The sequence below is a fragment of the Quercus suber genome, unplaced genomic scaffold (genome assembly GCF_002906115.3).
Source record: "Quercus suber isolate HL8 unplaced genomic scaffold, Cork oak 2.0 scaffold_452, whole genome shotgun sequence".
NCBI lineage: Eukaryota > Viridiplantae > Streptophyta > Magnoliopsida > Fagales > Fagaceae > Quercus > Quercus suber.
The window spans coordinates 463,163-529,605 of NW_027069903.1; the positions used below are offsets into that span (position 1 = coordinate 463,163).

At 33.5% G+C, this 66,443-nt stretch overlaps 2 protein-coding genes, 1 non-coding gene and 1 pseudogene across 3 annotated transcripts; all 4 read right to left on the reverse strand.

Annotated features, from left to right (window-relative positions):
- Positions 1-12,168: 12,168 nt before the first annotated feature.
- On the reverse strand, positions 12,169-14,530 carry LOC112019240 (protein SCARECROW-like; annotated as a pseudogene).
- A 13,712-nt stretch (positions 14,531-28,242) lies between these two features.
- On the reverse strand, positions 28,243-43,965 carry LOC112019248 (uncharacterized). The gene is made up of 14 exons (XM_065762320.1): positions 43,683-43,965; positions 42,582-42,943; positions 41,197-41,371; positions 38,929-39,012; positions 38,603-38,844; positions 38,282-38,492; positions 37,930-38,009; positions 37,549-37,633; positions 32,635-32,766; positions 32,425-32,538; positions 32,270-32,317; positions 29,440-29,524; positions 28,959-29,015; positions 28,243-28,812 (listed from the first exon to the last, which is right to left on the reverse strand). Exons 2-14 carry the CDS (start codon positions 42,800-42,802, stop codon positions 28,682-28,684), a joined length of 1,665 nt encoding a protein of 554 aa, XP_065618392.1. The 5' UTR covers positions 42,803-42,943; positions 43,683-43,965; the 3' UTR covers positions 28,243-28,681.
- On the reverse strand, positions 41,033-41,132 carry LOC112019288 (small nucleolar RNA snoR99). Its single transcript, XR_002883664.1, has one exon. It is a non-coding gene; the product is annotated as a small nucleolar RNA snoR99 (small nucleolar RNA).
- Positions 43,966-47,631: 3,666 nt separating the features above from the next.
- On the reverse strand, positions 47,632-51,801 carry LOC112019249 (ABC transporter I family member 21). The gene is made up of 6 exons (XM_024051777.2): positions 51,583-51,801; positions 51,232-51,392; positions 49,196-49,247; positions 48,803-48,939; positions 48,401-48,487; positions 47,632-48,125 (listed from the first exon to the last, which is right to left on the reverse strand). Exons 1-6 carry the CDS (start codon positions 51,725-51,727, stop codon positions 47,838-47,840), a joined length of 870 nt encoding a protein of 289 aa, XP_023907545.2. The 5' UTR covers positions 51,728-51,801; the 3' UTR covers positions 47,632-47,837.
- Between the last annotated feature and the right edge of the window lie 14,642 nt (positions 51,802-66,443).

Sequence of the window (66,443 nt, forward strand, 5' to 3'; positions counted from 1 at the left end):
ATTTGAGGAAGGCGTTGCTAATCTGAGAGAGAGAGAGAGAGAGAGGAACTGTTTGAGGTGGTTGAGAACGAATTGGGTAATCAACTTGAATAATCAATAATATTAATATTAATTTTTTTTATAGGAATTAATATTAATTTTTTGATAGATACGATTGATATGAATTTACTGTGTCTATTCCATAATAATTGTTTTTTATTATCAAGTCAAAACACCAATTGATTTTTGGTGTAGGTAGGATTTGAAGCCAAATTTTTTATTTGAGAACAAATAATTTTACCAATTGGGCTAATTAGAACTCACAATAATACTAACAATAATATCTAAATAAATTGTGGTCATTAATTGTATTAATTGGGTTCAAGCATGAAAATACAAAACATATTGTCATTTATAATAATTTAGCACTTGGTTGCCAAGCAGTTCTAATAGCTTTAAGGTACCTTAGAGCACCCACAGCAGTGGAGCTAAATTGCTATAATGCTAAAATTTAGCTCCACAAACACAAAAAACCTCATGCAGCAGTGGTGGTAAAGTTAAAATTTATAGATGAATTGCTACAGTGCACATCTAAAAATAGATGTGCACTGTAGCTGAAGCAAAAAATAAAATATATTTTTTTATTCGGCCGGTTAAATAAAATAATAAAAATTCTCTCTCATATCTCATCTCTCTCAGTCACTCTCTCATCTCTCTCTCAGTCACTCTCTCAGCTCTCTCTCTCAGTCAGTCTCTCCGATCGCCTCACGCCGCCGATTGCCTCACGCCGCCGATCGCCTCACGCCGCCGATCGTCTCATCTCATCTCATCTCATCTCACGCCGTCGATCGCCTCAGCCACGCCGTCCCAGTCGCCGATCGCTCACCCACGCCTTCCCAGCCGCCGATCGCCTCAGCCATGCCGTCCCAGCCGCCGATCGTCTCACCCTATGCCTTCCCAGCCGCCGATCGCCTCACCCCACGCCTTCCCAGCCACCGTGGTTTTGGTTTTTGTTTTGTTTTTTTTTTTTTTTTTTTTTTTTTTTTTCTATGTTGTGTTGTGGTTGCCTAGTGGTTGTGGTCAGTAATGGTGGTGGTGGTTGTGGTTTTGTTTTTTTTTTTTTTTTTTTTTCTATGTTGTGTGTGGTTGCCTGGTGGTTGTGGCCGGTAATGGTGGTGGTGGTTGTGGTTTTGTTTTTTGTTTTTTGTTTTTTTTTTCTATGTTGTGTTGTGGTTGCCTGGTGGTTGTGGCCGGTAATGGTGGTGGTGGTGGTGGTGGTTGTGGCTGTGGCCGATGGCAGAGGAAGTTGTGGGTGGTGCTGTGAATTTTATTTTTGGAGTAGGACATATTATTTTATTGTAGAGGGTATATTATTTTAGTGTAGAGAATATATTATTTTATTGTGATGTTTATATTATTTTATTATGTTAAAAGCTAAAATAGATCCACTGCTGTAGCATGTGTGTAGCTAAAATAGATAAAGTAACTTTTAGTGTTGCTAAATAGCTAAAATTATAGATCCACTGCTGTGGATGCTCTTAGTATGCTAATTTGCCAAACACTTTTAATGTCAACTGTTTAACATATGCCTAGCTGAAGAGGACTAAATTCTTAAAGCTGCCCCATTAAAAGACCATTAGAGAAAACCAGATAGAGTTGAACTTAGAAAAGAATCCCTAGTAAGTTTTTCCCAAGAAGAGCTCTATAGACTTTATTATCTTTTAAATACCCAACCATTATCTTTTATTCATTACAAGAAAAAAAAAAAAAAAAAAAAAAAAAAAAAAAAAAAACAAGAGAGGTGGATTCCTAGAACGAGATATTTGGTTTTGTCTAAAGAATTCTGATTTTTTGTGCCCTTTGAATGTCAAAAGACTTCAAACTATGTTTAGTAATTAGTAGTTTACACTTCCTCTTTTTTTTTTTTTTTCTTTTTAAAATCTTTTTCCTTGCTGCCGTACTCCCTATAAGCTTTTGTCGCTAACTTAAGAATTTGACAATTAAATATATCCAAAAAAATTTCGACAATTAAATGGTTTGAATGGTTTTGCTTTTCCATTAATAGCAAGTGACATTATTTTGTCTAACTGAAAAATAAAGTAAAATAAGTTCCTGTGGCATCCACTAAGATTTAGCTCCACAATCACTGATTTGGTTAAACTCCCATAGCTGGAGAAGATGCTTTAATTAACAATCTGAAAAAGTCTACATAGAACTCATAGCATGATTTTTAGGCTTGGTTGGCTAGTTTGCAAAGAAGCAATTGGAAACCCAACAATAATATCGTACTAGATAAGCACCATCATTTCCCCCCAAAAAAATAAAAATAAGCACCAGCGGAAACACATTAATTCATTATTCACTTGTTGATCTTTGCAAATTTTTTGTTGTTGGCATAAATGCTTTTTGGATAAGCCCAAAAAGGCACTTATGTGGACAGCCCATTGACTCCAAAATCTTAGCCGTAAGGTTTTATAGTGTAGTTCGGCCTAAAAAAGCCCACACGACATTCAGAAATTTCAAAAAAGGCAGACAGTTTTACCATAGCCACACCTTTCTTTCTCTCTCTCCATTATTCCAAGGTTCCATAAGAAAAAACCTTGGGATTGGGTTTGTGGAAGTTTATGCAAACTCCTGCATTGTGGTTTCTACATACTAAAAAGCAAAGGGAGGATGTTGAGCTCATTGCTGGGGCTTAGAGAACGTGGGAAGCAACCTTGGTTTGTGGCCTTTCATTGTGTAGAGAATATATACCCCATAGTTGATAGTTTCATTGTAAAACCAAAGAGGTATATTTCAAATCCGTTATTTTAGTTTAAAGAACCTTTCTATATTTTCATCAAAAAATAAGAAAAAAAGAAAGATATGCTTTCCCTTCATTAATATCAGAGCTATAGAGCTTTTTCTTGTCCGGACTATATGTTTGGTTTGTTAGAGACTCTTATTTCTCCGCCCTGGCTCTCACTTGGTTACTGGTGTACTCCTGGGCCCATATTTAGAGTAGGCCCACATTAGGCTGCAACCATTGGTAATAAAGAGGGGCGCTCATAATGGTGACTCCTAAGGATGGAGAGTTAAGGTTGGTTTGGTTGAAGGGGTAAAAAGTAGGAAGATAGAAAAGTGGGAAAATAAAAATGATTTTAATTTTTCTCATTTTTATTTGGTTAGGAGTGGAAAAGTGGAGGGATGAAAAAAGTGAGTTTGTATAAATTTACTCATATATATATTTTTTTAAATAATGGTCAATTAAAATAAAAAAGTGACAAACAACCAAAAAAAAAAAAACATGTATCACACCCACAGCCTAAGAAATCAAAAAAAGAAAAAGAAAAAAAGGCAACATACAGGAAAGGAAAAGAAAAAAAAAAGGAAAAAAAGAAAAGAAAAAAAAAGAGGCAACTGCCAAGAAAGCACAAAAAAAATAAAATAAAATAAAGGATTGCACATGGGCATTTTCGTCCATTAAGCAGCCTTATTTTCTCCCTTCAATTTTCTCTTCATTTTGGGGAGAAAACTTTTTGGTAAGCCTAGAAAGAAAACATTTGGGCCCTTACCATTTATTTTCTTTCCTCCCCACCCAACCAAACACACTCCAAAAAAGTTTTCCTTCCCATTTTCTCTCTAATATTTTTCATCCATCATATTTCACTGCCAAACAAACACATCCTTAGACTCCGTTATTCCATGTTCACAATCTAAGAGCATTAGCATTGGGGAATGCAAATGCCAAATGTAAGGAGAATTTGACATTTGCAGCCCTAAATGTCTATGCATCAGAGAATTCTAAACTCTAGTATTGCAAATTTTTTTGCAATACTGCTACAGTGCAATTTTATCTTTAGAATTGCACTGTAGCACAATTGTAAAACCAAAAACAATATTTTATTCTCTCAACTGTCCTCTCTCATTCTGACTCTCACTTCCTCTCTTTGTCTCTCACAAGTCACAACTCCTCCCTCCTCACACCCTCTCTCACATCTCTCTCGTTCAGAGCTTGCATCGGTGCTGAGTTTTGGATTTTGGAGGTTGGATCAACGCAGATCGGCGAGCTGGGTTTGGATCGGTGAGTTGGGATCAGTTGATGGTGGATTTAGATCGGTTGATTGGTGGGTTTGAAACGGTGAATCTGTTGATCGGCGGGTGGATCGGTTAGGTTAATCATCGGTAGTTCCGATGGTGGCTCCAGTGATGATTTTTTTTGAATGGGTTTGCTCTAGTGGCGTTGCTTTAGTTTTGGTTTGGTTTTGGTTTTGGTTTCTATTTTCTCATCTACCCTCTCTCACTCTCTGACTCGCTGTTGGCCGAAGCAAGGCCCGACGAAGGCGTGGCAATGATGGCGTTTGTTGATCAGTGATGGCGTTTTTCTGGGTATTTTCGACGGCCTGGGTTTCAAATTGGTTTCATGGGTTTCTGATTGGTGCTTGGGTTTGCTGATCGGTGGCTTAGGTGGTGGGTGTAGTGGCCGTTGTTGGCTCCAACTGGTTTGATGGTCTGTGCGTGTGTGGCTCTGTTGATGGTTTGTGTTTGTGGGTGTGTGGCTTTGTTGATGGTTTGTGTTTGTGTGTGTGTGTGGCTTTGTGTGTGTGGTGATGGGTTTGGATAGGTTGATCGGTGTATCATGGGTCTCTGTGTGTGTTTGTGTGGCTCTGTGTGTTGAACCGGTGCTAGAGGTTGAGGGAGAAAGAGAGGAAAAAAAAAAAGATTGTTGGAAAGCCCAGGAAAATGTGACGAATCATGCCAAGTCTGAAAAAAAAAAAAGTGACGGTTGGAAAGAAATAATAAAGAAAGATTAAAAAATAATATTTTAATAAAAATAGAGTTTTGGGATATTAGAAGTATTGGAAAATGATATGGTATAATGATAAAGTGACTTTTTAGAATAGTAAAATATAGTAAAATTGAAATTTCCTAATGCTAATGCTCTAATAAGGCTTTCTTTAAGTGAGGCCACACTTTTTTCTTCTTTTGCACACATGCGCACTCCTTTTCCAATGAAACCCCAAATAGTATTAGGCTAGAGGCTTGGGCTCCACTTGAGCTTGGATTTCCCTATTTTTGTATCATCAACACACAGCTTACACCATTGCTTATAATGGGTTCCAAGCATGTTCACGGGCTAGGTTGCCAACTAATGGATCCACTCGATTTGGGTTGGGAACGTGGACCACCCTAGCTTGTGTGTGACCTTCTGAAGGAGGAGAAGGAGATCCTTTAATCCTAACCATAAATAGATAGCCACAGAACCCTGTTTATAGGAAGAAGCCATGATTGAATGTGTTTGATATTTGCTCGTACCAAATGAAAAGATATAACCAAAGAGGATATTGGACCACAATGCCATAGTATATCCTAACTCTTAGGCCCATCCAAAACTATTTTCTTACAAGGGGCCCAAGGTCAATAATGCACCATAAAACTTGTATAGAGATTGTTGGACCCATCCATATCGTGGGGAAATTTTGAAATCCTAAAATCTCAGGAAATGTGTAGGCCCATTAAGAGCCCAACGAAGATAATAACATTATTTGGACCAATGAAATTAAGAAGATAAAAGAACAAGATAATCAATGAATGAAAGAGATAAAAGAAGACCGAAGGACCATTGACATATGTCCATTATGAGAAGTTGAGAAGAGTGAAATGTAAACGAACTAAGCCCGCTATAGAAATGAAATAAGTTATGGTTCCATTCGAGGGAAGGAAGTGAATCTGTAAATAGGTTATGTCAAATGGGCCATGGGCCTTGAATGAATCAAATGTCAAAAGACTAAAAGACTTTTAAACAACCAGGAGTATTGTACTCAATTACTGTGGTATGTTTCAAGCACAATAACTTCTACCGCTCAAAGAAAGCATGTCCTCAAACCCTTTCAATACAACTTGAATATGTCTAGCTTGCCAACTCAAAACGATATTGTCAACTAGCTTTTTGAGCTTCTGATTCCTAGCATCCCTTGAGGAAGCATTGGAGACTGGGCTATTTACTCTGATGACTTCTTTCAAGAAGGAGATGCTAGGTCATGGGAAGACTCTTGGGATAACAGAGAGCACATGTGGACTGATAAAGAAGGCTTTAAAGAACCCAAAGACCATGTCGAGGAGCTTGCCAAGGCCTTAGAAATATGGGAACCAATGGAAAAAGATGACTGGCAGTGGCTGCTAGACCTGAGGGCCCTGTTCGATGACCAAATCTATACTATACCAATCAAAGAAGGTGACTATTCGCAACTTGCCAGTTAGTGAAGGACTCCACGACTACACTGCTGACACTCAAGTGGAGAGGGAACAATTTTTTGCACTTTATTTACGGAGAAAGAAGTAACTTCTGCCTGGAATCATTAAACCAAAAAATTTCTTAGAGAAAAAAGAAAATCGAGCTTAAAATTCAAACAAAAATGGAATTGGGGTTGGTAGAGAGGAATGAAATAATAATTACCATTGCAATTTCTTCTCCTTTGCAAGTTGAGCTATTGACCGATCAGTGAAAGAAAAAAAAGTGACAGTGAGAGGTGAGGATTTGTTATAGAGGGAAGAGAAACATGGAAGAGAAAAAGAGAAAAGAGACCCAGAAGAGAGAGAGATCTATGGGAAGAGGAGAGATCAAGTTAGTGACAGTGAGAGTGTGAGGAGAGAAAAAGTAAATGGAAGAGAGAAAAAGTAAGAAAACTTACCATGAGAGAGAGAAGGCGCTAAAAAATTATGTTTTCATAGTTATAGACAAAAATAATATTTATAGGATATGCAACACATGAGAGAGAGATTGTTTTTCACACAAAAAAAAAAAAAAAAAAAAAAAGAAAACAACCTATAGAAAATAAGTCTATTTTTATTAGGGTTTCCGTTGACTAAAGATAGTTTTTCATTGACCAGTTTTTTTTTTTTTTTTTTTGTGCTACCAAACATTGGAAAATGTGGAAAACTACCTTTACAGAAGGTTTTCTAGCGAAATAAACAGAGCGTAAAAACCCATCAGCAGACATGATAAGGGAATTAACTTGGTCACTTGGGTCCTTGTAAGTGATGGCTAACATGTTCNTCCATGTTTCTCTTCCCCTCTATAACACAATTCTCTGATTAGATTTTTTTTTCTTTCACTGATCGGTCAATAGCTCTAACTTGCAAAGGAGAAGAAATTTGCAATGGTAATTATTATTTCATTCCTCTCTACCAAAATCCCAATTCTTTGTTTTGAATTTCAAGCTCGATTTTCTTTTTTCTCTAAGAAATTTTTGGTTTAACGGATTCCAGGCATAAGTTACTTCTTCTTCGTAAATAAAGTGCAAAAAATAAAATAAAATAAAATAAAAAAAGAAGAAGAAGAAAGAATGAATGAAGTAAAAGATGAAAATTTTAAACATAGTACCTATATTGCTCTAAATTGCTTTTACATGGGACAATCTTTACCGTGGACTAATAATATTATTATATAATGAATGATAATTGTTTAGGAGAATTGCATTTGTTGGCAAATACTTTTTTTGTTGGCAGATGCTATGCAGTGATGATATATTATACAGTACATTATGTAAATACATAATTTAGAGTAATATTGAAAACTTGTGGTTAACTATAGTAGACAATTAGTATACCAACAAAAAGAGTAAACAATTAAAAATTATTGTTACTTATACTTATTGAAAATGTATTCCCTTGTCAAATTTATATATATATATATATAGACAAATGGTTGATATATGTGTGTGTGTGTGTGTACGTACGTTATTGTCTATATATATGAGCAAGATGAGTGGTAGAGATAATTAAAATTTGACAACTAATTAATTTTGATTGTATCTATTGTCAAAATTTTAGTATGCAAACCAAATTCATTTTTGGTTTTTTATTTATAATGATTACATTAGTTAATTTACATAATATACATGTTTTAAATTATACAAGAAATATTTTTTAAAAAATTGCATACCAAACACTAGAAAACATTCTCAAGCTCATTTTCAAGGTTGTTACCAAATATTGGAAAATGAGACAGTTTTCTAAAAAATGTTCTTTGGAAAATGAACCATTTTCTAGAAAACGTTAATGCTGAAAGCACATTAGATCTAAACTTACATTAGGGGTCTGTTTAGACTTTAGATATCGTTTATTTTGTTAAAACTAAAAATTTATTGTTGAAAATACTATAGATAAAGGTAAAAGTTAATTGAAATAGTACAGTGAGGCTCATGAATAGTATCAAAAAATGCAGTGGAGCCCATAAATAGTAACAAAAATAAACTAAATAGTAAAATAATTTTTAATTTTTATTGAAATCCAAACAAAGGCTAAATGTACTAATATTATTTGAAATGTTACTTGTAACACAAGATCCAATGTGCTTTTCAAATTATTTAATAAAATAAACTTTGAATTGGCTTACTCTGACGTGTCCTTTATATATATATATATATATATTCTATTGTGATAATTGGCTATTGTATTAAGTTGATATCTATTCTCTCTTTTCCAAATTGTTTGGCCTATTTAGAAAGCCTAACTTTTTAGGAAAATATCATTTAATATATTGTCTCTATAAAAATGTAGAGGTTTCCAAAATTATACTTAAACAAATTTATCAAAAAAATAAAGAACTGGCACCAAGCAATTTAAGACTTATATTCAGAAGTCAAACCCAAACCCAAATTCAATCTTATCTTCAAATCAAATTTCAATAGGATTAGTGTTAGACTACAAGCTCTGTTGGCGTTAAACAATATTACATATAGAACATCATGTATTGGCTGAGTTTTCTTTGTTGAAGGTTTTTTTTTTTTTTTTTTTTTTTTTTTTTTTTTTTGTGTGAAAAACAATCTCTCTCTCATGTGTTGCATATCCTATAAATATTATTTTTGTCTATAACTATGGAAAACATAATTTTTTAGCGCCTTCTCTCTCTCATGGTAAGTTTTCTTACTTTTTCTCTCTTCCATTTACTTTTTCTCTCCTCACACTCTCACTGTCACTAACTTTGATCTCTCCTCTTCCCATAGATCTCTCTCTCTCTAACTGTCTCTCTTTTCTCTTTTCTCCATGTTTCTCTTCCCCTCTATAACACAATCCTCACACTCTCACTGTCACTTTTTTTTCTTTCACTGATCGGTCAATAGCTCCAACTTGCAAAGGAGAAGAAATTTGCAATGGTAATTATTATTTCATTCCTCTCTACCAAACCCCAATTCTTTGTTTTGAATTTTAAGCTCGATTTTCTTTTTTCTCTAAGAAATTTTTGGTTTAATGGATTCCAGGCAGAAGTTACTTCTTTTTCGTAAATAAAGTGCAAAAAATAAACTAAAATAAAAAAAGAAGAAGAAGAAAGAATGAATGAAGTAAAAGATGAAAATTTTAAACATAGTACCTATATTGCTCTAAATTGCTTTTACATGGGACAATCTTTACCGTGGACTAATAATATTATTATATAATGAATGATAATTGTTTAGGAGAATTGCATTTGTTGGCAAATACTTTTTTTGTTGGCAGATGCTATGTAGTGATGATATATTATACAGTACATTATGTAAATACATAATTTAGAGTAATATTGAAAACTTGTGGTTAACTATAGTAGACAATTAGTATACCAACAAAAAGAGTAAACAATTAAAAATTATTGTTATTTATACTTATTGAAAATGTATTCCCTTGTCAAATTTATATATATATATATATATATGTATATATAGACAAATGGTTGATATATGTGTGTTTGTGTGTGTGTGTACGTACGTTATTGTCTATATATATGAGCAAGATGAGTGGTAGAGATAATTAAAATTTGACAACTAATTAATTTTGATTGTATCTATTGTCAAAATTTTAGTATGCAAACCAAATTCATTTTTGGTTTTTTATTTATAATGATTACATTAGTTAATTTACATAATATACATGTTTTAAATTATACAAGAAATATTTTTAAAAAAATTGCATACCAAACACTACAAAACATTCTCAAGCTCATTTTTAAGGTTGTTACCAAACACTGGAAAATGAGACAGTTTTCTAAAAAATGCTCTTTGGAAAATGAACAATTTTCTAGAAAACGTTAATGCTGAAAGCACATTAGATCTAAACTTACATTAGGGGTCTGTTTAGACTTTAGATATCGTTTATTTTGTTAAAACTAAAAACTTATTGTTAAAAATACTATAGATAAAGATAAAAGTTAGTTGAAATAGTACAGTGAGGCTCATGAATAGTATCAAAAAATGCAGTGGAGCTCATAAATAGTAACAAAAATAAACTAAATAGTAAAATAATTTTTAATTTTTATTGAAATCCAATCAAAGGCTAAATATACTAATATTATTTGGAATGTTACTTGTAACACAAGATCCAATGTGCTTTTCAAATTATTTAATAAAATAAACTTTGAATTGGCTTACTCTGACGTGTCCTTTTATATATATATATATATATATATATATTCTATTGTGATAATTGGCTATTGTACTAAGTTGGTATCTATTCTCTCTTTTCCAAATTGTTTGGCCTATTTAGAAAGTCTAACTTTTTAGAAAAATATCATTTAATATATTGTCTCTATAAAAATGTAGAGGTTTCCAAAATTATCCTTAAACAAATTTATCAAAAAAATAAAGAACTGGCACCAAGCAATTTAAGACTTATATTCAGAAGTCAAACCCAAACCCAAATTTAATCTTATCTTCAAATCAAATTTCAATAGGATTAGTGTTAGACTACAAGCTCTGTTGGCGTTAAGCAATATTACATATAGAACATCATGTATTGGCTGAGTTTTCTTTGTTGAAGGTTTTTTTTTTATTAATTATTATTTATTATTACAATTTTAAAATTTGAATATTTTCCATAACAAAAAAATGCTATTGAGATAAATTAGGGGCATAATGGGAATGCTAATAAATTAGTAGCTTTTAACTTTTCAAACAAGAATTAAAATGAAATACAGGTCAAATAATTTGGGACAAAGAGAGTACTTGTTTTGTTTAATAGAGACCTCTGTTGATTGAATATCTTTGTGTTCTATGATCTAAGATTATTTTAAGTTGTTGAGTTGCCGAATATCACTTGACATGTTTACCATATGGTGCATTATAGGTTCTGCTACGTTTTTATTGAGTCTTTTCAATCCGTCAGTCCTAGTTTAGTCTATGGTTTTTTGGGATTGTTTGTGTTTGTAAGTATTTAATTTGAGTTTATTTTGAAATTTGAATTTTGTCATAGAAGTGCCAAAGGGTAGATCGTTAGGTTTTTAGTTGGCAAATTCCATGACAATGTAATAATTCTTAAGTCTGTAATGAATCATTCAATGTTCAAGATTGAAGTGTGAAGCAGCAGCTCAAAGAAGATACTTTGTACATATTTCAATTTTCATTTGATCGTCTCTTGATTGATCGAAATCTCTGGGTTTTGTCAGACTTGCGATCGTTTCTTAATCGATCAAAAGTGGATTTACGACTACCCTTCAACATCGACATGATTAATTGAAAATCAGGGATTCCATGAGTAATCAGTAATGCATTTTAACGAAGTCGGTTCTTGGAAAGCCTATATAAGGGCCTACCATACACTACTTCATACGATTGTTAAGGCATTTTTCTGAGAACAACACAACTTGAACATCAAAGCCTCCACCTTTCAACCCATGAGTATATAGAGTATATAGACATATATACTCCACTTTGTTTCTGAGTGATGAAAGATCTTGAAACTACAAAGCCTTCATCCTAGTGACGTTCATTGCAGTGAATCAAATCTCCAAGGAGGATTCTTAGAGTCGGTCAAAAGTTTTGATTGTGATCACAAACGAGTTGTTCATGAAGAGGTTCATATACAAATAGTTCAAAAGTTGTTGCGGATCATAGCAATAAATCAACCTCGAGGTCTAAGTCAAATTTTCAGAATACATCTTAGTTTCTTAAAAAGCTTTTGAGAGAGAGAGATCGAGAGAGAGAGAGAGCATCATAGCAGTATTGCCTGGAGTGCACTGGGAAGTAGTTAATGTAAGCGCTAAGATGCTAATTATTGTATAAAGACACAGACTACGAACATAAAATGTAAATGATTACAGGACCTCTAAGTTTACGTATATGAGCGGAAGTTTTACATGGTGACACATAAGAGCATCCAAGGAAAACAGAACTAGCTATGGAAACATATATTGCGGACAAATGGTTATACACTTATAGTAACTACAAAAGCAAAACTTTAGGGGCCTTGCATAAATATACTTTCTATTTGCATTCCGACCAAAATATTCACTTTCAAAAAGTATATATTCCACGCCCATAAATTTACTTTTCACAGCTCCCTAGTTGGATTATAGTGCATTTGAGCTGTGAGTACAAAACAAAAACAAAAACACACACACACACACACACACACACACATTTTCATTAGCAGCTACCTAGAAGCAGTTGAAGTCCATGCAGAAGCAGTATACAGACTAGTTTCCATCCACCCAAGCTTGAGTGTCCCTTCTCCTTGGACAAGGTTATATCCATGAGCAGGAGGGAACATGTTCAATATCAATTGTGTCTGAGCCATAGAATTTGCACTCATGGGCACTTGCAGAAAATTTCTTCTTGCAAGCTCACTCTTCCAATGCCTAAACTTGTTCTCCCCACTTCTTGCTGGCCCTCCTGTTGCCAATATGTTGTTGATTTCCCTATATAGAAGGCAATGCTCAACACTCTGTCTATTATGGTCATCAATAGGCAAATTTGCTCCAAGGGAATCGAAAATGGTCGAGTAGTAGTGTAGTGACCCAACAAAACGGTCTAGAAAAGACCCAACATGTGAAATATCTTGCTCAACCAATGTGATGATTCTGGGTGACAATTCTTCTAGTAGTCTCATTGTTTTCCAATCGGGTCCAGTAGCATCATATAAGGAATGTTGAAGCCAATGCACGGCTAGAGTTTCTCCACGCCTAACTTGCACCGTTGAAACATCAATTTCTCCAAACTTCCTCACAATTGGGTGGAATTCAAATGATATTCCAAGCCGCTTAGCGAAACTCAAAAGCTGCTTTCCTGTCTCCACCAAAATCTCCATTGACGTGCCCATCCCCGTCAATCTAAGGTGCGGAGGGCCCTCCATTCGCGTGGCGAGGATGTGAAATAAGGCTGGCCATTGCAAACCGTGCATGATCATATCAAGGTCAACAATGTGAACCCTATCGCGGTGGTGGAATGCCTCAAGGATTGCTTGGTTGGATGTAAAGTGTGCAAACTTGATGAAAGGGGAAACGTTGTTGAAAGCTTGAAAAGCTGAATGAATACTTTTGTAGTTGACTAAAGGGGAACATATACCAAGCCATGAGTTGATTACCCTGCTAGACATGGCCTTAGCGAAATAGGCCACAACTCGCTCAGCACATGAAACCCCATAAGGTGAGGCAATTTGTGTTAGCTCAAGTAACATTCTATGTGCCTCACCTAGATTGTCAACTGAGATTGCAACCGCACACTCAAGAAGTAGGGTTATTAGGGATAAGCCATGCTCATCTAACCTACTTAACCCTCTATTTATATTCCTTGCACGATGATCAGAAACTTGATTAGGCTCATTGGTCCATTGAACCTCGCTTCCAATGGTGTCATCGTAGTTTCTTCTTGCAGCTTTTCTTGGCCTAAAGTCTCCAAGAATTGATGGGACAAATTTGTCCTGAGAGGTTGTGTCAGAGTGCAAAATATCTATGCTACTCTCAGTCTGATCAGGTAAGTCTTCTATGAGTTGCTTTGCTATTTGCTCCACCCACTCAGAGAGCTCGTTGCGCTCCAAGTTCACACAACGGTTTGCCATAACAGGCTTCAGCTGGTAAGGGTTGAAGGGTGGAGTTGGGAAGCCAATACTAGTGGGGTTGTCCCATGGATCATGATGGGGTTGGATCATATCCAAAGCACCCTGAATAACTTAAGGTCCTGCTTTCACTAGGGAAATTAAGGAAGTGAAAGTTATAAGCTATAATACTTGAGAATGAAAGAAAGAGAGAAATTAAGCTAGCTAGAGAGGGCAAAGATGGTGAAGTGGTTGGAGGGGATTTTGGGAGAGGTGAAGACCATTTTTAAAGGCGAAAACTTTGGATGATGACCAAAGAGATGACACAAGAAAAGGTCTTTGTGACATAACATAATAATGGCACTAGTTTAATGCCAAAGGATGACCGGCATAACCAAGACACATAGAAAAATATAAGTTGCTAAAAGCCAAATTACCCACGTCAATTTGGTAGATTTTCAAATTATTAACTTAAGATTTTCAAGAAATATATTGATAGGTTTGAATTTTAAGTAATGATAGTCACACACTTCTTATTACACATTTACTTACATGTATTGTTATATGAATTAAAGTCTTGTTTTTTAAACAAGATTGTGAAATTGTGTTTTAAAAACATGATTTCAAAATAAAATATGTACAAATTATACAATAACTAATGTGTAACAAAATTTTTCATTGAATTTTGGAGGTCTAGGGTTCTAGAAGAATGAAGAAGACAAAAATTTTGAAGGACGTTATTTTTTGAGAACAAGGGCATTATAAAATGGGCACGAAGTAACTAACCCATTATATCATTTATTATCACAACTGTAAATAATGGCCCATGTGTGTCAAATAATGTTGTTAGTCACCTGAAATACAAAGCTGAGTAATTTCTTTTGGCGTGAAATACGGGATAGAATATCCAATTATTGCGGCTGGTTCACATGATTAAGATGCAGGGAATGATACTATTTATATCTCTATATTGACACGTTGGTATTGCAAAGTGTAAGAGAAAAGAGGGAGAAAGTGAAAGCAAGAACTAAAAATCATAATAATAAATCTTAAAATAGTATTATTTGCGTTAAAAGTATAATTATTATGTTTGATTTACAAGAATACGAGTCTAGAATGAATTTCAAGTTTTCAACCTTTTAGACCATAATGTTTCTAATAAATATTATTTAGGGTTCGTTTGTATATAACTTATTTTGCTGAAACTGAAAACTGAAAATACTGTAGTAAAATAATTTTTAAATGTGTGAATAGTGCTGTGTGATCCATTTTTAATATATTTTTTTAATAAAGTGGTTGTGGGTCCCGTAAACAGTACATTTTGTCTCTAAAAGCAGAAACAAGTGCAAAAAACAAAAAAAAAAAAAAAAGAAGAAGAAGAAGGAGGAAACGCAAAACGCTAAACGCGGATGCGCAAAACGCGCAATACAAACACATACTTAGTGTCATATAGTTACGAGGAAGGCGATGAGTAATTTCACATAAAGAGGTTAGAAATATCTAGTTAGACTGGTTAATTAGTATGTTAATTATTTCGATTAGTTTGAATAAGTCTTATTAAGCAGCTTATCTCTTTCTTCAATTTACCTGGAAATTAGAAAGTTAGATGTGCGTTTCCGGTAAGCTCTTCCGCTATATAATTGCTATCACTATAATAATACCAACTTGCAATTAGTAGATAAGTTTATTAATTTGTTAGAAAACCATTTTCATGACAATGCCATATTTCCTGTTAGTTCTACCGGTTAAGATGGAAAACCCCATAAGTCACTTTACCAAGTCGAATTGACACTTGACATGGCTTAGAAAACAAATATTGGTAATTAATTTAATTCCACCTGTTAAATAAATAAAGGTAATTTCATTTTCAGATGATGATCATTCTTGCTACATTGCTAGGATTTTGGCCGACCAGTAAAGATAAATTATTGGTGAGAAATCAAGATTATATATACTTGTGGGGGCTTTGCCCGAGTTTGGTGTCTCAGGTGCTGAATTTTCTGCTTTTTTGTGAATCATCTTATCGAAAATTTAATACTTAAATGAACTTCAATGATAGCTTAATTAACTCTAGTTATAACTAAACTTAACATCATGCTTTAGTAAGCTTGTTTTGTAATCTATTAGCAATGGCTTCCCAAAGACTACCATGTACACAAGAAAAATTTTCTTGTCCCTATATATATATTTTTAAACTTGACTATTATACTCCAAGAAGAAATCATTGAAAATTAGGAACAAAATAAAATACACCTGGTGACTCAACTAAGGCCAGAAGCTTAATTCAATATAGCTAAAATTCAAATGATTTTATTAAAAACTAATATACATAAACCTTAAATATGAAATATTCATATAAAATTTCTGAAATAAATCAAATATCTTTGAGTTCTGTACGCAAGAATCATTCCATAGTTTTAACTTATTTGATCTATGACTAGCCAACCAGAAATATATAGGGTTTGTTTGGTAACATTGTTTGAACAACAGTTTTCGTTGTTTAAACACTACAACACGTATTTTCACAACACTTTTTCACTCACATATATTTTCACAACACTTAAACAACGTTACTAGAAATCTTTTATCAAACAGGCCCATAGACATTGAATTATCTCAGGTTAACTCCGTCAAGTTGGAACCGCTTCCATATAATGTAATGCTCAAAAATTTCAATTCATAGAGTCTATATATAGCCCGTAATGAAAAACTCTGAAACAATTAAATTGAGTCTCAAAATAAAAAAATATTTAGAAATTCATTCAATTTTCAAAAAAAAAAAAAAAAAAGATCTAAACTCCATAAGATTTAAACATAAACTTAAATAAAAAAAAAATTACTCCCACAAATAATCTTTTAGATTAAAATGGAAAATCCTAACGCATAAGAAAATTCTTCAAGAACAATTAACTAAGTGCACAAAATGTCAATAGTATTTAGTCCATATCTACAACAAAACGATCACGTCCTAACAACCTCTTAATTATCACTACGAATATGAACTGCTCGTTTGGAAAAAAAAAAAAAAAAAGTAAAAACAACTCCCCCACCCCCCCCCCTTTTTTTTTTGAGAATCTAATGAATTAAAACTTAAAAACTTAATAAGTGGTAATTCACACATGCACTATCATTGATAGGGAATAGAAATAGGACAAAGTTTATCTACAAAATTGGTTGTAGCCTTAAATTACAAACTCACTCAATAAAATAAATATTACTACATATTTTGAAAATTTAACAGTTGAATTACATGTTTTTTACGCTCTTAATACACATGTCAATTTTTGTGTCAATCGGATATCATTTACTATATAATCTATAATCTTATATTTTATGTATAATTTTAAATTACAAAAACTTGCAATTTAAAAATTTATTGATGACATAGCTATTGATCTTTAATTTTCTCGAAATTTTGCAAACATTGAGAATATAAGAAGAAGATGCAATCTAATAGTGGATTTGTCAAATTCACCTCCAATAAAAAGATATTGAGTGAGTTTGTAGCCTAATGCTACAATCGATTTTGTAGCTAAATTTTGTCCATAGAAAAAAACACTAGGAGTTCTCAACATATATATATATATATATATAAAGTAGAGACCTCATGAGAGAGCACAAGATTATGTCATGTGGTGCATTCATTCATTGATATTCTTTTTATTTAGGTTTCCAACCCAACAAACAGGTACATTTATGATCAAAGTATTAGCTTATTAAATTAGCTAATAAAGTAAATACATATATCAATTATTATTTATAGTTGCGCATTAATTATTTATATTAAAGGAATTTATAGTATAAATTTTATATAAGAAAAAAAATCATCAAAATTAAATATTTGTGAATTCACTAAAATTAATCCTAAGTATTTAAATTTCCTAACTCCTTTAAGTGACCTGTATATATGTGTGGAGAATCAACATTGTAGTATTTATTCTATGTAATTGAAAATAATAATAATAGGATAAATACATTTATTTTGTTATATTAGTTATTTTAAATGGTATATTTATTATTTTAGTATAATGAAATTTTGATGTCATTTTTCTAAAGTTTTTATGAGAAATAATTGATTTGAAATATGGTATTCTTGCTCATATTTAGTTGTTTTTTAACAATTGAATCAAAGTTCAACAAAAGGAAATAATACTAATAATAATTAAAGACAATCAAGAATGGAAAAAAAAAAAAATAAATGAAGGATATTTGCATTTTTATTTTATCAAAACGATAATTTCATTCTTGAGTAGGCATGAAATATGCCTATCTATATCAATCACCATATTATGCAATTTTCAAATTTGTAAACACATATAGAATGATCAAATCACTACACCCAACCTTATTGTCTTTCTATTTTGTCCATAAAATAGAACAAAATTTAAAAATTTTACCCAAAAAAAAATTATTGAAATATTAGAGGAAATTAATAACAAGTTAGTAATTTTTTGTGTCATTACAATTTCAAAATGTACCGCACATCAAGTAGGAAATCGGTTAATTCAAACAAAACAAGCAAAAAAAAGATAGCAAGATATACAAAGGCTTTGCTAGTTTAGACAAAACAAGAAAATCTCTTCTAGTCATCTGGCTTCAGCCTCTCCTTAGGTTTGGTTTCCTCCCTCAAGGCGGAGCATAAAAATAAATGTAAACGCAGTAGTGGGTCCTTGCTTTTCTGTCATCGCTGTAGTTGTGAGAAATTGGAGAGGGGAGTTGGTGTTTCCTAGCTCCAAGAAAGTGAACACCACCCTTCCTCTTCAAGCTGAAGCAGAAGCAATTAGATGGGAGATCTCTTTTGCCCCTGCTCTAGATGGTGATTCTGTTCATGTGGAGTCTAACTCTCAAGTTGTTGTCCAGCTTCTTTCAAATTTGACATTACCTCCTCCTTGGCGAATCAAGTCGCTTTGTGGTGATTTGAGGTCACTACTTGCTCTCCATGGTAATGTGTTGGTGTCGTGGGTTCCTAGGCTGTGTAATCATGCTGCCCACAACTTAGCAAAATGGAGTTTATCTTGTAATTTTTTTGGCTTTTTTGGCTGTGGTTCTTGCCAAGATTGTCTCTCTTCTGTTGTTGTGAAAGAGTCCAGTAAGGTGTTGTAGTTTGTTTCTTTGTTTTTAATAAAGTTTTTGGTTCATAAAATTTTTTTTATTAAAAAAAAAAAAAAAACTCCTAGCTCCAAGAAAGTGAACACCACCCTTCCTCTTCAAGCTGAAGCAGAAGCAGTTAGATGGGAGATCTCTTTTGCCCCTGCTATGGATGGTGATTCTGTTCATGTGGAGTCTGACTCTCAAGTTGTTGTCCAGCTTCTTTCAAATTTGACATTACCTCCTCCTTGGCGAATCAGGTCGCTTTGTGGTGATTTGAGGTCACTACTTGCTCTCCATGGTAATGTGTTGGTGTTGTGGGTTCCTAGGCTGTGTAATCATGCTGCCCACAACTTAGCAAAATGGAGTTTATCTTGTAATTTTTTTGGCTTTTTTGGCTGTGGTTCTTGCCCAGATTGTCTCTCTTCTGTTGTTGTGAGAGAGTCCAATAAGGTGTTGTAGTTTGTTTCTTTGTTTTTAATAAAGTGTTTGGTTCATCAAAAAAAAAAAAAAAAACAAGGAAATAACTAAATATATAGACAAGACATTGTTTAGTTTGAGGCTGTTTCAATTTTTTTTTTTTTTTGGATTCTATTTATAGTGAGTTTGTTAAGATTGTAATTTTTGTTGTAAAACTTCAATTTATGAAAAGAGCTATAGGTTTTGGTTTTGTTAAGCTTGTATATATTTGTCTATGTAATTGTAAAAAACTATGCAAGCAATAATATTTTTCTAGTAGAAAATTCTTTCCTCCCTTAACTCTCCCTATTTTCTTCGTAGTTAAACATTTCCTTGCTTCTTCATAGTTAAACTCATTTCCTTTCATGGTACGGTAAAGATTCAATCCAGCTTGCATATAAACATAATCAAAATATTTTCATAAATGCAGAAGATCAAGAGATATAGGACAGAATCCCCAACCAGTGTTTTGTGAGGGGAAGCGTTAATACTATCTTGACTCTTGTGTACTTTGCGGTAAAATAATAACGTTTAGGAGTATTTTCTATAAACTATGTTGTATGTTGTTCACTCTCGCTTCACACAGACTGATAGAAGGTTAGAAGGTTTCCCATAGGGTTTATTATGACATAAGGTGAGCATAGGCAATTGAAATTTCAAAATTTAATTTTAGATCAAGATCAAACTCTAAGGTTTATTGTGTGATTATCCAAACTTTTAAAATTCTTAATTTTTTTTTTTTTGTTTTTTTTTTGTTTTATATATGCCATAACTCTAGATCTAGAAATTTGCATACCAAAGTAGATCTATTTAAGATTACATAAAGTAGGAAGAAAAAAACACACACAAGTACGAAGTTCTAATACTTTGGGCGAATCTCCTAAAGGAAATGGCACTACAAAAATCGCCCCTCTTAGGCCGCGTTTTTTTGGGCCGTGTTTGAAAAAACACGGCCCTAGACTGAGTAAAGCCGCGTTTATAAAAAACACGGCTTAATGAAAAAACCTCAGCCACGTTTTAAACGCGGGGCCATAGAACGCGTTTGAAGCCGCATTTTTTTGAGCTAGAGCTGCGTTTTTTTGCGTGTAGCTATGGCCGTGTATAAAACACGCGGCTATAGGACCTTTCGTATTTCCTTTTTTTGGCGAACATTTTTTTTTTCCTTAACTATGTCCATGTTTATAAAATGCGGCTCTAGCCTGCATAAAGCCACATTTTATAAACGCGGCTTTACATTTGGTCTAAAGCCGCATGTTTAAAACGTGGCTTTAAATTTGGTCTGAAGCCGCGTGTTTAAAACATGACCTAAGGTTATAGAAACGCGGCCTAAGGTGATAGACTATGGCTACGTTTTGAACGCGGCCATAGTGTATCACCTTAGGCCGCATTTTGAACGCGGCCATAGTTTATCACCTTAGGCCGCGTTTGAAACACGACCATAGGTCTTGGTCTTAGGTCTCGTTTGGAAAGTGCGGCCATAGACCCCTCTGGCCTATAGTCATGAGGTTTGGGCCACATTTGAAAACGCAGCCTGAAAAAACGCGGCTATTGGCCAAATCGGCCTATGGCTACGTTTTTTGGACCTAAGGTTTTTTTTGTAGTGTGGGGTTTAGCATAAGTCCAATCTCACTCTATATGAAAGATTTCTCCTTAATTTTGTCTACAAGCTTTGTGCTAGCAAGATAGCACAACTTTTCTCTAGTTCTTTTTCCATATAAGCCAATCCATAGTCTTGGTGGAACTTGTTTTTAGTAGAGTCAAGTTGTCAAAACTAGCTGAAACTGTCCAAGCAGTCCTCCTGGTCAAGTAGTCCCGGCCAGCAGCCTGGATTTTTCTATAAACTCTTACCTATGATAACAGCACAGATGACAGACCCAAACAAACTTGCAAAAGCATTACATATGCTTACATAAACATATACCTTCATGATGATGCATGTATTACATGATCAGTCTTCTCTGCATATTCATCTCTTTTGTGATACTAAAGAGTCATTTTTCTAAGGTGTTTATTAAGAAACTTAAATCATACAAAATCTAATTAAAAGAGAATTTGAATATATCAGTAAATATTGCTAAAAAAAAATTAAAAAATACGTGAAATTTACAATTTCCTTCTAAAAAAAAAAAAAAAACTGATGAGAAATTAAGTGAGAACTAAGAATGCTAAGATGAGAGTTAGAAAAAGTATGAAATGATAACAGAGAAGAGAAAAATTGAGAAAGTGAGAGGGAGCAATGAACGATACATGCATGTTATGATTGAGGAGAAGAGTTCCCAGCATCACCGAGGAGAACTCAAGGCCACAACCTCTCTCTTGGTATTGTTATTTAGGAAAATGAAATTATGAATTATTTAATTATTTTTATGGAATGATTTGAACGACTTACATATCTTAATGATTAAGGGTTCTTATTTTTTATTTTTAAATGAGCTTTTGTAGAATATTTTGTTCATTTGTTGTTGTTTGGTCTAATCTTGTTGTTTTTTAGGCTATTTTAATGTTATTTGCTCTCATTATTATTGCTATTTGAAATTTTATTTTAATTTCTTGTTTAAGGGGTTAAGAATTATGTTTGGGGGGTCAAGATTATTTTGTAAGTAATGCTAGAGACACAATAAAATGTCACAATAATTCCAACATTAGCATACAAAAATATTTAAATTAGAGATTAAAGAAAGCCCATGTATGAGTTGGAATGCTAATTTTGAAAATTTGTGAAATTATTATGACATTTTATTGTATCTCTAGCATTACTCTTATTTTTATTGAATCTAAATTCTTGAGATTATCTAGTTAGGATGGTGAATATGTTTTTAGAGTAGACAAAACATGTTAATTTAAATATAGGACAAAGATTGGCTATAAACTTGGTTGTAGCCTAAGGCTACAACTTTACTTAATATCTTTTTATTAGATGTGAATTTTGACAAATTTACAATTGGATTACATTTTCTTTTTATATCCTCCGTGCTTGAAAATTTCTAGAAAATTAAAAATCAATAGCTATGTCATCAATCAATAATTTCAATTACAAGTTTTTGTAGTATAAAATTATGCATAAAAAATAAGTTTATGAATCATATAGTAAATAATATCTAACTAGCACAAAATTTGACATGTGTATTAAGAGCGTAAAGAACATATAATCAAATGATTAGATTTTTAAAATATGTAGTAATATTAATTTTTTAAAGGAACTTGTAGCATTAGACTACAACTAAGTTTGTATTCAAACTTTGTCCTTAAATATAATTATGTATATAATTTAAAAAAAAAAAAAAAGAAGTCGGGGTGGTCGACCACCTGACTACTATGTGGAGCCACCACTGCAAAGAATTACAAACAATTGTGTTGCCTATCACAAAAAATTAATCTAATATTTATTTATTACGTTGTTGACATCCTTTAAATACATCATTACCACATTAAAATTTGTATTATTTTTATAATTTTTTTATAAAATAATACTAGAGATATAAATTATTTTATAAAAAAATTTATCCAAACTTTTAAAATTCTTATTTTTTTTTTTTTTTTTTTGGTTTTATATATGCCATAACTCTAGATCTAGAAATTTGCATACCAAAGTAGATCTATTTAAGATTACATAAAGTAGGAAGAAAAAAACACACACAGGTACGAAGTTCTAATACTTTGGGCGAATCTCCTAAAGGAAATGGCACTACAAAAGTCGCCCCTCTTAGGCCGCGTTTTTTTGGGCCGCGTTTGAAAAAACACGGCCCTAGACTGAGTAAAGCCGCGTTTATAAAAAACACGGCTTAATGAAAAAACCTCAGCCACGTTTTAAACGCGAGGCCATAGAACGCGTTTGAAGCCGCATTTTTTTGAACTAGAGCCGCGTTTTTTTGCATGCAGCTATGGCCGCGTATAAAACACGCGGCTATAGGACCTTTTGTATTTCCTTTTTTTGGCGAACAATTTTTTTTTTTCCTTAACTATGTCCACGTTTATAAAATGCGGCTCTAGCCTGCCTAAAGCCACATTTTATAAACGCGGCTTTACATTTGGTCTAAAGCCGCATGTTTAAAATGTGGCTTTAAATTTGGTCTGAAGCCGCGTGTTTAAAACATGGCCTAAGGTTATAGAAACGCGGCCTAAGGTGATAGACTATGGCTACGTTTTGAACGCGGCCATAGTGTATCACCTTAGGCCGCATTTTGAACGTGGCCATAGTTTATCACCTTAGGCCGCGTTTGAAACACGGCCATAGGTCTTGGTCTTAGGCCTCGTTTGGAAAGTGCGGCCGTAGACCCCTCTGGCCTATAGTCATGAGGTTTGGGCCACATTTGAAAACGCAGCCTGAAAAAACGTGGTTATTGGCCAAATCGGCCTATGGCCACGTTTTTTGGACCTAAGGTTTTTTTGGTAGTGTGGGGTTTAGCATAAGTCCAATCTCACTCTATATGAAAGATTTCTCCTTAATTTTGTCTACAAGCTTTGTGCTAGCAAGATAGCACAACTTTTCTCTAGTTCTTTTTCCATTTATAAGCCAATCCATAGTCTTGGTGGAACTTTATTTTTGGTAGAGTCAAGTTGTCAAAACTAGCCGAAACTGTCCAAGCAGTCCTCCTGGTCAAGCAGTCCCGGCCAGCAGCCTGGATTTTTCTATAAACTCTTACCTATGATAACAGCACAGATGACAGACCCAAACAAACTTGCAAAAGCATTACATATGCTTACATAAACATATGCCTTCATGATGATGCATGTATTACATGATCAGTCTTCTCTGCATATTCATCTCTTTTGTGATACTAAAGAGTCATTTTTCTAAGGTGGTTATTAAGAAACTTAAATCATACAAAATCTAATTAAAAGAGAATTTGAATATATCAGTAAATATCGCTAAAAAATATTTTAAAATACGTGAAATTTACAATTTCCTTCTAAAAAAAAAAACTGATGAGAAATTAAGTGAGAACTGAGAATGCTAAGATGAGAGCTAGAAAAAGTATGAAATGATAACAGAGAAGAGAAAAATTGAGAAAGTGAGAGGGAGCAATGAACGATACATGCATGTTATGATTGAGGAGAAGAGTTCCCAGCATCACCGAGGAGAACTCAAGGCCACAACCTCTCTCTTGGTACTGTTATTTAGGAAAATGAAATTATGAATTATTTAATTATTTTTATGGAATGATTTGAACGACTTACATATCTTAATGATTAAGGGTTCTTATTTTTTATTTTTGAATGAGCTTTTGTAGAATATTTTGTTCATTTGTTGTTGTTTGGTCTAATCTTCTTGTTTTTTAGGCTATTTTAATGTTATTTGCTCTCATTATTATTGCTATTTGAAATTTTATTTTTATTTCTTGTTTAAGGGGTTAAGAATTATGTTTGGAGGGTCAAGATTATTTTGTAAGTAATGCTAGAGACACAATAAAATGTCACAATAATTCCAACATTAGCACACAAAAATATTTAAATTAGAGATTAAAGAAAGCCCATGTATGAGTTGGAATGCTAATTTTGAAAATTTGTGAAATTATTATGACATTTTATTGTATCTCTAGCATTACTCTTATTTTTATTGAATCTAAATTCTTGAGATTATCTAGTTAGGATGGTGAATATGTTTTTAGAGTAGACAAAACATGTTAATTTAAATATAGGACAAAGATTGGCTATAAACTTGGTTGTAGCCTAAGGCTACAACTTTACTTAATATCTTTTTATTAGATGTGAATTTTGACAAATCCACAATTGGATTACATTTTCTTCTTATACCCTCCGTGCTTGAAAATTTCTAGAAAATTAAAGATCAATAGCTATGTCATCAATCTATAATTTCAATCACAAGTTTTTGTAGTATAAAATTATGCATAAAAAATAAGTTTATGAATCATATAGTAAATAATATCTAACTAGCACAAAATTTGACATGTGTATTAAGAGCGTAAAGAACATGTAATCAAATGATTAGATTTTTAAAATATGTAGTAATATTAATTTTTTAAAGGAACTTGTAGCATTAGACTACAACTAAGTTTGTATTCAAACTTTGTCCTTAAATATAATTATGTATATAATTTTTTTTTTTAAAAGAAGTCAGGGTGGTCGACCACTTGACTACTATGTGGAGCCACCCCTGCAAAGAATTACAAACAATTGTGTTGCCTATCACAAAAAATTAATCTAATATTTATTTATTACGTTGTTGACATCCTTTAAATACATTCATTACCACATTAAAATTTGTATTATTTTTATAATTTTTTTATAAAATAATACTAGAGATATAAATTATTTTACAAAAAAAATTACAAATTATTGATATGGTGAATGATTATTGGTAAATGAAAATGTGATATAAATGGTGTGCCTAAATAAAAACCAATAAGAAATTAGTCACATCAATATTTTTTAAAAATATTATAAAATAGTTTGTGGCTGTTGCATGACTCTTTTTTATAAACAGTTTGACATACTGGTGAAGTGGACTGGTTTAGAGAACTAATTAGAGTTGGAGACAGACAGACAGTGTGCCAAATGCAGAAGTAATTGCATACACAGGGTCTAAGGGGTTTGCTCCCTTCTTTTAGCATTGCAGAGGTATAGGAGTTGCACAAAAATTCAGGCTCACGGGGAAAACTTCTGCATACGTTTTTCACTTTTGATTCTCCATATCAATACCACTGCAAAGATAAAAGATTATCTGTATAGGAGAAATTTGCATTATAGTATTAGTAATGATTATCATGCACTCATTATTATATACAAATACAATACAATTTAAAATTTCACAATTTTAACTAAAATCATAAATGTATGTACAGATTATATGCACTGATAAGTGTATAACAAAATTTAACATTTTAATATAGCCATAAAACCATCTAAGTGAAATATCTAACCATTCCTCGAAGGCATATTTCAAAATGCACTAACATAAACTTCTTGTCTCCTTATACACTCAACATTTTCTTTCCTGGCCAGACAAATATGTCTATGTGCCATCGTTGCTGTCGTTTTATCTGAAAAAAGAAAAATTAAAGAATAAGTCAATCACGAATATTAAGAACTTTGATTAACTCAATAATCAATATACTAAAAAGTAGTAGTTATCAGTTACTTTTAAGATGATGGTGACTCTGAGTGGGCATGATACATTGACAAATGGTAGTTACATAGATACACACTATAGGTCAACCATGATGACTCAATCAAAACCATGACCTGGGACTGTGAGATTGTCTTTGGAATGATTTGCTTTTTTTGGCTGTCAGTGTGATTATTGGTGTATTACTACATCTACATCCCTTGAAATGTTCCCAGAAGAAAACCTAGTCCAATTGGTCAAGCTCAAATCCAAAATGAAATTTGCAATAAAATGATATAATCCAAATGTTAATGAATTACATTTCTTTTTCTTTGAGATTTCAATCATATATGGGTCTAGATGTATCATAAAAGCTTTGTTAAGGAGTATTCTTCACAGGCCTGGATCCTCTCCATTTCATAAAGAAATGGACTATATTCATTTCATGATCAAATTTTAATTTTTATGGATCTAATTCTAAAGGTGCACATCATGTCATGTCATTTGAACTCACACATAATCAATCTTTTAGGCTTCCTCAAATATGGATTGTTAATTATGTACATCCAGAAATCAGGCTTAAGCTTGTTTATTCAGTATAAACAACTTCTTCCTGTTCCAATCACTCACAAGCGGCGTGTCTCATTAGCAATGCATATCGATTTCCAATTGCACTGGCCATAATATGTTTTACCAGCGGTTAAGAATTCTAGACCAAAAAAATGGTAGAAAATGCTAGAAAACACAAACACGGATAAGGGTACGGGTACAACACCATGACATGAGCAAAATCTGAAAAATTACAACATAACATGATGGGTATGACCCTGGTACGACACAAGTATGGCATCCCAAATAAAATGTCCGTACTTCTTAGAGAACATGTCCATACTTCCTAGAGAAAATGTCAAAAGCTTTTTTATAAAAAATAAACCCAGTTTACAAGAAATAAATTATGATTTTATCAAATTTTGTTTAGCATTAAGTTCTAATTTTGTAGCACTGAGTTGCATGAAGTTGAAACCATAAGCCTATGACCTTGCTCAACCAAAACATCGATTGCTTCCACTTGTGATGTGACCTTTGATCACCTGGACACCTTAATATCAAGGAAGACCCTCTCTTTTCCTCTTCATGTATGTGAGCTGCCTACCTCGTCATGAATATTAGGCTAAGGAAAGGTCAATAGAACTCTTAAATCACGATAAGGAAGTTTTTAATTGGTTTCAATTGAAATGTAACAATTTACATTTTTCATATAACTCTGAAAATTTTGTTGTGAAAGAAGTCCTAAAAAATTCTAACGCTTCCATTTTACCATTATATACTATACTACTGGGAAAATACAAGGTTCATAAAGAAAGCTCATCTGCTTCTTTTTCTTCTCTTTTTTTGTGTTTGTTACCCTAGCATTTTGTCCATATGCTTCATTTTTGTGTATCCTTGACAATGATAATTCTACTCATCCGAAATTTTCAATGAGGGTTGGACTAGGAGTAGGTTTTAAATTTAAAAAAAGGTCAAATATTATGAACAAAGATTTTGTGAACTGAGGTATTTCTGAACATGCAGGAAGAAATTGAAGATGAACAAACATCGTGGTAATCTCATAATCTAGAAATTCTAGAGTCAATTTTATAAACGTCTTTTTCCTTTGTTTCCCCCTCCTCTCTCTTTTTCTTCTCTCATTGAGTACACTGCCTTGTTACAAAAAGGACTCAAGACTGCCAACAAAAGTGTCTATAATGAATTTGGAAGCATAACACATCAAATGGAACTAATCGGTATCTTTATGAAGAAAACAAACCTCCCCACATTTTCATTACAAGACTACTCCAAGTTGTCCAGCACAATCGTCTCAAAAAGCATACGATCAAACAGCTTGTACGAGGAAAAAATATACTTTGTTATCATTAGATCCAATAAAAATACACAACGTTTACATGGAAATGAGTTGATGGAGTGTATTTGTACAGCATTTAACACATTGACAAAAGAAAAAAAAAGAAAAAAAAAAAGAAAAAAAAAAAGGAAGCCAAATACATGTCAAAAGTAACGAATTAGTATTTACTTTTCATTTTTCCTTTAACCTTTTTATATCACTAATGGGATTCTTATCCAAGCAGGCTCAAATCTGATTAGTTGCTTCAAAACCAGCAGCCTTTCTTCACACTCTAAAGCTTGAGTTTTCAAACAAACCTCAAATTCCAAGCCGATATATCCACACTCGACTCAAATGCAGAACCCAAAAATTACACCTCATTACTTAAAAGTCAAAATGAGTTGACTAAAGGACTGGAGCTCTTCATCAGATGAAGCTTGTCTTGGTTAGTGGGATTCATTCCGTTTTTTAGATATTTCTAGTTGGGGAGGCAAGAGGTTCAAGAAACTTCCATGTACAGATTGATGATTTGAAGACGTTTCTGATACCTCAGATATATCTGACAAAGATTCACCTTCTGTTGTAAGAAAACAAATACTGCTTCTCTTAGCCATGGATAAAAATGCCAATCAACTAAATAAATACTGCTTTAGATAATTAAAAAGAAGAAGAAAAAAATGTGTGCAACTATTGAAAGGTGTAAATAGGTATAAATAAGCCTACCAAAAAGTGACTTGATAGTTGGCCTCTTTGGTTTGGTGGTTTTCTTCTTCAACTCAGCTACAAAGAAAGAAAAATAAAATCAGCTATAGAAAAAAGTATTTGACTAATAAAAATTAGGAATACAAGAGAACCAGCACAAGAAAATGGCCGGAGTCATTATTCCTGCATGTTGTTTGAAGATAACCCAGCCTATTTAGACAACCAGACAGCATAGTGTATTCCCAATAACAAACCAGACTGGTAAGGTTTTTTTTTTTTTTTTTTTAAGTGAATTGTGTTTCCAATTGCAGGTTGAGGATGAATAACAAACCCAAGTTTTAGGACTAAGGCTGTTGTTGTTACTACATCCAACTACACATAGAGCCTCCACAACGCAAGATATATCATTTGTCAGACAAGTTAAACATGTACAGAAATAACCAGAACTGACACCTCCACCAAGCCCACTTAACAAAAATAACTTAGAGAAAAAGAGACATACCCATCCCAGGCACTTGATAATCATTGACAATTTCAAAGTTCTTATACGTGTAACCCACAAAATTGATGTCCTTAGATGAGAGCATCTGCAAAGAAAGGATAAAGGTGCAAAAAGAAAAGGTTGACAAGAAATTTTTTTTAGAAAAATTATACAAATATTAAGAATTAACTACTTCAAAATCTAAATCTTACTAAGATTAGTAAATACAAAACATTTCATAAATCATCAGCCTATGAAGCATTGACCCAAAGCTATCAGACTGCAAACATGAAAGGGTTGTTCAAATTTCCATAATCCTAAGGAAGTCAGGCTAGAGTTAGCTCTTCAATCAAAATAGAGAAGATTTATCCCCAATTGAAACAAATCTTGACTATGAAATCAAATAACAAGTCTAGATTTTTTTTATTAGTAGTAGTAAGTTACACGTCTATGCTTTTTGTAGATGTTTTAGTTTCAGTGGATGAAACTAGAAGCGAGTTGCCAAGTTAGAAATTTGGCAAGACGTTGTAGAATCTAAAGGCTTTCAATTATGTAGGACTAAAATAGAGTGCATAGAATGTCAATTTAGTAAAGTAGAAATATAGACGTAGGTGTGGTAAGACTTGATGGCCAAGAGATACTAAAGAGCAAGAGCCAGGTTCTATTACTGACTCATTATTTAGTTGGTAGCAATGGCTTGGGAAACATAATTCCGATTTTTGGAATTTGGTTCCAGGCCGTTTGTTGTGGATTATTTGGAAGGAACATAGTTGGTGTACTTTTGAGGATACTGAGAATTATTTGGCTTAGTTGATTGATTTGTGCTAGTGGACTTTTTGATTGGTCTTGGTGTTGGGGTCTCTCGAATTGTTCTTCCCTTACTGAATTTCTTTTATCTCTTAGTTTAGTTTCTTGATTCCTTTTTTTTCTTTGTTTTTGTGTTGTTCCTTGTTCATTATTGTGAACACTCTGCATTCCTTTTTCTCTTTATTTTCAATAATGTTACTTTCTTACCTATCAAAAAAAAAAAAAAAAAAAAATCTTGGATCAATAATTCATAAATATAGAGAGACTAAAGAGAATGTGAATCATAACATGAGAGGAGGGTGGATAAAGTGGAGAAGTGCATCAGGAATATTGTGTGATCATAGAATACCTATTAAGTTAAAATGAAATTTTTATAAGACTATATGACCAGCTATGTTCTATAGTACCTAACATTAGGCTATTAAGAAGCAACATATTCATAAAATGAGTATAGCTAGAATGAGAATAAGTGGAAATACACAAAAAGACGGGATACGAAATGAGAAAATCCGCTTTAAGAGAGGGGTATAGCTCCTATTGATGAAAAGATGAGAATCATTTAAGATGGTTAGGTCATGTTCAAAGGAGAGCGATTAATGCAGGGTAAGAAAAAGTGAGTTGGACCAAGTTGAGAGAACTATAAAAAATAGATGATGACCTAGCATAACATTAGTAGAAGTAATAAAAGATGACTTATCAATTAAGGAAGTGACTGAAAATATGACTTCAAATATAATAGAATAGAAAAAAAACATACATGTGGCTGACCCTAACTAATCTGTTCAGAATCCATAGCTGACCCCCAAGATTTGGGATTTTAAAGCATGTTGTTGTTGTTGTTGCTGTTGTTGGTACTTGGTAAGTTACACTCTGGTGAGTTTAAACCCACAACCTCATCATCTACCTTGATCTTATAAAGGAATGAAGTAGCATTTGAACTAAAGCTCATTAACAAATAACTGAGTTTAGCATAAAACATCACGTCTGTGACCATCAATATATGCACCAATGTGAATATATCATATCTATTATGTGACTTTTGTTGGACCAAATATTATTCAGTATAATCCTGTGATGTCTGAGAAACAAATTTGTTAAAGGCCGCTTCTGAGAGAAGCAAGGATTGTCCACAATGTTCAGCAAACTATCTCCCCTTTCTCCCAGGCTACTACTTGAATTCTAAATTTCAACTTCAATGCCATCAAGCCCTAGCTCAACTGGTGCCTCCTCCCCTTATGAGTGCTAGGAGGAGAGTGAGGTTGTGGGTTCAAGACCTACTGGGTGTGTGTAGTTTACCCCCCCAAAAAAAAAGATTCTGACAAAGTTAAATATTTTCTTTTATACTTGAATACAACTCACAAAAGTTACATCAAATGGCAAGAGATACCGCTTGATCCAAAGACCAATGGCAGCAAAAGTTCAAGCTTTAAAAGAGGTCCCTTGCCCTCGTAACATCCTGCTAATTTGGAAGGAAAAAATTGCAGAAATATACTTACATCTCCATTGAAGCCTAAGTTTCTCAAATGAAAACAAAACAAAATTTGTAACAAGAGTATTTCTTTTGTTTTAATCTGTGGGCAAAGAATGCCCAGAGTTCTTTAACGACATTAAGAGTTTGACGCAAATTTCTTAAACAAGTGCCCCTTAGCATTCCATTGCTTTTCCTAGAGAAAGAAACTTTAAAACCCTACTTCCTTATCTTTGCCCCTTCAATTAAATTCACAAACATAGCATTTATAAAAACAAATTAAAAATCATTAGTAGACCTAGCAAGAGCAGCGTGGAATTACTACTATCATTCTTCAATAAAGCAACTGCCAAGGTGCCAGTGGACTTCTACCAGACCAGAACCTACACGACTTCTACTTTATTGATCCTGCGTTATGATTAATTTCTTTTGGCCTATATGTAATGGCAACAGAGTTAAATGAATAGACAATACCTCATGCTTGCACAAACCGATGGATTAAAAGGCAATATATATTTACACTACATATGAATGAATGATGAACAGCTAAAGTAGCATGTAATACTAGAAAATTACCTTTCTCCATGGACCAGTTTTTGGTTGACTCTGACACTGATTATCAGACTGAAACCAAAAGCAAGTGGAAAAGAAAATAAGTGTGATTAGCAATGGGAGATGCCCATAAAAAAGTAGCTCCATGAAATTAGAAATAAATTGAAAAACATTTATACCTCTTCAAACTTTTCAAAATTTTGAGTATCCAACTCATCGTTGACCTCAGGAATAAATGCAGCTTCCATGTGATATATCTTTTCCCAATCAATACCTTTAAACCATGGATGAGCCTGAAAAAAGAAAGAAGCAGAAAGGTAATTCCTGTTATTTGCAAGCAGCTCATGGATCAAATCAAAAATTTCAGAAAAGGACACACCATACAACACCTTTATTTCATCTGCGCCTTTTGATCCTAACCTCTGGCTTACATTACACAATAGTTTACTAATAAGATCTTTTGCCTCTGGAGATAGCTTTGCTTCCTCAGGAAACTTTAAATGAGTTCTCCAGTTTACTATCTGCATAAATAGGGAAGAATGGTAACATCAAGGCAATAAAATTTCTTTTGCACCCACATGAAATTAAACAGAGATACAAATTGGCCATCCTTCCCTGCATGTGTCCATCTTATATGAGATGGAACATTACTAATTCCATGAGGAACCAAGAACCATTAAGAAAACTGGATCCAGTATGACAAGTCATGCAGAAGCAATCAAATTAAAATATCATTACATCAGTAAATCAGCAGCCAAACATGCTTTTTTTTTTTAAGTGTATTTTAGAAGAACTAGAGAATCAGCAGGAGGAATAATTATACTTTGTGCCAGTAGAGTCAGTTATGCATGATTTGTGTCTGATATTCTGATCCTCTTACTATCTTCTATTATTCTCAAAATTCATAATTCATAATTAACCCCATAAAATACAAATTTTCAATTGTTCAGAATCAAAGGACTGTAAATCAAATAAATTCTGCTGACTCAACTCAGCCTCATTATCATTGCATGGAACTAGGAAGCTCGGGTGTGGATTTGGGTGTGGTGCAGCAACGCAGTAATTTTTGAAAATGTAGGACACAGGTGCGGCAGGATACTTTTAGTAATTAATTATTAAATATATTTTTATTTTTATTTTCTATAATTGCTAAGCATTTTTTTTAATATAATGGTAAACATATATCAATTTAAGAGCAATAGTAGATAATAAAGTGAATACATAACCATTACATGATGTTCATAAATTAGAATACAATATCGAAAGTTTGAAACTAAAACTAAATAAAAGATAAGTTTGAAATTAACGTTTTTTTTTTTTTTTTTAACAAGTATTTCGGCCCATATTGGGTCGTATTTTGGACCATTTCAGACTGTATTGGCCGTGTTGGGAAAAAATTTGGTCAGGGGTCGTGCGTGCAGCCGTGTCCAGGAAGCACAGTGCGTCCCGCTGAGTTTGATGCGGGTGTGCCGACGTCAATGGGCTGGGTCGGGTTGGCCCGGCTCTTTTTTACTTGGCCCATGGGCACAATGGGCTAGACATAATGGGCTATTAACTAGCTAATGGGCCGGGTTGGGCTGGGCCGAAAGAGGAAACCTTAGCCCATGACCCTGCCCATGGGCAATGCCCATTTTGTCTTTAGCGAGTTGGGCTATCAGGTTGGACCTATGGGTCACCCATGGGCTTGTGTTAGCATATTATTTTATTATTTTGTTAAGGAAAGAATCAATTTTTTATAAGGAAATAATCAATCTATTTTTTTTAAAGGAAAGAATTAAAGAATTTAATACTTAATTACAATTTTTTTTACAGTCAAATCTATTTAATTTTTGTTTTGTTGATAGAAACCTATTTAATTTTTTATTTATTAAGTCTTTAAATAGTTTTTTTTTTTAATTTTTATCTTTAATAAAAAATGTCAAATGGTTAATTCAAATTTTATAAATTACTAGAAAAATATATATTTAGTAAACTAAGTTTAGCACAATTACTTTGGATATCTTAGTGGTTGAAGAAGTTCTCTTAAGAAATTCCTCTATGATATCTCAAGATCAATCACTCATACACTTCTTATATATTTTTGTTATGAATTATGAGTTATTAGGCTGGCCCAATGGGTTAGGCCAACGGGCTAGGCAACGGGTTGAGTTACTGGGCTAGCCCACCGGGTACCCATGGGCATAAAAACTAGCCCATAGCCTGACCCACTGGGCTAGTGGGCTATCCATGGGCCTCAATAACAACGGGCCGTGCCGCCTATTAGCCCGATGGGCCGTCGGGTTTTTGGGTCGGGCCGTGGACTATTTGATGACCCTTATGCCGACTAAAATGACACACCCATGCTTCCTTGGCAGGGAATTTCAGGATCATTAAATTTTTTGTATACCAAAAACTTCAGTGCAGTTCATTTCAACCACTGTAACTGAGCAATTAACCACACTTCATTAGAGTGGAAACAATCTACGGACCAATTTACATCATAGGGATCCAAAAGCAAAAGATGCAGAGAGCTTCAGTTAAACTTCAATATCAGACGCTGACTTTAATGTATTATAATGCAAACTGACAAGCATGTTGTCATAATCACATTGATGAAGAAAGAAAATTAAGCAAATATTGCATAAAGCTTTTACAAAAAATCTAAGAAAGTGTACCTTCCTACACGTTGTCATGGGATCATCAGAATAAAAAGGCGGGTAACCCACGAGCATTTCATACATTATAGCCCCAAGTGACCACCTGCACATCAATAATCACATGATTTTGTCAAATTTAAACTGCTCTAAATTTTATATGGAAAACCCATAAAAGTGTGATTATTTATTGCCCCATAACATTGAAAAACACACAACCAGTTTCCATAATAGTATGATCATAGTATTAAAGATAGAAACTATTGTGAAAGCCAAGCCACAAAAATAAAATAAATCACCTGAAATCTAGGATGCACATGACTCATTATAGCATGTAAAATTGAACTGATTAATGTTTATGAGACATCCAAACACCCATTAGAGAACACACACAATACTCACCAATCACATTCCATTGCATATCCTTTCTTCAACAGAACTTCTGGAGCAATATAGTCGGGTGTACCAACAGTAGAATAAGCCTACAATGCCCAATATCAACTGATTTAGCAAAATAAAAAATCGTGTGTCCATCACCACAAAATTTAATCAAAAATCCATTAAAGGAGATGGAAACTCTTCCAATGCATGAAAACAAATCTTTCAAACCACCAAACAAGTTGCAGCTGGCAACATTATGTCTCTTTATAGTTTATATTAGTATGCTACTATTTCATAAAGGAGTAAATACTTTATTTGAGAGAGCCAGATTTAAGGAAAGAGGGATAAAGAGATAAAAATAGAAACAACTTACAAGTGTTCTTCTATTCTTTTGCCAATGCTGTAGTTGCTCTTGTTGTGAGCGCTTTGGGCGCCCATCATTCTGTGCAGTCCCATTAGGGCTGTTCCCCACTGAAAAATCCTGGTCTTTCAATGTACTATAGTCTAATGGTTTGCATAGTCCAAAATCTGACAGTCTCAAGTGTCCATGTTTATCAAGTAATAAGTTGTCGGGCTTGATGTCCCTGTAAGGCATAACACAAGCTAGCTCAATCTATGTTTCAGTAAAACAAAATAACATTTTCTGATCCATTTCAGATTAAATTTATACAACATGACATATAAGTGCACAAACCTATGAATGTAATTGTGTTTATGAATAGATTCAATAGCCAGAACTGTTTCTGCAACATAAAACCTGGCTTCATTTTCAGTCAAGGTATCCTTTCTCATAAGTAAAGTCATCATATCTCCACCAGGTAGATACTCCATAATAAGATAAAGAAACTCATCATCTTGAAAAGAACAGTAGAGTTTGACAATGCAATTGCTGTCAACCTCTGCAAGCAGATTCCTTTCAGCCCTCACATTTCCTGAACTTTAGGTTAAAATTAAATTGACCTTGTGAGCTTCTAATTTAAAATTAGAAATCCTTGACACTTCAAAAAAAAAAAAATTAGAAATCCTTGAACTTTGAGAAATACTCAAATTGATCATTTTGTCTTCCTCTATCTGCGAAACAGCATAACAAAAGTAAGTGTAAGGGTCATCAATGGGCCGAGTCGGGCCGGCCCGGCCCTTTTTTACTTGGCCCATGGGTACAATGGGCTGGGCATAATGGGCTATTAACTAGCTAGTGGGTCAAGTTGGGCTGAGCCGAAAGAAGAAACCTTAGCCCATAACCCTGCCCATGGGCAATGCCCATTTTGTCTTTAGTGAGTTAGGCTATTGGGTTGGACCTAATGGGTCACCCATAGACTTATGTTAGCATATTATTTTATTATTTTGTTAAGAAAAGAATCAATTTTTTTATAAGGAAATAATCAATCTATTTTTTTTAAAGGAAAGAATTAAAGAATTTAATACTTAATTACAATTTTTTTTACAGTCAAATCTATTTAATTTTTGTTTTGTTGATAGAAACCTATTTAATTTTTTATTTATTAAGTCTTTAAATAGTTTTTTTTTTTAATTTTTATCTTTAATAAAAAATGTCAAATGGTTAATTCAAATTTTATAAATTACTAGAAAAATATATATTTAGTAAACTAAGTTTAGCACAATTACTTTGGATATCTTAGTGGTTGAAGAAGTTCTCTTAAGAAATTCCTCTATGATATCTCAAGATCAATCACTCATACACTTCTTATATATTTTTGTTATGAATTATGAGTTATTAGGCTGGCCCAATGGGTTAGGCCAACGGGCTAGGCAACGGGTTGAGTTACTGGGCTAGCCCACCGGGTACCCATGGGCATAAAAACTAGCCCATAGCCTGACCCACTGGGCTAGTGGGCTATCCATGGGCCTCAATAACAACGGGCCGTGCCGCCTATTAGCCCGATGGGCCGTCGGGTTTTTGGGTCGGGCCGTGGACTATTTGATGACCCTTATGCCGACTAAAATGACACACCCATGCTTCCTTGGCAGGGAATTTCAGGATCATTAAATTTTTTGTATACCAAAAACTTCAGTGCAGTTCATTTCAACCACTGTAACTGAGCAATTAACCACACTTCATTAGAGTGGAAACAATCTACGGACCAATTTACATCATAGGGATCCAAAAGCAAAAGATGCAGAGAGCTTCAGTTAAACTTCAATATCAGACGCTGACTTTAATGTATTATAATGCAAACTGACAAGCATGTTGTCATAATCACATTGATGAAGAAAGAAAATTAAGCAAATATTGCATAAAGCTTTTACAAAAAATCTAAGAAAGTGTACCTTCCTACACGTTGTCATGGGATCATCAGAATAAAAAGGCGGGTAACCCACGAGCATTTCATACATTATAGCCCCAAGTGACCACCTGCACATCAATAATCACATGATTTTGTCAAATTTAAACTGCTCTAAATTTTATATGGAAAACCCATAAAAGTGTGATTATTTATTGCCCCATAACATTGAAAAACACACAACCAGTTTCCATAATAGTATGATCATAGTATTAAAGATAGAAACTATTGTGAAAGCCAAGCCACAAAAATAAAATAAATCACCTGAAATCTAGGATGCACATGACTCATTATAGCATGTAAAATTGAAGTGATTAGTGTTTATGAGACATCCAAAAACCCATTAGAGAACACACACAATACTCACCAATCACATTCCATTGCATATCCTTTCTTCAACAGAACTTCTGGAGCAATATAGTCGGGTGTACCAACAGTAGAATAAGCCTACAATGCCCAATATCAACTGATTTAGCAAAATAAAAAATCGTGTGTCCATCACCACAAAATTTAATCAAAAATCCATTAAAGGAGATGGAAACTCTTCCAATGCATGAAAACAAATCTTTCAAACCACCAAACAAGTTGCAGCTGGCAACATTATGTCTCTTTATAGTTTATATTAGTATGCTACTATTTCATAAAGGAGTAAATACTTTATTTGAGAGAGCCAGATTTAAGGAAAGAGGGATAAAGAGATAAAAATAGAAACAACTTACAAGTGTTCTTCTATTCTTTTGCCAATGCTGTAGTTGCTCTTGTTGTGAGCGCTTTGGGCGCCCATCATTCTGTGCAGTCCCATTAGGGCTGTTCCCCACTGAAAAATCCTGGTCTTTCAATGTACTATAGTCTAATGGTTTGCATAGTCCAAAATCTGACAGTCTCAAGTGTCCATGTTTATCAAGTAATAAGTTGTCGGGCTTGATGTCCCTGTAAGGCATAACACAAGCTAGCTCAATCTATGTTTCAGTAAAATAAAATAACATTTTCTGATCCATTTCAGATTAAATTTATACAACATGACATATAAGTGCACAAACCTATGAATGTAATTGTGTTTATGAATAGATTCAATAGCCAGAACTGTTTCTGCAACATAAAACCTGGCTTCATTTTCAGTCAAGGTATCCTTTCTCATAAGTAAAGTCATCATATCTCCACCAGGTAGATACTCCATAATAAGATAAAGAAACTCATCATCTTGAAAAGAACAGTAGAGTTTGACAATGCAATTGCTGTCAACCTCTGCAAGCAGATTCCTTTCAGCCCTCACATGCTCGACCTAAAAGGATGACAAGCCAATTGGCAACAGATATAGCATACAAAACCTCAGTAATACCACCTGGCAAGTCTGATAAATGTATACCTGGCCTCTTCGAAGCATCTCTGACTTCTTAAGTTTTTTCATAGCATATACCTGACCTGAATTCCTTTCCCGACAAATTCTAACCTGCAACACAAAAAGCAAATTTATACTACATATAATTTATAATCTTACAACTTAATAGCACATACCAATATAAAATTTTTATTAGCAGACAATGAAGTAAAAGAAAGGGAGTGGGGGAAAAAAGAACATGGTCAATAATATCTACATCTCAAGCAGTCCCCAGACAATGAAACTTAAGTTATGCTATATCGACAAGCTTCTTTCTTAAAATTGCTCTTATTGATTGCCTGCAGTGAATACAATATTGGAATTCAACTTTAATCTCACAAGAAAGATGTATCTCAGTAATTTCAAGTTAGGGGTGGTTTTGAGTCAAGAGTAGTAGGTCTTTGGTGAGTCTAGCTTGTTTTAATTATTGTTGAATTTCATTTTCCAAGTTGGAGTTGAGTCTTGTTTAGTTCTTGAAAGTCCTTTTCTTTTCCTAATGGTAGTTAGCCCTTATTGTGTTAGGGTTATGCATCTATTACAATAACAATAACTGCAAAATTGAAAAGAACCAAACACATTTGAAGAAAAAGAGAAGATGTACTACATTTTCTGGACATATGGAAGTTCTTAACTGACTCATTGTCTTCTATAAAAGTAATAAATTTTGCAAGATGCTCCAACTCCAAGGGAGGATGTAAGCAACTACATGGGAAGTACACACACCAAAAATAATAATAATAAAAATTGAAACCCTAAGGAAAACAACAAATCAAGCCCCAAAACTTGCATTCGGATAATCCAACAAAAAATGAAGACAAGGGAAGTTGAATCAAAACTCCAACAGAAAAGAGATAAGACACTTGAGCCTCAGCTTATGACCAGAAACCCCCACTTCCTTCAGAGAACAATTTTGTCTCTCCCTCAAAAGCCACCACAAAGCATAAAGAAACAACTTTCCTAACCACTCATTTCCTGTTTCCACAAAAACTCTTATGCCAATTACAGTAGGGCTCTACCATGGATTAAGAAACCTATCACTGTCTTGTAATAGCAGGTTAAAGACTTATGCCCCCATGTCCATGTGGTCCAAACCTCAAGCATGCACAAAAGCCACCATAAACAACATCCAAGAGAATTCTCCAAATATCCTTCTACAAAATATCACTATCACCCTCCCCAAAAGAGTCCAACAGTAGGAATACATAAATTGTGTACTCATAGATATCTTAAATGTATGTGTTCCATTATATAGAATTTTCTTTTACTAGCCATAAAAGAGAGTATGCTTTCTTTTAAAAAGGATATAAGAACCTAGCTTTCAACATAAGCTCTTTCATGTCTGTTTAATTAAGCTTAATTAGTGTAATTCTGAAGATAGCAAATAAAAGAACCCCATATTCGCATGTCTCTGTGTGAGAGTGTGTATGCGTGTGTGTGAATGTGTGTGTGTATAAACTATAAATCTTTAAGCTAAGGTTGAGATATATTTTCTCCATTTTTAAAAAGCTCGATATCTCAACCAAAAAAGCAGCCAGGTCAGAATGCTCAAGATTGTAAGAAATTTTTCATTGACAAATAACAAATCGTGCATATGGAGCTATGCTACAAATGCTTCGTGTTTAGTGTTTGATTGAATAGGATCGAGACTGTGAAAATACCAAGGCCACATATGGTTCACCAATTGTGGAACCAGACAATTTTTTCTTTTCAAATGTAATTAAATTTTATTAAAAATAGAGGAAAGACCTAACGTACACGGTGTGTACACAAAGTTTCCCTAAAAAACTACACAAGAATAACTAGTGGAAAGAAAGAGAATCAATAAATCTACAATTGATTGCATTTCACTTGGGCTAAGGATGCAAGACCACTCAAACAAAATTCTCACAAACAATGATTTCAGCACTGTGATTGAGAACCCAAAATCACTAAAAGGTTTGATTGTTCATAATGTGGGCTATAATATTTTTTATAAGTTTAACATGAACTATAATATAATAATTATCCTTCAAAAAATTAGCAGAAAACTAGGATAAATAGCTCTTTCAAAAATATTATTTTGATAAGTAAAAAATTAGAGATAAGATTGAGAGCATGTACCGCCCTAAAATGATCAGCAAGACAACTAAAGAGACAGCTAACAAAGTGGATCAGATGGATTAATGTGAGGGACCTGTTCATCCCTAAAGCACTCAAAACACAGCTAAAGGGGCAGATGAAAGAGATCATAGTATATTAAGTTAAGAAAGTAAATACCTCTCCAAATGCACCCTTTCCAATCATTGTCAATAACTCAAAATCATCAGCACCCATTTTATGCCTCTGAAGGCGCATGTACTCAGTTTCCTTTTTCTCCAAGAATTTAAGTAGATTAGTTTGATCTTCCTCAGAGACATCTGCATCAGCCAACTTCTTTTCCAGTATATTTCGTCTGTTCAAGGGAAGTAAAACAAGAAATCTTATAGCTCTCCAGCACTAGAGTTTCAACTTTCTAGTACTATACATGAAATGGTTCTTTTTGATAAGTACCTTATTAATTTTTTTTTTTTGATGGGCTTATTAAAATATATTAATCAGAGATAAAGTGAAAATTCCACACCATTATACTTTTTGATAATTCAATAGTTACAACAATGGGGGGGAATTTGAACCATAAACGTCTTTATTGGAAATACCAAGAAGTACCAATTGAGCTACAAAACCCTTGGCCACACCGTTATACTTTATTAAAAAAGAAACACTTTATGCAAATTAATACAATTCAGGCAATCGATGCACTGATAAAGGAATCACTCATTACTTAAAATACTTAAGATAAATACTACATCAAAATCTATAGTCCCTTCACACTTGAGGAAGCCAGAATATAACATAAGGAGGAAGAAGAAAGAGTGCAATAGCAAGTTCTCTCAGCCTAGGTGAAGCATCCCATGTTCAAGTCTGGAATCAGCCTTTCCAAAATTAGAGTAAGACAACAAACCAACCACAAAAGTAGGAGTCTTATGCATTAGGTACGACCTTTTTTCAACAAAAGAAAAAAAGTGTAGCTACCAAGAAAAATAAGATTTATTAATCCTTGACATACTTCTACCAATTTACACACCCACACACAGATATATATATATATATGTATATATATATATATATATATATAGAGAGAGAGAGAGAGAGAGAGAGAGAGAGAGAGAGAGAGAGAGAGATTATTATATTTACTTCTACCTTTTACTCCCTATCTACCATTTACAGCCTTTACAGATAAAAGTTCAATTTTTCTGCTAACAATGAAGGAGGAGAGGAGGCTTCTAGGGAAACTATACAGCTTCATGCAGAATCACTATGCTTAACAAATAGAATACATAGCCAATACAGGCTCTAGGTTTGATACAAGTATTATCTGATAAAACTGAGACTAATTGTCAAGTAAGGTTGTTTTCTATGACATACTCCATGTAGTAGAGCACATTAAACTATTTAACTTTTCCTGCTTAACAATAGGAACAGAAACAACTAATTAAAACAATAAAATGGCCATGGATACGTGCAATTTGTTCTGTTTTATAGACAGCTAAATCAGCCCCCAAGTGTTTTAATATCCAAAAGAAAAAATTAACAACTATTTATTCACAGGTTGTAAACCATACCGCTCCTTCCTCTCCTGCAGGTTCTTCATTTGCTCCTTGTAATGGTTCTCAATATACTGCTTCGCGGCCGCAACCTTCTGCTTTGTGACATTGGAAAGTGCTTCTGCATCATGCAAGTCCGAAATCCCAATCCCTTCTTCACCAGGCTCTTTTTTCCTCGTTGAAGCCCTCAACTTGTCCCGTGGTTGAAATTTCTGAAACCAACTCCTTGCCGAATCCATTCCCTTCTCTTCTAGCCAAATGGCTACCTCAAATACTATATAAATTCCATGCCTCTATATACTAAGTCCAAATCCAATCACCACCAAAAACCCACCAATTCATTTGTCCCCAAATGCCAAAAAAATCCAATGCCACGTAATCTGCATTATTAAAAACATGATTAAGAAAACGTATAATCATGCATTAACGAACATAATTTAACGAAAAAAAAAAAGAAAGAAAGATAAATTTCCCACAAAACAAAAACAAAATTAAACGTAATGTCTTCCTTTGAATTCTTCCAATTCCATTATTTGGCAAATACAAGTCAAAATGCTTCAAAATTCAATATATAAAAATAAAATAAAGTTCAAATTTCCTTAGAATGCCTCAAAAATACCATATGTGTATAATTCAATACCTCTATACACTAAATCCAATCACCAAAAAAAAAAAACCCACCAATCTATTTGTCCTCAAATGCCAAAAAAAAAAAAAAAAAAATCCAATGCCCTGTAATCTGCATTATTTAAAACATGATTAAACATAATTCAACCCAAAAAAAAAAAAAAACAAAACAAAACAAAATGTAATTTTTCCTTTGAATTCGTCCAATTCCATTATTTACACACAAAAAAAAATTCAAATTTCAAATTTCCTTAAAATACCTTAATTTCTCCGAGTAATCAACGCAGTTTCAAGACAAAGACAGCAACAATGTAACGAATTTGGCGGACCAAAAAACAAAAAGGAAGAAACTTCAAAACATCAAAATCCGTACAAATCAAAGATGGTGCAGAAAACAACACAGAGAGAGAGAGAGAGAGAGAGAGAGAGAGAGAGAGAGAAATCGGAGAAGCGCGTAAAATAACTGTCAAATGGGGAAGGAAAAGCATATACCGTGATCCCGCGAGCCCTAAAGAGACCACCACCCCCCAAAAAAGCAATCAAATTTTGACAGTCACTCCGCCATTGTCGGATTCGCTTCGTTTTCTCTTCTCTCGGCTCGGCTCGGCTTGGCTCCGAGCTTTTTAAATTTCTTCTATGTTTTTCACAAATTTTGTTTTTCTTCTTTTTTATTATTATTATATTTGAATGTGTGAGTGTGTGAGAGATTATAAAAAATAAAATTTTTCTGTTGGTGCTTTCGGATCTCACACGAGATTTTGATCCTATAGGGGAGATTTGTGCGTATTGCGCATCACTTTTGACCCAAATATAGAAATTATATATATTTATATATATATATATATATTTTTTTGTATGTGAGATTTGGATTTTGGAGAAGGCAATTTTTACTATAAAAAAAGAGAGGGAGGGGAATTTGTAATTGATTGGTTTGGTTAATTTTGTTAAAACCATGTCATTGTCAAATAACAGAAAGAAATTATTTAAACAAAAATGCTAACCAAGGTTATGTAACATTTTTATTTTTATTTTTTGAAGTAACAGTAGTAGAGAAATATTATGTTCACAATATTTTTACAACAAATTTTAAGTAGTAAATCAATACTAGTTCTAATTTGAACTCACCAACAGCCAGTAATAATTTATTACTTAAAATTTATTGTGAAAATATTATGTATATAAATATGTAATAACTTTTGTTTTACTCTATTGTTGATTAATTATTTTTTTATTTTTTGGTAGTTAATTCATTTGAATCACATCATTATGATATGATGCACATGACATGATTGCTTTGTTTAGTCTATTGATTAGGGGAAGAGCTGTTAATGTTGATAATTAGTATTAAATAAAGGTGTTATTATATAAACAATAATTATTCTAATCAAACTGAAAAACAGAAACATGTCATCTTTTAGTAATCACTACATTTCTTAACACTATCAACTTGGGTTTATTTTTTAACATATTGCATAAGTTCCAAGTTTGTTTTCTTTGAAGAAGTTCTCAAACAGTCGCTTTTAAGATTTCACACACACCTCTTCAAACCAAAGAAACCGGCACCATCATATATAACTTGACTTGGCTTCAAATTATAAAATAAAAAATAAAAGAGCTGCTATCCAAATCTCTAGGATATAATTATCTTGATGATTGCATAAAGGTAAAGGAGCTTGATTGGTTAATGCAAGACCACGTGGGGTAACAAGAATCAAATAACTTCTATTCAGAAGTTAGATTTAAATAATTATAAGGTGCCGCCTAAACCACCACCCTTGGGAAGCACCTGCCTAATCCATTGTCTCTATATTAAGTGATAATTTTTTTTTTTTTTCTTTTTTAAGAAAGTGATATTGTTGTTTCGGCTTATATATTTTGTCTTAGAGAGAGGCCAATTGCATGACTTGCAATTTGGCCCAGTGGGACTGAGTCTATTTTGATCTTCTTATGTCTATTTCTAAAATATCCTTCCATATAAATCCTTCAATTTTCTTTAATTTTAAATTAAATTTGTGATACTAGGTATTTATTTGATTTTGTGTAGTCTATATTAAAATTTTAAACTATCACACGTCTCTCAACTAGCAAAAGTTTATTAGAGGGTATTGAAAGATTTAAATGAAAGTGGTACTTTTCAACAACTACAACAAAAGAACCTTATAAATTAGAATTTCTATTTCATAAAACGATCGATGAGAGATGCTAGTGATCTTTTCATAATATGAATTTCATTTTATTTTTTATGTTTCCTAATAATTAGGTAGTCATAATATGATATAGCTGTAAGAGAAATTTAAGGCTTAAATGTTTTTATTGAAAACATCAAAAAAGAAATGTCAGTCAGTGTCTTTCATGGTTTGTTTGTTTTTAATTTAAACTTGGGGTACAAAGAAAAGAAATAAAACACAAACACAGCACCGAAGTTTGAATCGGCTTTTGTTTATTACTTTCTCGTGGGGAGAGGACCACTAGAAAAAGTCAGACGCAACGTCAAAGACACAATGGGAGGTTTCTTGGAGTACAGGCATAATGTCAATGGGACCATACCTTAGCACTCAAACTATCAACAATTCCAATTCAAAAATGGCAGCAAAAGACTCAAAGAGACAAACTGACAAAAACCCACATTAAAAAAATAAATAAATAAAAATAAGATTTTTGCTTGTAAGCTGCATTGTTTGGTAATGGTTTTGGGAAATTTTGTGATTTGCTCTTCCTTTAATGGTACATACATGGTCCCCATTATTATGTAGAACCAAAGCCAACAACATGAAATGGACAAAATTTCTGATAATGAATAGTTCAATTGGGAACTGTTACTGTTATTTTGGTGGTTGTGTAGGAAGTTGGAGAAGCTTAGCCATCATCACATTATCAATGCTGCAACAAATAAGCAAAGAAAAGAGCTGCTTTTTTCAATTTCTCCCCCCAAACCTTTTGTCTGGTGTTCTTGTAATTATGGTCTTATTATTGGGTTTTGTTGCTCTCACTCTCAGTCTATCTGAAATTCTCTATTGCACAATCATATCCTTTTTTTTAAGTGAAAAGATAGACTCTACTCCACAATCTTGATGTCAAGATAATAGTTTATAATTTCAACTAAAGCATGAATGGCTCTACCAAACTCAAACACTGCTTGGCCTTAATTAAAAAAAATCAAAGACAATTTCATTGTGGGTGATGACTTCTTCAAGGATATAATACTCCCAGCCAAAAAGTTCACATTCTAGGTAGACAATATTACTCAAGTCTGGATCAAACACCAATGGCTTTATGGCTTAAACTTAAAGGTAGATATAGTGTCAATTTTTCATAAATTAGGTGATTGAATTACGCCAAGCTCCATTTACCTTAGTAGAAGCCACACTCTCGCAGTTTTTGTGTTCAAACTTGACAAAGGGAAGCAATAGACAATCCTAGGAGGTTTTGTGTAAACTGTAGAGAATAACAACTAATGCGTTGAGGCTTAAAATGTATTTGGATAACGCTTATTTTGCTGAAACTGAAAAATTATTGCTGAAAATATTATAGATAAATGTAAAAGTTAGTTGAAATAATACAGTGAGGCTTATGAATAGTAGCAAAAATAAGCTGAATAGTGAAGTAATTTTCATTTTTAATCTTAACCCAAACGCACACTTAATAATATATCAAGGTATGGCTTGAAATAATCTTAATATTTATGTACTGCATGTTTGCTGTAATTAAATTTTCCAATTGTCTTGCCTTAAGTTTCCCAAAGCTTCAAATCTGGTGAAACAATACTGTCAAGGTGCAAAAGAGTTAAGTGCAAAAAAGACTGCAGGTCTTAATACAACTTACATCCATCATATCACAATTTTGCACACTTTGGCTGCCCAAAAGCAATTCACCAGTACAAAATGAAACAGAAACCAGGAAACATGGGGTTTGTTTGAATAGCACTTATTGTTGTTGAAAGTTGCTAAAAACTGATTGTTGCTGAAAACACTGTAGCAAAATAATTTTTAAATATATAAATAGTACCGTGGGACCCATTTTTAATATTTTTAATGTGTAAACAGTGTATGAACAGTGCATAAACAGTACACGCACAGTACATTTTGTCCCCCAAAATCAAAAAAACCGGCCAAAAAAAAAAATACACAAAACGCAACTTTACTTTGAGTAAGAAAAATTGCTATCCAAACGCAGGCATATTTCTTGCTTAATGATGTCAGCATATCACAGCAATTCTCGAAAAACCTAAATAACGTAGCCAAATATGAATAATAATGTGATTTGATACATTATTATCTGCCAGCGGCAGAATATTATGGCTTCGCCATGTAGCTAACAAATCAGATATTAATGTGATTTGATACATTATTATCTGCCAGCGGCAGAATATTATGGCTTCGCCATGTAGCTAACAAATCAGATATTCATCAAAAAAAAAAAAAAAAAACAAATCAGATAGATATTGATATCCCCAATCTCCGTAGGAGCTACTAAAAAGTAACACTATCACTCAAGAAAATAAGAATTTTACAAGTATGAAACAGCATTGAGCAATGCTGACATATTGCTTAAAAGCTTTTGTCATTTCTCTTCTACATTTGGCTTTGAATTGAATTCCTATTTTGAGGTTTATTTGATCAATAAGACAAAGAATAAACTTCAGAAACATTAACGATAGTATGCCATGTGTCTGGATGACATAAAAGGAGAATTACCCAAAGTAGATGTCTTCTGGACTTGGGCAGGAGGGTTAACATGTTTCTTTCTCTCACATTTGGTTTCAGCACGGAGCCATGACTCAACCACTGAAAGCAAATTGGATGAATTCTTCAACTCATGAACCTCTGATAACTTCTCTGACCTCCTCAACTCACCATCTTGGATGTATGCCAGATGTGATGCCCATGTCTCAAGGCCATCAAAAATATGTGTTGCATATACTATTGTGGTTCCTCTCTATAGAATATATGACAACATCAAAATATATGACAACATCAATAAAGATAATATATTTGCATGAATATATGATTACATCTAAAGCGTGCCATAGTTTCTACTTTCTATAAGTGGCTTGAAAATAGATGAGACAATTCCTTGTCACATGTTTTACTGATGTGTCCAGACCTTTAAGAATATCTACTGACTCCCTCTCTTTTTTCAAGTGTTTCCATGTTTGAAAATTTGGTGTGTGCTTGCATGTAGATGGAATATTATATAAAGCAAGTGAAAACCTGTTCGCATTCTTCCTTGAAATAGTCAAGTAAATCCATTCTAGCAACAACATCCAGGTCAACTGTAACTTCATCTAGCAAAAGGACCTGCAGATGTCTCATAGATAGCAATTGGTTACGAGTAGGTAGGACCACTAGAACATATCACTGAATGTTCATCAAAGATAGAACCCAAATGCAATATGATATGGCAATTGAGTAGAGGCTTTGACATGTTGAAGCAAAGCAATACAATGAAATATTACAAGAGCAACTAATGTGTGCTTAGAAGTTAAAAACTTTCTTCTTGTTTTTGGGGGGAAGCAAATAAATATCATGAGTTTCAATGATGATAAACACTGGAATGAGGATGGTACAACCCTATCAATAACATTCAGTTCCACATTCAAGATTCCAAAATACCTTGAAAGGATGAAGAAGACCCATGCAGATTTGGACTCGACGCCTCTGCCCATCAGATACCTTATGCATTCTCCATCGCAGATCAATATCTAGTAGATCAATCAGCTTGTCTCTCCTTACAGGGTCAATCCCTTCAACTGCCAAAAGAGAATGTGTATAATCTCAATTCTTTTGCATATAAAAAAAAAGGATTAAAATTATTGAAGGGAGAGTGAAAAGGACTATTTGTCTATCTTTACACACACACACAGAGACATGTGCACATACATAAAGAAACATCAGGCAGCAGCAGACGTGTTGCTATACAATTTATTTAGATCTTAATGGGTTTATACATCTATAAAGTGGTTATCAGCAATAGAAGAGAAATCGGGTATGCAGTTTATTACGCACCTCCAAATATCATATGTTCGGCAGAAAAATCACCCTGAAGTGGAACCTCACCCTGAATGTTTGCAGACACATATTTGTTCAGAGTATAACAAATGCACGTGATTGTAGTAAAAACATAAACAGTTTACCATCACATGATGAGTTTGTTCATAAGATATTTCTAGTGAGTTCAGTACATATGCATTCAAACAAGAAGCGACAGTGACACTACCCGTATTCGGGCTAATAGTCTATAGGTTCCATTATATCAGAGTCAGAGGCATAAAAGAAGTTTTTTTTATTTTAGAGAGGAGAAAGAATTCAATTAGACAATCTTATAGAATATTACTGATCAAGCATACAGAATTTTTTTTTTCCTTTTTATAAGTAAGTAAATCATTAAAAAGCATAAAGGGGCACAACCCAAGTACACATAACTATAAATAGCACAAAGCATACTCACATAACTACTTGATAAATCTGCTCTTAAAAAACACAAATCCATAATACACTAGTTTGCTATTGATATTAATTTGTTGACCATAATACTACATCTACATGCGAGATGTGATCTATTGTTAGGATTCTTGTAATTGCACGTACTTAGTGCATTCAGTGAGTGCACACACACACACACACAGAGAGAAAATTTGAATTATATAGGGGAGTAGTGAGAAGAATGGCTATTCTCTTGATATTGCTGCAAGTGACATAGAATAATGTTTGTGATTCTTATTGATTAATTACCTGGAAATACCTAGAAAATGGAAATGACAAATTACCACACTAAAATTTAAAATTATTTTTTTATTAGGAAAAACCATTTTTGATGGTGAAGACAACACAGAAATATGATTCTTACAAATAACATCAACTTCATCATCATCACCCAAGTCTTACCAAGCTAGGTAACAAGGAAAATCTAACTACAAAGCTTATTCTTTTTCTATCTTGAATAACTAAAGACGGAAATGTGCTAGAAAGTAGAAACACATAAATATGAACATGTGCATCTCAATTCTTTATTTCACTTCATTTTTGTGGTGCATGCTGTGTTAAATGAATCAAACTTGTCTCTGACATCATTGCCCATGTCCTTGAAAGGACTTTGATATGATATTTGAGGAGTACAACTTTGTCAAATAAATACCATGACTTGAAGCCTACTCACATAAACAATGTTAAAAGTAAAAACTATAGCATAGATATAAGGTAAGGGCCAACAATCTTATATAAACTATATTCTATTAATATGTAGTACCTGTTCATCTCTATAGCTTTTTTTGAACATACATATGTTAGTTATGAATCAGACACAATTGTGAATGATGGTACATTGCCCTTAAAATAATGGATGGAAATGTTAGCCAGAAGAAAGAGCTATACAAGAGCAAGTGGCACATAGGAAAATCTCAAACAAAAGAAATAAAAGTGCTTTCGGCCTAGATAAAGCTTTAGAGTGACTTATTGAGATTTACGATTTTTGTGCAATAAGCTTGGTGGCTTGGGTAGACACAAATTAAATGAATATGCTTATTTTGCATGCAGCCATGAGGCGTACACCCTGGTATGCATCGTACTTAAGAGACAAAGGTGAAAGCCTCAAAACTTAAGCAATGCCAAATAAATGAAGTCAAACAAATTTTAAAGATTCCGGGGTGCCATAATCTTTTAAAAACCCATATAAAATCGGTTTCATTTCCAAAAAATGGCCTCTCCAAAAAGAAAAGTAACCGCCTACCAATCACCTCTCCTAGACCTTGCAAAAGTGGGGAGCTTTGTGTACTAGGTACAACCTTTCTAAAATCAATTTTATTTCCAAGTAGCCCAAGACATGATTAGTGTTAGATGTAATTCTCTTTGAGACAGTCCACTCCAAATCAAAGGAGTCCAAAGTTCATTGGATTAAAATTTGTCTAATTATAGATTTCCACAAGCTAAATTCAATCAGGGACGCCTCATTAATAGCATTATATTATATAAACACAATTGTATCATGAATGAGTTATAGTGTTTAAAAAAAATAAATAGTATAAAAGCAGAGTCAAAGAACTCACAGCAGAGCCAATGGTTTTACTCCAAGATCCTCCCAAATAGGATAAGTCACCATCACACACCAACTGGGTGTCATGAAAAGCCGAACGATTCAGCACACGCACCACATCTCTCCCTCCCACCATATGCCTACCCGCAAGAATCTTCAGCAATGTGGTCTTTCCTGCACAACATAAGTAATTTCCAGTGCAATTTAACAACTGGGTATTTTTATTTTTTCTATTTTTTTGATAAAGTAGGCAAACTTTCAAAAGAAAAATCCCCTGGACTCGTCTCTAAGCAGTTAATGCTCAAATGGGTGAGTGAGTGAATAAGTAAAAGCTATAAGATTGATTGATTGATAGATTGATTACCAGATCCGTTGGCGCCAACGAGGAGGCATCGAGATCCGGGTTGGATGTTGAGGTTGAAGTCGGCGAAGATGGGTGGTTGGCCTTCGTATGAGAATTGCATGCCACATACTCTGATACTGTTGTTCTCTTCTTCTCCGTCCGCCATCTCTGGCTCTCGAATTGAAATGGAGTGCTAGTACGGACCTCACTATATATGAATATGCGTGTGTGTGTGTTTATTCAATTCCAAGGTCATTTTATAGTACACGTATCAGTTTATTTGTTTATTACACTTTCGACTTTCCACCCAATTGGTTGGCAACGCATGTCATGTCGTGTCCGGGTTGCTTGGTCTTCGTTTCGTTGGTCGTTGGCGCACTATTAAAACTAGTTTGCAGGCGGCCAAAATAGCCTAATAGATTTTTTTTTTTTTTTGGTATTATGTTGCGATCTACCACTGTTTTGAAAATATGTAAAAATTTATTATTTTTTGAAATATTCGAGTTTAGTGAAATTGAGTTTTTCTGATACTTGAGTTCAAATACCATGGAAAAAAATTTCAAAATTTTTTGGAGTATAATTTTTTCAAAAGAACTTGAGTTTTATGGCAAATTTGAGTTTCACAAACTCAAGTTTTAAAAAAGTTGTAAATCCTTATATATTTTCAAAACAGTGATAAATTGTTAATTTTTTTACTAAATAGTGGTAGTGGGTCCTTTTCGCCCTCACTTGTTAGCCAAAGCTTACTTCTTCTTTTTTTCTTAATAAAGCTTACTTACATTTATGGTTTAAGCCTCGGTCTCTAGCTCTTTCAAAAAAAAAAAAAAAAGTCCTCTATCTCCAGCTATCAACCCATTAATCAAAATATAAAATAACAAAACTTAAACACAATACCTTAAGTGTTGTTCCTTAAATTCTCCTCTTAAAATTCAGTCATGTGACTACTTAATTAAAAAAAATCCATATAACAGAATCTTAAAAGAGAAACTTAAAGAACAGCATATAAGTACTATATCTAAGTCTTACTCAATATAAAACAACTATTGTGTAACTCAAATTACTACCTCTTAAAATATTCAATCCAACTATTAAGATTCAGTCATGTGGCTACTTAATTTAAAAAATACACTTCCATCCCATGAAAAAAAAAAATCCATATAACAGAATTTTAAAAGGGAAACTTAAGGAACATCATCTAAGTACTATACCTAAGTTTTACTCAATATAAAACAGTTGTTGTGTAAGTCAAATTACTACCTCTTAAAATATTCAATCCAACTATTAAATTTTGAAAGCTCAAATAGTGTGAAAACACTATTACTTATTTAGACCCTAAAATTAAAACTTATAACTAAATTGCTTTTATCCTACTTAACTAAGTACGGAATAAGAGTAAAAATAACGCAATGAAACTAAAACAATTCTCTAAGGCATAAGCAAATACTATAAACAATAAAAGTAAAGGTTAAAGAATAAGGGAAGAAATATGCAAACACAAAATAACACCGAGACGTATTATCGAAGAGAAAACCAAAATACTTGGTGAAAAACCTCTTTGCAACTCTCCAAGCCGAATCAATCCACTAGTAAATAAAGTTGGAGTACAATGATATCAAAAAGACCCTCCAAACTCAATCTACCCAATGTAGTTAAACCCTCCAAGTTCCAGCTACCAACGGACTTCACCAAACCATGCCTTCACTAGTTATTTAGATCACGCAATTAACTCCAAATTGCATCCACCAATCAATGGTCTATTACAATGCTTCCCACATGCACCAAAACTTCTCTTAACATTCAGATTGGGTGAGGTACGTGCTTGGGTTAAGAACATTTCAAGGATTTGAAATTGGAGAGGTAAGAGTAGAGAAAAACTAAGAAAATATGTGTAGATGATTGTGGGTTTACAATCTATAACTCTCAAGTGTATTGTTAGGGTTTTTTCTCTGAAAATCTCCTTACACTTTTGTGGGTAATGTGAGCTTATATAATGTTGGTAAAAAAAAATGAGAAAAACACACTCTAAAAAGTTTCAAGTAGAGAGTTTTGCGGGTCACTCGCAACTTGGCCTAAGTCGTGAAGTGACTCGCGAAATACAGCCTTGCAAAAGACTATTCAAATTTCAACATGTGCTTCTCACGTGACCTTTCGCTGATTGTCCACTCGCAAGTCAGTAGTGAACTTCACTGTCTTCACAATTCTTCTCCAAACTCTCACACTCAACCTTTACATTAAATCCCACAAACATGTAGGGAAATGATTGAACAAAATACAATCAAATTTGACACCAAAAAAATAGCCAACATAAAGCATAGTTATAAATCACTTTACAAAATTATCTGAAAAAATTAAATAAAACAATTTTTTTTTGGGGAAAAATTAAATAAAATTTTGTTGATCCATTCAAAGAGCACAAATTTTAATATAACATATATTGTCATAAGTTAATCCATATATGATATTATCAAAAGTTTATATTTTTCACAGTAGAATCAAATTAAATAACAACTAGTTGCTAACCCATGCGATATACGGGAAAACAATTAAAAGTGAGATCTGAAAGAAATTATTTGTAAAATTATGGTATTAAAATGTGATGCCTACTGATTTCATACCTCATTAGAATATATTAAAATTCATGTAATATAAGTACCTTCTAAAATAAATACTTAATAAATATATTTTTTTATGAGCAATTGATTGTAGTGCTTTCCTCCCTCTTTTTTTCCCTAAAAGGGAGAACATATGTTGTAGCAAATTTTTTTTTTATATAGGTGTATTGCAAATAATATACATATATTCCATTGCATATAATATTAAATAGTTAAATCAAGGATAGGTTGTTGTTGGACAAAAAATGAAGATTTTCTGCACTATTTTGTCCAATAACAACCTATCCTTGATGTAACTATTTAATAAAATGAAGATTTTCTGCACTATTTTGTCACACTGAAAAATATTAGGGTATGAAAACAACTTAAACTAATAATTAATTCAATTCCTCAATGAATCTATTTGTCTGCCAAATGTATATTAGGCTATATATAATAAAACTTTGAACTAAAACTTTACAACATAAATTCACTTTTCATGTTAAGCCTTACCAAGAGCAACCAAAGACAGTAATTCCTTTAATACCGCAAGCTGTTTTGGCTATTAAAAATTTGAGAAATAACACAGCAAGTATCTTAAACTCTCTCTTGCTTAAGTCCTACAAATATATATATATATATATATATCATTATTACAATAGCAATGGAGGTAGAGCATGCTGTTAAAGAAGCGTAGATGCTCAATTTTGACAAAAGGGCCCAATGGCAGAAGAAGCCCAACAATATGAGAAAGGTGGAGAACAAAACCAGTAAAGTAAGGACCATTGGGCCAAGATGGCAGGAATAATGGTCCACAAGCCCACAAAATAATAAGTGGTCTCAAAGAAAGCAAACGGGCCAAGGAAGCCCTAAAGAATGAAGTAATAAGCCCATAGGAATCATGAGAAATGGAAAGAAATTAGTAAATGGGATTGGTTCGAATGCCAATAAACCCAAAGGCAAAGGATGTGGTAATTGGGCTAGGGTAACCCAAAGGATTTAGGAAAAGCCCATGGGAATGTAAGAAGTAGGAAAAAATGAAACAGGCCAAGAATGCCCAAAGAATGAAACGGGCCAAGGATGCTCAAGGAGTAATATAGGCCGGGGAAGCTCGAGATGTTATATGAATTGGCCCAATAGGAATGCTGGGTAGTAGACTAAAAGAAGGAATAACATATGAAACTGGCATAGCAAACACTTTAGCCCACAAGCCCAGAAGTAATAGGGTAAACAAGGGTAAATGATATCATAGCAAGAACAATGTAGTGGTATGGCAAGAGCACCAGCCAGCCCGCAAACAAGGGATGAAAGGAGACATTGGACAAATTAAAGAAGAGAAAGCCCACACCTAAGCAATGCTCAGCCTGAAAAAGAAATGAGATGCAAAGAATGAAGACCCAAGAACTCATTCACGCCACAAGAGTTAAACAAACGTGCAGGCAATGACAAAAGCATGAACGCTAAAAAAACAATGGACTCATATGGAAGTAGAGCACACACACAAGGCTTAGGCATCACCTACCTATACCCAGCCAATATAGGGGAGGTTGGCCATGGGTTAGTGGTAAGAGAGAGTGTGGTCTAGCAGCGGGGAAAAAGAGGAGCCTATTTTGAGGTTCTCGCTCAAGCTTTTTTGGGAGAAATGTTTTGCTGGAATGATATCCCACCAAAAAGAGGTAAACATGAGCTGGAATTACTAGATGCATACTATAGAAGTTGGTAAGGGAGAAACCCAGCCTTTATATGGATGGGAGAGCCAAGGGAAGTAAAAAAAAAAAAAACAAAACAAAACCACTTTTATCTAGGAATGAGGCATGGCACAGCCAACACAGTGTAGTGGTGGCGACTAGGCAGCTGGTAAACTTATAGGCAGTCCTGGAAGGACACCCACAATAGACCAAAAGTAGTTAAGGGGTAAAAATGGTAAATCCTGGTAGATAGTATAAAAAGGTCATAGACGTGCACAGTAAACAAGGACGGAACAACAAGAGAACAATAACAACAACAAAAAAGAAAGAAAACAAGGAAATCAAGAAAACCGAGAGTGAGGAAGAAAAACATGAGTGATAGGAGTAAAAGCATGCACCGCACCAATAGGCTACCCACTTCTCTCCATCAATAGCCCACTTTCTAACAAGTCAAGAATTTAAGATCAAGCCACTTAGGTCCTTTTTTTAAAGTGAGTAACTTCTATAGTAGGATTTCCTTTTGAGGTTACCCACATTGGAGATTGATTCCCCTTTTTGGACTTGAATCTGCTGAAGACTCAAGCCCATTCCTTTAGTAGACTAATCTTCCTTTCTTTTGCCATGGTTGATTAAAGACTAACATGACTTTTTGCTATTAATCTATTCCTGTCGTAATCATGTTGTCATATTTTTTCCTTTGTGGAACTGTTCAAGTATTATTGTTGTCAGTAGAAAATATTTTAGTTAAAGTGTTTTAATTATCCTGTTGTATTATGTTTTTCTTGCTATAACATTTTGTAACAGTATTTCCTGCTGTGAGCACATGACACGCTCAAGATTCCTGTTAAGGCTCTAACTTACGCACAAGTTGGCCTAAAGTGTGTTTCAGTTAGGCTAGTCCTGACTCTTCTACCCCATAATCATAAGGCCGTAGTACGACAAGAGCAATCCAGCCCAAGACACAAAAAGACCCACCACAAGAAGACAAACAATAATAATAGTCAAAGTGGATAGATGATAATTGCTAGAGCAGATCAACACAGAGACAAACACAAATGAAAATCCAAAGAGAGAACAAAGTAGATAGATGATAATCGCAAACCATATAGGAAGAACTCATACACATAGGAATTACAATTTTTACTCGATCTGCAAGCACCCAACCCGACCCTTCAAAATAATAGGGTTGGGTTTGGGTTTTTAAAATAAAACTCGAAGTGGGTTCGGGTCAAGTGGGAGTTTTAGTGATACTGGCCTCAAACCTGAACCCAACCTACTTAAAACAAAATTACCAAAAAACCTATATATATATATATATATCATATACTGTATAATAAAAGTTGGGTTTAGAAGCCGTGGTTGCGCCAAATGACTTCACTAAATTGCATAAATTTTTTTAGATATTTAGATTTTAAGAAAAAAATATACAATTTTTCTTATGTCATATTTGAATAAATATGCATTTTATGTCATCTTTTTCCTAATAATCAAGTAACAAAAGAAAGTAGTATTTGATTTACAACTACAGCTACATTTGTGTTTATCTAAAATATTATCAACAAAATCTAAAATAAATAGGATAGAATTACCTATATATAAAAAAGGATATAATTTAAATAAAAAAGAGAGATAAAAAATACGTGAAAGAAAAAAGATAGAATTAAAAAAAAAATGCAAAACAAAAATATGTTTTTGAGGATTTTTTTTTTTACTACTTTTTTTTGTGTGGATAAATTTGCATCTTATGTCATCTTTTTCCTAATAATAAAGTTAAAAAAAAAAAAATAAGTATTTGAGTTTCACCTAAACTCCTTTTTGTTCATGTCATCTTCTTCACAACTTAAAATTCTCTCTATATATACACATAGTTTTTTAGCGTATTATTCTTTCTACTACGTACCTTACAATTATTTGCTATATTCTTCCCTTCTCCTCTCTACGCTACCTACAGCCTTGCAGGTATATTTTTTTTTCTTTCATCAAATTGAATAGATTTTGTGTATTTTTTGCATTTTTATTATATATTATATGATTTTTATCAACAAGTTTTATAAATAGGCTGAAATTCTATGTTTGATTGCACCTTTTAGTATTTTTTTAGACATCAATACAGCAAGCAATATATTTGTATTTTTTATTTTCTTATCACATGATTATTTGTTGTTAACATCAATATGTTATTGTATGTGGATTTAATTTGTTATGGTTTTTGTTTGGTGCTTTGTTCCATGTAATCTAACTTCTTTAATTAAAAGCAAAATTTGTTGTTAAACATGAAATTGGATACAAGAGAAAAAGAAGGATCTAAAAATATTCTTTTATCCATCAATCCAAATTCCTATGTAAGTCTATCTTTACTTAGCTCTGTTTTCATTTTTTTAAAAGTTCAGAAATTTGGATATTTTTTCATTAATGAATTGGGATTTTGGCTTAATTTTCTTTTCAACTTTGTTTCAATTATTGAATTCATTCATGTGTAATATTAATATCTATGTTTTTTTTTATGAGAAAAAAATAATATATGTGTTCTTAAAGGCTAATGCACAATACAATTACAAACATTACTTTAAGTTAGGGTGTTATATTTATTTATTAGTAAGTTAAAATGTTACATTAAGTTAGGGTATTATATTTTTATTTATTATTAAGTTAGAATGTGTGATATAACTTATAACCATTTGAATAAAATCAACACTAAAGCAAATGATTTAAATATTAAAATAAGAAATAAAAATTAAATTTTTTTTAGGTGTACAAGTATAATTTATTTTTTAACCTTAAATTTTGAATTAATTCTTTTACGATGATCCCCTCTTCATAAATAAATAGTAATTATTAAAAAAAATTATAAAAGTTTTTATTGATCATTGCAATTAGATATATTATATATAAGGACAAATATACAAAATTCAATTATTTTTTAGATTTAAAAAAAGATATTTTTTTTGTTTTTATCTTTATATATATATATATATATAGACACACACACACACACACACACACATAGAGAGAGAGAGAGAGAGAGAGAGAGAGAGAGAGAGAGAGAGAGAGAGGAATTTCATTAAAAATTGTTTTACTTTTTTTACAATTTGCCATCAATTTTAAAATATTTTATAATATTTGTTTTTGAAAAAAAAATGCCAAACTTGAACATACATAATATACATCTTCCATGCAACTTAATTTTTTTCCCCTTTTATTTGTTATTCAATTTAATTATATTATCAAAATATTTTTTATTAAGCTGTGCATTGCATGGGCATAATACTAGTATATATATAAACTCATTCTAACCCTTATTTCCTAACCCTTCTCTCAATTCACAATAGCACTTAGCCGCCCCATCTCCCCTCACTCTCCTCTCATTTCACAACACAGCAGCCACCCCATCACCCACTCTCACTCACTCTCACTCATTCTCAGGACTCACCCTCATTCACTGTCACCGCTGACCTTCAAGCTCTGTCACCGCCTAACTGATTCGTCACAGGTTCGTCACTCACGACTCACTCACTGTTACTTTTTTTTTTAATAACTTTGCGTTCATTAATCCTTACAATTTATGGAGTGAAATTGAAGGTAGCAATTGTATAATTTGTATTTATAAATGAAATCAAAATTGTATTTTTATATTTGCTAGTTATAATTTGATGAAGTTTATTCCATTTTTTAATTCATTGTTGTTGTAGGTTCTTCAACTATGCTAGGAGATTGTACAATTCAAACAATTCTTGATGATGTGGAGCCTAATGAAGAGGATGGAAGTTGTATCACAACTGTGGAGGATTAGACTTGTTGGATTAATTTAGTAGCTTTTTAATTTTTTGGACTTGTTGGTTTGTAATTATCCTAAAATTGTGGGATTTATTTTGTAGCTTTTTGAACTTGTTGTAATAGTCTTAGATTTGGACTTGTGGGATTTATTTTGTAGCTTTTATTTTTATGTTTAATAGGTGATCTTAGCTATGATTTATTGATTTATGATTAAATGGTGATCTTAGCTAGGTGATTTATTTCCCCTAAAAAAAAATGTTAGGCGATTTATTGATTTATGATCTTAGCTATAATTTATTGATTTATAATTAATAGGTAATTTATTGATTTATGATTAATAGGTTTGTAATGGTCCTATGATTTATAATTAATAGGTAATTTATTGATTTATGATTAATAGGTTTGTAATGGTCCTATGATTTGGACTAATTTAGTATTTGGGCCACTATATAGGGCTTGAATTTGGGCGCACACACACACACACACATATATATATATATATTTTGGGCAACGTTATAGGCTTCAATTTAATCCTAATTTTTTTTTATTGGGCCATGATTTGGGTTGCGGATTGGGTCCAAATCTGACATGGCTGGACGAGGCCCGCAGGGGCTTGATGGGGCGGGTTTGGGGGTTAAAAAAACCCGTTTATTAAACGGGCCGGGTTTGGTTAACAGGGGCAGCCCGTGAGGCCGGTTCGGGCATAAAGAAACTTGCCTTGAACCCGACCTATTGCCATTTCTACATACATAGAGAAGAGAGAAGATAGGAGTTAAGGGAACTTGTATGTAGAGAGAGGCACAATGGAACTTGTGTGTGTGGAGAAGGAGATGGGACTGCGTGAAGAAGAAGAGAGGGAGTTTGATGAGTCTGTGTCACTATGTTTGCGTTTAAGAGAGGGAGAGAGTTTTTTTTTTTTTTAATCGGGTTTTGTTTTTGGGGGAGAAAGGGATTTTATTTTATTTTTTTTTTCAAATTATTGATGTGAAAATTTATAAATGAAATCAAAATTGTATTTTTATATTTGCTAGTTATAATTTGATGAAGTTTATTCCATTTTTTAATTCATTGTTGTTGTAGGTTCTTCAACTATGCTAGGAGATTGTACAATTCAAACAATTCTTGATGATGTGGAGCCTAATGAAGAGGATGGAAGTTGTATCACAACTGTGGAGGATTAGACTTGTTGGATTAATTTAGTAGCTTTTTAATTTTTTGGACTTGTTGGTTTGTAATTATCCTAAAATTGTGGGATTTATTTTGTAGCTTTTTGAACTTGTTGTAACAGTCTTAGATTTGGACTTGTGGGATTTATTTTGTAGCTTTTATTTTTATGTTTAATAGGTGATCTTAGCTATGATTTATTGATTTATGATTAAATGGTGATCTTAGCTAGGTGATTTATTTCCCCTAAAAAAAATGGATTTATGATCTTAGCTATAATTTATTGATTTATAATTAATAGGTGATTTATTGATTTATGATTAATAGGTTTGTAATGGTCCTATGATTTGGACTAATTTAGCATTTGGGCCACTATATAGGGCTTGAATTTGGGCACATATATATATATATATATTGGGCAATGTTATAGGCTTCAATTTAATCCTAATTTTTCTTTTATTGGGCCATGATTTGGGTTGCGGATTGGGTCCAAATCTGACATGGCTGGACGAGGCCCGCAGGGGCTTGATGGGGAGGGTTTAGGGGTCAAAAAAACCCGTTTATTAAACTGGCCGGGTTCGGTTAACAGGGGCGGCCCGTGAGGCCGGTTCGGGCATAAAGAAACTTGCATTGAACCCGACCTATTGCCATTTCTACATACATAGAGAAGAGAGAAGATAGGAGGTAAGGGAACTTGTATGTAGAGAGAGGCACAATGGAACTTGTGTGTGTGGAGAAGGAGATGGGACTGCGTGAAGAAGAAGAGAGGGAGTTTGATGAGTCTGTGTCACTATGTTTGCGTTTAAGAGAGGGAGAGAGTTTTTTTTTTTTTTTTTTATCGGGTTTTGTTTTTGGGGAAGAAAGGGATTTTATTTTTATTNTAAAATAATTTGTGTTGGTTTAGTCCTATAATAAATTAAGTTTATAAAGTTGTAAATTTGTTATTATTTGAGTTGGTTTGGTGCTATGCAGGGGCGGACCTAGGATTTCAAGATAGGGGGGCCAAAGTATAAGAAAAAAAAATCCAAATAGGTATCTGTAGGGTTGGGATTTGTGGCCCAGGCCCAAAACAATAAATTTGTAGAGTATGGGCGAAAAAGCTAGGTTAAGTATTAGATTGATAATAACGGATCACAACTTTCAAACACAAGCCAACACGAATTTACACATAAAACTTGAAAATCCGAAGAGCTATGCTATTGTTTATGTGATGAACAAAGGTCTTAGGGTTACAATCAAGTTCTCTCTCTTTCTCTTTTGTTCCTCCTCCCTCCCTTCATTTGATGCTTCCTTCCTTTATATAGCCACCCTTCTCCTCATCTCCATCGTCCACTTGTTCCTCATCCATGAGTTTGCTTGAATACCTATCACGTCAAGTATCTTCTTTTAGCTCTGTGTGAGTGGCGGTAGGTTAGGATGCACTGTTCAGGGGTCTTCTCCACATAAATGCGGCCAGAAAAGTTTCTGCAGTGTATTAATACGGTGGTAGCAGCTTTTCCCTTAGATATTTCTCCATCTTTATCGTTTCCCAGCATACTCAGAGCTTATCTTGATTAGATGGAGTCCTCGAAAGGTCATTTTGGCCTTTCACACACTCAATTGATTTATAATATTTGCGTCAGAGGATTACAACCTCTTCGGACAGGAGATATCCTCTTCGAATTGTAATAATTCTCCTTCTGAGGGTCCCACTTCCAGATGGGCCCTGCCTTTTCCATCTTCTTCTTCTAGGTCGCAAAATAGCTTTTCTATAGGCTTTCGGCCCATTATGTTGGGCTGGCCCCTTTTCTCCCCACAATAGCCACTCAAAATTTTAATTTTTCCCTCGCATCCAAGGAGAAAAAGTAAGATTTTGATCTGCCACGCAAGGAAAAAGAGATAAAAATAAAGACAAATAAAGAAATTTAAAAGGGGGAAGCCATAAATACCCCCGTTTACACGTGCGCGGGCATAGAGACAAGCGCTTCATTATTGCCGCTGTCAGTCCCATATTCCCAAAGCGATGTATTAATTACTCCAAGCGACTTTTTGTTCTTTGCATCCAACGGTGGGTTATTGATCAAACGGCCAGGGCTATTCTTCGGGATTTGGACGGAATGAATGCCACCGTTTCACCTGTCTCCGTATATAAACCCCTGGAGGAGGTTATTTTTTCTTTACTTTACACATTCTCAAAGTACCCAGAGCATTCTCAGAGCACCCAGAGAGTCCTTTCCTTCGAAAGCCTTTCACGCCTCTTCGGATTTCTGCATTCTTTGCCTCCAGAATCTACAAAGAGTTCATTTCGAGTTTAGGGATTTTACTCCAATCCTGTTTGTGTAAGTTTCGGCGCCTCCTAATTCTTTATTTTCTTCTCGGCTAACGTTTTCTTCCCTCAAAACCCCTATTCTGTTCATCGTTGTCTTCACCGTAAACTCCCGGGCTTATTTTCCTTCCACGTCAACTTATCTCGTGTTTAATGTGCCAACCTTAATCTTCAAAATAGTTTCTTAAAAAAAAAAAAAAAATCTTCAAAATATATATTATATGGTTTTATTATTTAATTATTATATGGTTTAATGCACTAATAAAATAATTTGTGTTGGTTTAGTCCTATAATAAATTAAGTTTATAAAGTTGTAAATTTGTTATTATTTGAGTTGGTTTGGTGCTATGCAGGGGCGGACCTAGGATTTCAAGATAGGGGGGCCAAAGTATAAGAAAAAAAAATCCAAATAGGTATCTGTAGGGTTGGGATTTGTGGCCCAGGCCCAAAACAATAAATTTGTAGAGTATGGGCGAAAAAGCTAGGTTAAGTATTAGATTGATAATAACGGATCACAACTTTCAAACACAAGCCAACACGAATTTACACATAAAACTTGAAAATCCGAAGAGCTATGCTATTGTTTATGTGATGAACAAAGGTCTTAGGGTTACAATCAAGTTCTCTCTCTTTCTCTTTTGTTCCTCCTCCCTCCCTTCATTTGATGCTTCCTTCCTTTATATAGCCACCCTTCTCCTCATCTCCATCGTCCACTTGTTCCTCATCCATGAGTTTGCTTGAATACCTATCACGTCAAGTATCTTCTTTTAGCTCTGTGTGAGTGGCGGTAGGTTAGGATGCACTGTTCAGGGGTCTTCTCCACATAAATGCGGCCAGAAAAGTTTCTGCAGTGTATTAATACGGTGGTAGCAGCTTTTCCCTTAGATATTTCTCCATCTTTATCGTTTCCCAGCATACTCAGAGCTTATCTTGATTAGATGGAGTCCTCGAAAGGTCATTTTGGCCTTTCACACACTCAATTGATTTATAATATTTGCGTCAGAGGATTACAACCTCTTCGGACAGGAGATATCCTCTTCGAATTGTAATAATTCTCCTTCTGAGGGTCCCACTTCCAGATGGGCCCTGCCTTTTCCATCTTCTTCTTCTAGGTCGCAAAATAGCTTTTCTATAGGCTTTCGGCCCATTATGTTGGGCTGGCCCCTTTTCTCCCCACAATAGCCACTCAAAATTTTAATTTTTCCCTCGCATCCAAGGAGAAAAAGTAAGATTTTGATCTGCCACGCAAGGAAAAAGAGATAAAAATAAAGACAAATAAAGAAATTTAAAAGGGGGAAGCCATAAATACCCCCGTTTACACGTGCGCGGGCATAGAGACAAGCGCTTCATTATTGCCGCTGTCAGTCCCATATTCCCAAAGCGATGTATTAATTACTCCAAGCGACTTTTTGTTCTTTGCATCCAACGGTGGGTTATTGATCAAACGGCCAGGGCTATTCTTCGGGATTTGGACGGAATGAATGCCACCGTTTCACCTGTCTCCGTATATAAACCCCTGGAGGAGGTTATTTTTTCTTTACTTTACACATTCTCAAAGTACCCAGAGCATTCTCAGAGCACCCAGAGAGTCCTTTCCTTCGAAAGCCTTTCACGCCTCTTCGGATTTCTGCATTCTTTGCCTCCAGAATCTACAAAGAGTTCATTTCGAGTTTAGGGATTTTACTCCAATCCTGTTTGTGTAAGTTTCGGCGCCTCCTAATTCTTTATTTTCTTCTCGGCTAACGTTTTCTTCCCTCAAAACCCCTATTCTGTTCATCGTTGTCTTCACCGTAAACTCCCGGGCTTATTTTCCTTCCACGTCAACTTATCTCGTGTTTAATGTGCCAACCTTAATCTTCAAAATAGTTTCTTAAAAAAAAAAAAAAAATCTTCAAAATATATATTATATGGTTTTATTATTTAATTATTATATGGTTTAATGCACTAATAAAATAATTTGTGTTGGTTTAGTCCTATAATAAATTAAGTTTATAAAGTTGTAAATTTGTTATTATTTGAGTTGGTTTGGTGCTATGCAGGGTGGACCTAGGATTTCAAGCTAGGGGGGCCGAAGTATAAGGAAAAAAAAATCCAAATAGGTATCCATATAGTATTAATGAACTATCAACTAATATAAATACACAAGATGCAATCATTTATCAACAAAGACAAAAAAATACAAAATAATATCGTTTCTTAAGAGCATTAATTGTTGCAAAAAAAAAATTTCACAAACTAAAACTTACTTTTGCTACTTTAATATAACATTTAAAATGTCTCACACAATAGTTTTTTGGTATTTGGTGTTCTAAATACTAAATATTTACCATTTAGAACACCTAATGCTAGTACTCTAATACTGGGCTGACTGAGATTTTTTATTTTTTATTTTAAAATTTTGTTTTTGTTAAGTTTTTGAGTTGGATAGTTGCTAGTTGAGTTAGGCTAATTAAAAGAGAGGGAGTCTAAAGTTTTTGGAAGAGTGAGTCACAATAAAAAAAAACTATCCAATGCGTGGGTCCAACCTGATCCATGTGGGTTGAGTTGGGTTAGACCATTATGATGAGTTAGATTAAAAAAAGTCAAAAACCTCTCAACTCGATCCATCCATAATTTCAAAAACTATTTTTAAAACATTATTATTTTCAAATTAATTTATAGGTTTTTTTTTTTTGGATAAACTATGGGCCCATTTGGTAGCGATGTTTAAGTATTGTTGTTCAGTTTTTAGTATTGTGGAAATACGTGTTTGAATGTTATAGAAATACATGTCAGAAGTGTTATTGTTGTATAAATATTAAAAACTGTTGTTTAAACAACAGTGCCAAATAGCCCCTATGTATTTAGTCCCTAACCTTTTAGTTGTGTCAATTTGGTCTCTAACCTTTCAATGTCGTGTTAATTTAGTTCATGTCGTTATTTTTTGGATGAAAATTGATGACATAGCAAACAACAAAAATAAATTTTAGTGTATTTTCACATCAATGAAAACTAATTTTTTATTTTAGCTATTAGATATGTCATCAATTTTTATTTAAAAGATAATGACATGAACTAAATTGACACAATACTGAAAGATTAGGGACTAAATTAACACAATTGAAAAGTTATAGATTAAATTGATATATAAGATATAAGATATAAACCAAATACATAATTTTATTTTAATTTTATTTTTTTAAGGAAAGGATACAGTTTATAGTTTATACATGGACGTCAAGTGTAACTTGTTAGACCATTCCCATTGGCAATTGCAAATGGGAAATGTAGGGGAAAGTACAATACACAAAAAGGTGCTGTGGACTTGTAAAATGTCATAATTGTAAATTTTTAGAATGATACAGTAGCATAATTGTAAAA

Coding starts and splice junctions, on each gene's coding strand:
- LOC112019248 (XM_065762320.1), bottom strand. CDS start 42,802: ATGGATTCGGCAAGGAGTTGGTTTCAGAAATTTCAACCACGGGACAAG. Junction 39,013..41,196: donor GAAAGGGTGCATTTGGAGAG/GTATTTACTTTC, acceptor TTTGTGTTGCAG/GTTAGAATTTGTCGGGAAAG. Junction 29,016..29,439: donor TTATCAAGTGCCTGGGATGG/GTATGTCTCTTT, acceptor CTTTCTTTGTAG/CTGAGTTGAAGAAGAAAACC.
- LOC112019249 (XM_024051777.2), bottom strand. CDS start 51,727: ATGGCGGACGGAGAAGAAGAGAACAACAGTATCAGAGTATGTGGCATG. Junction 51,393..51,582: donor CGTTGGCGCCAACGGATCTG/GTAATCAATCTA, acceptor TATGTTGTGCAG/GAAAGACCACATTGCTGAAG. Junction 48,940..49,195: donor CGAACATATGATATTTGGAG/GTGCGTAATAAA, acceptor CTCTTTTGGCAG/TTGAAGGGATTGACCCTGTA.